Genomic DNA, 72,089 nt, shown 5'->3' on the forward strand with positions numbered 1-72,089 from the left:
GGCAACATCACATTACTTTGCAATGAACTATTGTTCACAAGCAAATTACTAAAACCTTTAAATTATACCTTTAAATTTAGGCCCTGGTTCATTAGACCAAGCAAGGGCTGAACAGTAACAGCTTTGTGGACTCAAGTTTTATTAGGGAACATCGTACTAAAAAGTAGGCAAACAGAAAATAGTTGTAATCATGTGTAATGTTTAGGTTTACAGCCTTGATGGATTACCAATCACATTGAAAGACTGGTTTGGGTTGGAGGTCGAGAAATCAATACCTTCTGCGTGTTCGATGCGTGTTTCATGCATGGGCACCTCGTGTCAGTAATGTTTATGTTTTGTAATATGACATCATATTGCGGTATTTGTTGAATCACAACCGCTTCTTGTTTAGTAACAAATGACAAAGCTGGGGACATGTGTTCGTATTCATCGTTTGTGGTTGTCAAATGAAATAATAACTTCGCCTGCTGGATTTACAATTGTGACATGAAATTATACAAGTGAAAACAAAAATAAGATTTTATGCCAAAATGATCCGAAAAAAAGGAAGAAATATTTGTGAAACGAAACAGAATGCTTGTTTGTTTATTTTCAAGATCACCTTATTCAAATAGAATTTAATGAAACAATGTAGGCCTACATCATCAGAAAATGTTGATTATTAGTTCCAATTTTAACAGTATTAAGCTTTTTCCGTGCAAAATTAAGCTGGAATATTTTATGCATGCGGTTTCTCTTAATCTCAGGTTCCCACAGCAACGAGCGAGCGAACACGTGCGCACGGCGTGATCAGCGCATGGTCGGCCGCGTGCTCGACAAACACATGTCGCAAGAGAAGGGCTGCCTTGCAACAAAACACCGAACAGGGCGTTCATTTGGTTGGGTGTTAGGCCAGGTGTTGCCGCAAGCTAGGGGGACAAAGAACAGCAAAAATCTTGCGAAGTAAAAATCGGGTAGGGTGCCTTTTATTCTAGAACAACGAACCGGTTATAAAGTGCGAAGACCGGTTCGTAAATTCATTTAAGGCTTGGATTTGCAAACGCGAACATAAGTTTTAAATTTGTACGTTTTTTGCATTTCACTTGAGGCTAATTTCTGTGCAGTTGCAGGCCTAGGAAATTGGCATGTACAAACGGATGGATGTTGCTCGTTGAAAAATAATATCATTGCAACTTAAACACATCGTTGCAATGTACTTTCACATGTTTAAAAAACAATTTATTGTTCTGGATATGTAGATTTAAAGGAAGCGCATTAAAAAAGTTTGACCGATAAATGCAACGTTATCGAAACATTACAACATAGTTGCAAACGTGTATAACCGCACGCGCAAACATTTTTTCCTCTAATGCATGAGGAGAAAATATTGTGATGTTTGAATCGCTTGGGATTGCTACATGCACTAGCGTCAGCGTAGGGAATGACGCAATTAAATGAAGTGTACTTAAAAACATCACTTTGAATACCCGCTTGACTCGGATATATTGTCTATTAGTATTTTGCCGCAGCCTTTTTTCGCGCTTTAGCATCGCCGTGACCGTCGGCACATCGGCCGCACAGAAACGTTTTGGGATAAACAAATTCCGAAACAAAGAACGATCACGTGATCTCGCGAATCAAGTGCGATTGTCACGTGACCGGCATAAGGAAGTCGTCAACAGCAGGGCCGTGACGTCAGCCGCTCGAGTCGATTGCTTTATTGCCGAACGGATTGCGAATAAAACCGAGGCGAAATTCGATTGTTTCATCACAGAGCCGAGTGCGGTTCTGGAATCGTGCCATTGTGGCTTGATTGTATTGCTTTGCTGCAATCGTTTGAAAGTGAAATCGCGAAGCAGATTTAGGGCAACTTTGTAGCCACTGTCAACTTTGTAGCAAGTGCACGAATTAAACAAAAACTATGTAAAAACGGCATAAGGCACATCTATAAGCAAATAAACTTGTTTGTATTTGCACCCAATTCTTATTGCTTATGTAGTCAATATTTCTCTGCAATTTGTGTGTGTAGACATGCAAAGCGTGTGTAGAGCAGAACCAGTGAGATCAACAGCGTGAGGTTAACCGGCAAAACGGCGACGCGTTTCGCTTTAACACAACAACATCAGTTGAGCCTCAAAACAACATGCACGTCTACGTGATTTGTTGCAACTGCCTCTAGGATTTATTAGAGACGAGCGGGTTGAACCATTTTCAGTTTTTGTCAGTTTGGTCAAAGTCAATTACATTTAGGTACAAGTTGCGCTTAATGTATACAAGGCGTGGAAGCTCTATATGGCACTTCTGTATTTGCTTGCATTGTATAGAAGTTTTTTATTGGTGTGTTTCTTTTATGTTTACTTATACGAATACTAACTGTTATTTTCTCTTTAAAGCATTACTTAAAAAAGCCGATTTGTTTTGATACGAACCAGGTTGCTGAGAAACAAGAGAAGCCATGGAGTACGATCTAAACAACAACAATAATAACAACAACAAAAGCAAGGTAAGACGGTAGCTTGAAGCTTTATGGCTAAAAAGACTTCCAAAGTCACGCTAAACCAAGAACCACATGTTCACTGAAACGGGTAAAGAAAAGAGCTTTGTAGATTTGATTGTTGCAAACGATGTAACTCTTTCAAAGTATTTGTTCCCAATGGCCAAGATAAAGAGGAGTTAAATAACAAAGCAGAAAATGATTCTTGGTTGGTTTGGGTACACAATCGTGAAGGGCTTCACAAAGTTGGCACAAAACTCGTTGAAAAGAATGAAAAAGCGTTTCGTCCAGCAGGTTGTATATGGAACAAATTTGTCGTTTAAATGGTGTGGATTCTGAACAAAATACTAGTTTTTTTTTTTCAAGAACTTAATATCGCTGACGTTGCGCCCACCAGAACGGTATAGTTTCTTCAGAGCAATGAAGTGAAATATGAACTCGTTCAAGCCAAGTTTGGCAACAGTTTTGCGTTCGCAGCCGCATTGCCGCGCGTTCCAGATATAGAGCATCGCGTGTTTCGCTTTGCCAATAAAAGTGGGTTCGTCAAACGCGGCTTCTGCGCTGTCAGCAGATTTGCCACAAACCGCATGTTGGCTCAGCGCTCTCGTCGCTTCTTGTTTACCAACTCGATGGCGCCTCGTGGTGGTGACACCGATCCCCAGTCCATTACCCGATGTGTTTGCAGATTTTATTTCAAATGTGGCCCCTATAAGTCTGTGTAAGAATATGCATACAAAGCGCCGAACACACTTGTATTCAAACTGGTACTATTTCAATACATCTTGAGTCCCCAGGGTGTGCTACATGTAGTCCCTTGTCGTGTAACCAATTGACCTAGTTAACCAACTAGCTTGGACTTTTGCTTCTTGTCAAGAACTAAGGCCGCATTTCGGTTCTAAACCGCCATCGTTGTCAAAACAACTTTTTTAACTGCAATACTTTTGTATGATAAAATGATATATTTTCTCTTTGCATAAAAGCGTGTATAACCTATACCTTTTCAATATATTTCAATAACTTACACGTTGGAGGCCTCTTTTGTAGTCAATCTTGTACTATTTGCGTTTTAGGCTCAGAAGCCGAACTTTGGCATCATGTTCGACATCGATGGTGTGCTTCTGCGCGGGAAAACCCCTATTCCGACAGCTGCAGCCGCAATGAAGTCGCTCATGAGCGCCAATGAGCGGAACTATGAAGTTCCCTGTGTTTTTTGCACCAACGGGTTTGGCCTTCGGGAGGTCAAAGCCGCAACGCTGTCGGAAAAGTTGGGGGTACATGTGAACCCAGATCAGATTGTGATGTCACAAACCCCGCTCGAAATGTTCCACGATTTTCACGACAAGTGGTGTCTGGTTTCGGGTCCAGAACATGACGGCGGAAGCCAAAAAGTGGCGGAAAGGTAAGATATATCGTCCTATAGTTGTGAGTTAACATTCGTTCACAAACATAATCAGAACAACGCTAAAGTCAAAATTGCACTAAGTCAAGTTAAAAGGAAAAAAAATTGGCTGAAAAAAATGCTTTGGCTGAAAAAAATGCTTTTTTATGACATTTAACCACTTTTAAACAAGCCAGTGGATTTTGGTTAAATCTAGTCTTTTTAGCCAAAGTAATTCATCTTTTTTATTTTCAAAACACAACACAACTGAAACCAAAATTATGTTTAACAGCCTTGGATTCCGTAAGATTATCACCATTGAGCGATTGAGAGAAGCTTACCCATATTTGGATTGGGTGGATCGCACCAGGTGGCCAAAACATCCGGCAGAAAATGAAGAAGCCTTTCCCGCTATAGAGGCAATCGTCATGCTCGGAGAACCAATCAGGTGCGTCCACGTAGTGACACGTGACCTTGGACTTTATTGTGTCATGAATATGGGTTCATGGTCAAAGGTTCGAAACCCATAATAAGACTAATTTTTTGTCACGAACACAAAATATTACAATTCATTAACTACGAGATATTTTGTTGAGTTATCCTTTGAAGAAATCTATTAAAGGAAAACCACAATAATTTTAACAGGTGGGAGACCAACCTACAGTTGATTATTGACGTTCTTGTCACCAACGGAAAACCGAACCAAGCACCAAAGTTTGATGGGAAACAGTTGCCGGTGTTGGCGGTCAATATGGATCTGCAGTGGATGGCAAAAGCCAGCATGCCAAGGTGAGAACAAAAACTTTCAGATATGCGGGATTTTAAAGCTCTTCGTTGGGTAGAATAAGTTATTGTTTCCTTATGTGTATTATCAATGGTTTTTATAATTCTAAAACGTCAACGTTTTTGGCCGAGATTAAAGAGCGTTACGATGCAAACAATGGTTAAAAATTAAACCGAAAAACCCTTTCGGAAATGCAGGATTTTCACACTATTTATAGGCTATAAGTCTAAAATATATTGCTGTTTCGTTTCGTGTTTTACTTACCAGTGGGTTTCACAACTTAAAGCGCCAACGTTTTACCACGATCAAAGTGTGTTTGATGCAAACAAAGATGAAAATTCAAAGCACTATACATTCAAAAGCATCCGACAGACACAAACACCCACTTTTGAGGCGACTCAGTTTTTGAAGTAGCTTACTGAAAATCAAGTGTCCCAATCTCTGGGTTCAACCGAGTTCACACGTGATACGTTTCGCTCAGGTTCGGGCACGGCGCCTTCCTTGTATGTCTGGAAAACCTTTACAAGAAGATCACAGGCCGGGAGTTAATCTACACGGCTCTAGTGGGAAAACCGAGTGAAATCACTTACGAATACTCGCAGAAGTTGATCGAAGAAATTGCAACGTCAGCAAATATTCCTCAACTTGACACAGTTTATGCAATCGGGTAAGTGACCAACCCTACTTGGCAATTGCCTGTTTGAAGAAATAAGTCCCAAAAAGTTTTCACATTTCTCTCAACTGTAATTGCGTGAAAATTTTAAGAATGAAAAAATGTTTTGCTCGAATAAACAAAAGTTTGTGTGTTCCCAATCGTTTGTACGCTACAATCGTGTTGCAACAAACAATAACTCTTTGAAGAGTTGTCAAAATTGCTTTTTGTGTTTGATTTTTTTTGGATAGTTTTTGACCTTCTTTCATTAATTTCCAGGGACAACCCGTTGACGGATATTTACGGAGCAAACATGTTCAATCGATATCTCGCTAAAAAGAAAGTGGAGATTGAAAAGAAAAAGCTCGAGCTGCAAATGTAAGTTAAAAAAGATCTGGATATTTGACCTTGACAACTAGTCATATGACCTTAATTAAACACGTGACTTTGATTGACAGGTCACCAAGGAACGCCCGACGAACGGGTCGTGACGTGGAGAAAACTGACGGAACTCGAAAAGTAGTCGATTCCCATTTCGCTCTACATGGTGACATCACAAACGTACGCGGAATCAAAAGGTGTGTGACGTAACAATAAAGGATCTTTTTATGTACGAAATATAAACGCTAAGTTAAAACCCATAGCGTTGCCCCAAATAACCATTTTGAAATTCTTGCACATATAATTTTGAGTGTAAAAAATAAAGCACGTTTTTCCATGTTTTGTACACGCCCGGTAACTTTAAATTTGCACATAAATAATTAAAATAAGCCATTTTCCCATATTAAAAAAATCACCCCTGATTCTACACCAAAACAGCGCTGCACGTAATATATTTTTGTTTATCAAACTCAAGTAGATGTGAATATGGGTCAAGGTTGTTTACGAGTTATAAATACCTTCATCAGCAATATTATTTATGGCACATACTTACAAAACCTTTCATCGCAATGGTTGTTGCTACACAAAGTCTGTTTGCATAGTTGGGTGCAAAACGCGGGGCATAAGTGCAGTAGAACGCGGTCATGTCAATAACAACTCTTGCAAAACCGTGTTCTCAATAGTAGCTACGTGCAATAAAGCAGATTGCGAAATCGTGTTGACCGAATACTGTTGAAAGGTTTCGGTTCGAATTAAACGTCTTACTTCAATTCACCAAAACATATTCTATCATAAAATTTGATTGGGACTTTATTTCTTTGCGTCCAAAGACGTTTTTAATACGTATTTTTGGTTTATACGCGTTTGTATGACTTTAAGTTTTCACACATGGCAAAAAGTAGTTGTAGCCTATGTACTTAAAACCCAAGTTAATTAACTAATATGCTTCCAAAACGCAATATATTTTTCATTGCAGAGCGCATTAGATTGGATTGACATCAAAAATGTGGGTCGCGTTTTTATGGGTCACGTTTACACTCTGACAATTCGGCAATTTTGTCACATGACATGTTCCAAAGCCGCATGTTCGACATACATTTGCGGTATTCCTATTTTTATGCACAGTTATGTGGATATTGGTGGTGGTGTACTTGTGTAACGACATGCCCCCTTTGAAGTGTACAACATAAAAAACCCACTGCACGCAGCAAATACATGTTTATCATCAAACGAACTGGGACGCTTTCGTTGTAAAGGGCAAAACCAATGCTTCCACTATTTTATACACATTTGCTTCAGACAACTTTCAAATATGTAGGGCCAAATCAAAACAGTTTAAAAGACTTAGACTTAACCGTTGTTATTTCTCACTTTAGGTGTAAATCAATGCTCGTATGTACTGGAGTCTACACTCCAACGCTTCCAACACCCATGAAGCCAATCGATAACGAAGAAGAATTTGAACCGAGCATCTCACCCGTACCAGTACAAATGAGCGACGACAACGGCGTTGTGATTGACCACGGGCATAGGGACCTCCCTTACACCGAAGAAATGACCAAGGCTGACCACATCGTCTATGACGTGAAAGCGGCAATTGATAAAATTTTTGAGCTTGAATCTTGGTGCCCAAGCGATGATTAGACTTTGACTTAACCCCGGGTAACGCCATCCACTCCCGGGGTTATTCTATGGCACTCGAGCATACGTATCTGTCATAGACAAACTCTAACGTACGTTTTATGCAGCCTGTGTCCAGAACTTAGACGAACCATTGTCGTTCCTGGTGTTTTTTTGCCTTCAGGGTGCAGACCTGTATTGTAATTCGTTTTCTCTTCCAGCTGTTGGTTTCGGGGCGCATCAACACCATAAATACCGCTTTGCTAATAGACATGCTTCTGGTGTACATTTGGCGAAGACTTGCGTTTGTATGAATTGCCACAAGAAAATTACACTTTTTTTAATCGGTAATTGAATGTAAATTAAAATGTCAAATCAGCATGTTTTGATCTTCAATTAAGGTAATTCAACGTCAAATGATAAAACTACTTCATTCTCAAGCCCAGTGTTTTTGCAATTTTTGCTTCAAGCATGCGTAGTTTTACCCAAATAATTTGGTTTCGCATTTCTGAGGTAATTAGGCTTTTGTGTCAAGACACGGGAACGTATAAGTGTTCCAAGTGGCATTTTTTAGACTCGCTTTTCTGTTTGTGTTTGCCGTTCACGCACAAATATACGTTCTGTTGATTTTGTTGTTGCTTTTTGCTACTTTTCTTTTGTGCAACGTTTTTTTGATTCTTGTTTTTTTTTCGCCTAATTTTTATGCGACTTTAAACCGTGAGTAAACTGTTGCTCTCTATGCGCTTGCCTGTTGTTTGTGTGAACAAAACCGACATGGCTACGATATATGCTTGTGCAGGCACAACTTACAGGGTAATATAAATTTATAAGTGTTGCATGAAGAAGTTGTGACAAAAACAAAGAAAATGAGAGGGAAAAAAAGAGAAAAAGGAAGGAACTACTAAGTCTGTTTTAAATTAAATCTCATACCTTCCAAAAGTTTGCATTTAACACTGCTTCAAACCGGCACTGCATAAACCAGGGGTGGGCAACCTTTGTTACTGTAGGGCCATTATAAATGTCAAAATTGGATCGCGGGCCGCACATGTGCATAACACAAAGTGATTTTGCTTTGTTTCTTACCAAATATGCTTAACTACAAGTATAATTCGTATTTGATCCTAGCCACATTTTGCCAGATCGCAGGAAACTAGCATCAAGCGCATTAATCAGCTCAAAAATATGTAATAATTGGACTCGTTTGCCAGTACTTTTGAAATCCAAGCGTCTCTGCGGGCCGCACAACCTTGAATGAAGGGACGCATGCGGCCCCTGGCATAAACAATGGTTGCCATAATTTAATGCTATACCGACGTTTATAGGGTGAACCCTGTCGAGTTTGCGCATGCGCATTGGGATAAGCACGCGACAAGTTGTCGAAAATTTGCTGATTAAGATGTTCGTCACTCCAGGTCGGTAAAGTTTTAACAGTCCTCGTTAGCGGCGAAGTTAAACAAACACGAACTCTGTCGGTTGGTTTTGCCGGTTTAAGAGGTTCAAACCTCACAGAGCAACCTTTTACTTGCATGTGCATTTCGTGTGCATGATGTAATAAAGATGTTGCTGCAAGTTGTCAAACAACATTGCATTCGCAACACAAAGTAGCGAACGTTAGAATACCGATAACATTGGAACAAAACCAATATCGACGCAAAAGGAAATGATTACTAAAACCATGTCGCTTTTTAATGTCATACGGACTAGTTTATTAAATATAAAAACACTTGTATGTTTCTAATAGTTGAGAGCGACATAATATTTCTATAGTTGAGAGCGACGTTTTTACCGACAACAAAATTCAATCAATATTTTTGGTTTAATGTTTTAACAAGGCACATATTGTAAACTTTTTTTAATTTTGTGAAGCTGCAAATACAACTTCATCTCACAAAACAACTATTGTGCAATGCACCGCTAAAACAGGTCAACCAATTTGAACTTTGGTGGCTTGACAGGGGCGTTGTTCTTCAGTTACCTCCTTGTGCCGGCTCACCAGGCTTTTTTAACCAATCGCCGTGCAGTAAATGCCGGTCGCGAGGTTACCCGGGGTCGAATTGTACCACTGCAGGTGCAAGGCTTTGTTTGAACATTCTGGTTGCACAAATATTTGATGCCGGGGTTCGAAAGGTTATAGAGGGTTGCAACAAAAAACTTAAACGGTATTGCTACATTTCAAAGTTTTCATCGATCTTATAAAGGCTTGAAAGTGGATTTAAAAACATTGTTTACAAATGAAGGCGACAAGGTAAATGTATGCCGAAATGGGACTGAATTACGGTCCAAATTTAATACACAAACACAATTCTATAGTTTTACTTTTTTCATACAAGTGTGTAGTGTAGAAAATTATGCTTCCTTTCCAAACATGCATCAACAATTCGGGCTGTTAACCAAAGTTGTAAGTCGTTGGGGCTTAAACTTAAGTTAACAAATTCACAATGTGAAGCTTTCTAGATTTCTAGACAAAAATATACAAGCACATAGGGTGACAAAATACCTAGGATGCAAATCTCCGCTTATAAGATAATGTAGGACAGCAAAACGTCAGTCATGAACCAAAATTAGTTTAATCGGTATGTAACTAAAGCTACAAATAGTTTTTTGCATTTAGTCCGAAAATACACTGGGCTGTATTAAGTCACCTGCCAAATTTGGTTATTTCGGCACATCAACTTTCGTGAGTTAGAACTTAAATATTTTTGTGGTTACAACCTCAAATTGTCTGTTTCGGTAAACAAACAAGGCCACAAATAAATTATACGTTTAGTGTTTGAGACTAAAGTGTATGGCCCGATTATATTGGTTTCAAGCAATTGTTTACCACGGCTTCGCTTTGCGTTTTTAAAATCAAACCAACGTTGTATTCTAGTCAGTAGCTCTTGAACCTGACGTGAATAAATTAATAAAATAGAAAGTTATACTTTTGAATTAAAATTAATGATGAAAAGGGTAATAAAAGCAAAAGCATCGAGCCAATAAATAATAAGCTGCAGACAGAGCACACTGTTTTGACCTGCAAGTTCTCATCGGTGCGGCTGGTGACGAGAGATCGGTCGTATTGGCTAGTGTAGCCATCCAAAGGCACTCCAGTTTGCTGGGAGTAACAGGGTAAAAACCCATGCCTCACCTAGTCTGAGCGATGCCACAACCAGGCATACATCACAGAGGAAACTGCCTCACAATGGCCAAGCCAAGGGTTTTAGCCTGTTATTCTCAACAAACTGGAGTGCCGTTGGATGGCTAACTCGCCAATACGGCCTTTCTCTTGTCACAAAGCTGCACTCATGAGAACTTATAGGTCGAAAAAGTGTGCAGTGTCTGCAGCTTAAGGTAATAATAGATTAGCATTTAACGTTGTTGGTTGTCAAATAAAGAGTTTGCACTCGTGCTACATTATTTCAAAAATGTTTCAAACAGTTGAAATAGCTCTAAACTGAATTGTGTTTACGCCACCCCGGCACACCCCCTCTCTCTACGACCCCTCATAGGTCCACAAATCCCAGTTTGGGAACCACTGCTCTGAGTCATAAAATATAATCTTGGTGTTTTTGAGTTATACCAGACAAGTGCAAACAACGGCAAAACTGTGTCGTAATTAAATGACTACCGACTAGTGATTGGGTCCACGTTCCAAAATTTTACAGGTCGTTGTTACTTATTACAAGTATGGCTAGATACCCTCGCCCTATAGGAATTTGCGTTTATAAAAAAAGGTTACTGCATACGTAATAACACAGTAATATAACAGTTTCCTAATTTAGAAACAGTATGTTTATAACGCTACCCAGCCGATCACTAAGGTGTATGACTAACACCACTCATCACTTTCAGCTATTTTAATATTCATTAGAAACAGATTAATCAACGCTTCCTACTTCCTACTAAGTAAGACTGACTTCGTGTTAGTTATCACCGATCAAAATTTCTCGGTTAATGTATTGGGCCTATAATACTGTGTTACTGGTTTGTATTGCAATGGTGGCTATAGTTAGGCATCTAATATGGCGCACAATGTTTTTTCAAAACCTATTTCAACAGTTTTTCAAATAAAGTTTTGCAATACACAGCCATTCGTCAAGCAGAAGCTGCAATCTTGCATATATACTATATTGTAGAAAAGTTAACAAACTATATGTATCCAAAAAAACACTATACACGGACTTGAAAAGAAATTTAATCATAAACATTCCTGCCAAAGTACTGGTGTATATATTGAATAAATCTCTGTTGTCATCATCAGTGCAGGCTGTGACGACAACAGAGATTGTTGAAACGTCTGCACGATGTATTCTTTATACACAAGTTCTTTGGCAGTATTGTTTATGATTATATGTATCCAGTTATAGAAACTACTGTGATTAACAAATTAGTGGCTTACAAGTTGGGCCGCGATCCAGGAGTTAAAAGAACACTACGACAATTCTTGTTTTGAAAACGTGGGGCGTGAAAATAGCATGCAGTAACAATATGATTAGAGTTGTAGACGGTTGTGTGCATTGAAATGTCACTTTCACGAAAGGAAGTTCGGTTGTGAAACATGGGACACGCAGGTGCTAACGGTTTGGTTGTGTCGCAATCATGTAGCAGGGAAAACATTTTTGCACACGGGTGCAACTGTTTTGGCTGTGTTGCAGTCATGTAGCAAGCAGAATTCAAACCACGGCACACAGATAGTCAAGAACGTTATGTGAAAGAAGTACAAAACAGCATTACGATTTGCTTTAGTGAAATTCATATCTTGTGGCAAGAGCTTTTCGACCAACATATTTGTGTCGGCGTTCAGGCAGAAGTTAACATGTGACAAACAATTTCAGGTCAGCTTTTGTTGTTGGAACAAAAAAATCAGTAGGCTTATATATTCAGCCGAGAAACTAATAAAGAGATAAATAAATGCCAAGGTACTTAGGTTATGGCCCAACAAAGTTTTTGACTCATTGCGGTTGGGTTAAATGCTGCAAGTGTTGTAAAAGACGCCAGGTTTTTTTTTGCATTCACAATTAGGGTCGTAATCAATGAAATTGTCTTTCATTGGTCAGTATATGACGACGCAGTGACGGATTTGCCTGTAAAGTCCACTAACAAGAATTTGCATTTTCCAAGCTACTCATCGGACCTACCGAACGTTTACAAAAAATAAATGCAAACCCTGAATGGCGCAAGTCTAGGGAAGTGACGTGTTTCCACACTTTAACGGGCCTGAAGTGAATTTGCAAAGAACAATTCAAACCTTCCGTTCTTATCCCTCAATAAAGTCGTGCCGAACGTGGCCAAGTGTTTACACACAACGTACGGTGTAAGGTTTTACTTGTTAATTAGAACAGTTACCAAGTTACTTTAAGACCAGTGCAGGTTTTGTCATAGGGTATTGGTGGTGCTGTTTTACACTTGTATTAAATACTTTGAGAATGAAAAAAAATATGCAATTTAGGTCGAAAAGTTTTGTATGTTCCACGAAAACCTTTCTGTAAGAGGATCAATATAGGTTAATGGACAAAAACAGTAGAGTTAGTAGCCTACAACGGAGTAAAAAAACATAGGATGAAATGGGCTTTGTCTGCCCTCGAAAGTTGCGTTATTTAACTGCGATTTAGTACGACTGTGTTTCTTTGTTTTCTTTTACATGTAAAACCTGCTTAAAAAAAGTTAGTTGGGACAACGTATCAAACAGTAAAGCATGTATGTCGGCCCATCTTTAATCAAACTCTGATCAAGAAACACACCAATCACCATAAATGTTGTTTTTTACAGTTACATCGATAAATTAAAAAGAAGTTGTATTCGGTTCTTTAAATCTTTAAACTTAGACGGAAGCATGCACATTAAGTTCCTATTTGTTCTGTTTCAACTTGCCGGGGTTCTTAGCCGACCAGATGGCGCCCCTTCAGCAGCTTGTGGCAACATGATGCCCCAGCACGGCACTACGGCTCAAAATAATGCCAACAGCCCTTACTCCGTGGCTGCAGACAAGGGGGCGGTTACGTCGGATGAAACAGTTACAGGTTGGTCTGCATTATTTGTGTTGTTGGCGAAAGTGTATATATGTTGAATCTACATTGATTTTTAATAACAGTTAAGTTTTTGAATTATCTTTTCATCTCCCGATTTGGGAAAACTAGGTATAAACACGCGTCCATGCTGCAATATATTATACAAGAACATCAGCAAAATCTCAAGAGCCTTCTTTTAAACCTATTTTCAAATAACCACTAGTACGTTTGACCTAACAAATCGTTTTGTTACGACCCCACCCACTTTTCCTAACACGGGTGGTTAGTTCTTTTATGGTCCTCCTCGACTGGTCCCACCAACGTCCCACCCCCAGTCGCGTATACTCGCACTGCACCACTCTCTTTCTTGTGAGCCCCAGTCACATTACGCTCTATAATACGGTGTAGCTGCAGCGCGTTCAGCCATCATCCACCAACTGTGCCCTCCACTGTTTTGCGCTACATAACGTTTTAACGTTGCGCAGCTATTTCCAGCTTGGTGATTGCTCAGTGCTATTGTGTCGCTATGTTGTCCTTCACCAAACGAACTTAACTCAACCCTTTAACTTTACTTGGAATATGAATCCAATCACATTATCGGTCTGTTCTATTTTTAGTTACAGTGTCCGGAAATACAGGAACAACACAGTTCAAAGGAATTCTGTTGCAAGCTCGTATAGGGGCTGAGACAACACCGTCCGGCACTTGGACCCTTTTTGACAGCGCTAACTACCATACCACGTGCTATAACAGCCAGGCGTTGACACACTCTAACGGAAACAACAAAAATCTTCCGGTCCGATTCAAATGGATCCCTCCACCTGTGACAGCCAACACTACTTACGTTGTGTAGTAAGTGGCGAAAATTGCTTTGGGGAGGTTAACTATTTTGGTATATCAAGCAAACTAAGTATTTTGGTATATCAAAATGTTACCATGCAAAATGCCTTTTTGCAATTGGTTCTCAAACTTACTGTGCAATGCACAACAGTAAATAGTCAATCACAGCACAATACATTCAATACGTCATCTTACATAAACAAACAAATACAAAGTTATATTCTAATCAAGCTGTAAGCGGAAATAGTTCAAATAAAAAATAACTGGCTTTGGAGTTTAAATGTGAAAAACGAATGGAATAAACCTAAAAAAGTTTAACTTTGTAACACGTAACAAGTCAATCAAAGTTTTGAAAAATGCTGTATTGTCGTGAGTTTAATTTTTTTCAATTATGTACGCAGCATGACCATTGTTCAAGTGAAAACGACATACTACGTGAAGCTTTTCTCAGGCAACATTGCGGTGAGCCCTGTACCAGCTACCAGGTACGTGACAACAGGAATTATTGAAAGTGACAAATTGTGTTTGCACGTTGCAGTTAGTAGATTGAATAAACGACATTACCCTTTCCATAAACGACATTAATTGTTCAAATCAGCGGTTGCCAAACTGGGGTCCAAGGTCCTTTAGGGGTCCGTGATGCAATTTTGGGAGGACCGCGAAGCGGTTAAAGTAATTCTATAATCTTATTTAGCGTCAGTTTGTGCCACTGAATAAGTTTAAATCAAGAGAATTGAGAAATCTCCATTAAGACTGTCTCCATTGCTAAACAATAGGCTTTATTGAATGACAACTATCAAAAATGCCATTGTTCGCGCACAATCGTACTGCTTTTTGTCTTGTCTGTAATGTCACAAGCTCATTATTATGCGCAATTTTGCATAACTAGCGAAAATACTTCAATCAACTTTCGTTTTTCTGAAATACACATTCCAGCTATATTCAAAGACTCCTGTCGTAGGTTCGACTCCCACCGCAGCCTTAGATTTTTCTAGCCTGTGCCTTGCCATATGGGAATGCTTGGGGACCGGCTGATTCGGTATTACGCCTTTAATAGGCCTGGCGTACTATGATTTATTTAAATACGTTTTAATTTAATGAGCCTGATTAACACGATAAAATAAAAAGTTTCAATGCAAAATATTTTTTATAAAGCCTATATTTTGACAAAAAACTTTTATCCAGTACAACACTTCCGACTGCTGTAACTACCCCTCCTGCGATGCCCATGACAACTAACAATGCTGGTATGACAACTACCAACGCTGCCATGGCAACCGCATCAACGGGCATGACGACCACAATGGCAGGCATGACAACCACTAACCCCACCATGACAACTACTAAGGCCACCATGTCAACGATGAAAGAATCCATGACAACCACTACACAGAAAATGCAGACCACCAGTGCGGCACCTAGTGTCGGAATATCTGCACTTGTTTGTATGATTTCTATAATGTTCGGAGTGTTTTTTGTGTTGAGAGGAGGTCATTTTGGTTACTAACTATTCCCGACCAAATGACTTATGATTTTGAATAATGATTTAAATTAGATTTTGTATGTAAAAGGGAAATGCAAAAGTATGTTTTTTAATGCTAAGACAATCAGTTTCACGAGTTATAACGGATTTTACTTGTGTCCCTTTTCTGTATCAAACAAATAATTTTTGTAAGCAAATTGGTCAGTATAGGTTTAGTTTTCACAAAAAGTAATATAACGTCACATTAGGGCCACTGTACTTCATGTTTGCCACTGAATTTCTAACGAATCTCTTGTTGCTTAGATGGGAATCAAACCCATAACCTTCTACTGTCAGATGCAAAACTGTGTACTGATGTGCAATATGTATAGTAACCAAGAAGTATTTTAAACTTATTTGTATACGTTTACTGCCGTTTTATAAGTTCCTGTTTAAATTACGTGTATTTCTGTTTTAAATAAAGCGCGATGAATGGCACAAAATCAAATTAAGAATTTCCAGACTACGTTGTTCGTAATCTTGGGACAATACTACTTCCTATCAGTTTAGTTTTCTGGCGATTTTTTTATTTCATCTTAAAACTTCAATGTTCAGTTTACCGATTTCCTGCTAATAAATTGTGCCGCCAAAAAACTTGGCGTCTTTCGTAAAATAGAAAGTAAGTTTTTTTTGCATTAGGCACACAATTAAACATAAATAAAGCAATTAGATTTAGAGTTAATAACATTGGTTTGAAACACACTTAAGGTTTGCTGCTTTTTGTTTGGTGTACTGCACTGTTTCTCAACCTTTTTAATCTGCGATCTCCTTAACACAACGCGACCCCCACCAGAGTGTGTTCACATTTATTAACAAACGTCGTACAGAAAACATTTGAATTATTGCTATGTCTCATAGCACGATAAACCTTTTTTAAACTATTTCATGCTTTTATGTCAAAAAGCTAAAAACCACAAAATCATACAGAAGTCACAGGAAAAGTTTTGATGATGCGGATAAAGTCATCCCGAGTCGGGTTGCCTCTTCGCGAAAAAAGTGCTTGGCGACCTCAGGCAAGACAAAACAACAGAAAGGCTTAAGTTAGACAATAAAAGCAAAGCCTGAATGGCGCAAGTCTAAGGAAATGACTTGCTCCACGATTTAACACGCCCCAAGTGAATTCGCAAAAAAAACAATTCAAACATTCTGTTATCAACCCTCCATAAAGTCGTGCCAAACGTGGCCAAATGTTTACACATCACATACGGTATAAGCTTTTAGCCTACTTGTAAATTAAAGCAGTTGACCAAGTTACTTCACGAATAGTTAAGAGGTTTTGTAATAGTATTTTCAGTGAAAGTGATTTTAAACTAATATGTATAAAATTAGGAAAATGGAGGCCAAAAAGTTTCGTATGATCCGTGAAAACCTTTCCGTAAGCGGGTCAGAATAGTTTAACCCACAAAATGGGAGAATTAGTAAAGGAAATGGACTACGTGAAGTGGTTTTGAATGAACAATATAAAATTTGCCATCAATTGTCCATGAAATAAGTAAATTCGACCATAAATTAAACTGTACTGTAAAAAGTAAAGGCATAAAATAACTTATGTTGTGGGAAACGCCTATGCCTAATTTGAAGCCAAAACGCAGGGCAACGGATATAAGGGCTCATCTTTATCAAACTCGAATCAAGAACAACATAATTTAAATACAGTTGTTTTTTACAGTTTCATCGACAATTTGCATGAAGCATGTACTTTCAGCTCCTATTTATTCTGTTTCAATTTGCCGGGGTTCTTAGCCGACCAGAAGGCGCCCCTTTATCAGCTTGTAGCGACATGAGTCCCTGGCACGGTACTACGGCTCAAGATAATGCCAACAGCCCTTACTTTGTAGCTGCTGAAAAGGGAACAGTTACGTCGGGTGAAACAGTTACTGGTCGGTCTGCATTATATGTGTTGTTGGCGAAAGGATATAATTTATATGTAGCATAGACTTTGATTTTGCGTTGTTGTGATTACTTAAATAACAGATTAGGGTTTACATTATCATTTTATATCTTATTTACAAAAAAGGATAAAGACGAATTTATGTTGCAATAGATAGTTTAAAAACAACAGCAAAATATCGAAAACCTTGTTCTAAACCCATTTTAAAATAATCATTAGTACATTTAACAAACTTTTTGAAACATCGGTTACCTTTACTTCAGGGGTTCTTAGCCAGGGGTGCGCGAATCCCAAGGGGTTTGCGGGGACGCTGAATCATTAAGGTTGGTTAGGTTCATTCTATATATATACAATTACAGAAGGGGGTGCGAAAAAATTGGTTGGTGACTTGAAAGGGGTGCAGCAAGGAAAAAGGTTAAGAACCACTGCTATTTGAAACATGGGCCCAATCACATAATCGTTTTCTTTTATTTGCAGTTACGGTGTCCGGGAATGCAAACACAACACAATTTAAAGGAATTCTGTTGCAAGCTCGCACAGGGGCTGAAACAACACCGTCCGGCATTTGGGTCACTTATGACCGCAATAACTTTCATCAACAATGCCGATTCAGTCAGGGGTTGACGCACTCTAACGCGAACAACAAAGATCTTCCAATTCAGTTTCAATGGAAAGCTCCCGCTGTGGCAGCCAACACTACTTACGTTGTGTAGTAAGTGGCAGTTGAAACGGCAATTTTTGGTTTAGAGAGTTTAACTATTTTGGTATACCAAGCTAACTAAGCAACTAAATTAAAATAAACAAGAAAACATAATTTGAAGCAAAAGCGTTTTGGTTTGTGGTAACATAAAAGAAACGAAAACCAATATTCTTTCATTATTGAAAAAGTAGTATAAATACATCAATGTAAACAGTATTTTCATAAAGTTATAGGAAAAAGTATTGGTATGAACTTTTTTAAAAACATCATTATCAATACTATGCATAATGCCCTCTTGTCGTGAGTTTATTTTTTTTAATTATGTACGCAGCATGACCATTGTTCAAGTGAAAACGACATACTACGTGAAACTTATCTCAGGCAACATTACTGTGAGCCCTTTAACTAACCCGACCAGGACAACCACTAAGACCACCATGACGACGATGAAAGCGTCCATGACAACCACAACACAGAAAATGCAGACCACCAGTGCGGCACCTAGTGTCGGAATATCTGCACTTGTTTGTATGATTTCTATAATGTTGGGAGTGTTTTTTTGTGTTGAGAGGAGGTCGTTTAGGTTACTAATTTTCTCTGAGATTATGATTACCATTTGGGAAAAATGGTTTGAATTTGATTTTGTATGTAAAAGTAAAATGCAAACAAAATGTTTTTTAATGCTAATACAATCAGTTTCAAAAATCACAACATATTTTACTGGTGTTTTTCCTCCCTTTTCTGTATAAAAAAATTGTGTAACGTTGAGGAATATGTAGTAACCAAGTACTATTTTTTACTTGTTTTATAAGTTCCTGTTAAATTGCAGTTTGGCCTAAATTGGTTTTTGAAAAAATAGCATTGGATGATACAAAATTAAGAATTTCTAGACTACGTTGCATGTAATCTTGTGTCAAGGCCACTTCCTATCAATTAAGATACTATATAGCGATTTTTTCCATTTTATGCTCAGTACTTTTCCAGTTTCCCTGCTAATAAATTGTATCGTCATAAATCTTGACATTTTATCGCCAAATATAACGCAAGTTTGTAGGCACCAGGCACACCATTAAATATGAAACATACTTACAGTTTTGCTCCTTTCAGGTTGGTCTACTGTTAATAAATTGGATGACTCTCTCTTTTTGCTTTTTATTACTTAATCTAGGACTAATTCGCAGAAATAACAGAAAAAAACTTTCATTAAACCATGAATTGTTGCCAAACTATTAAAAAACACTCCAGATCCTTCCTATAACTCAGTGTGGAAAACATAGGACAACAAACACATAGTGAACTGGTCCACTTAAAATTGTTTAAAAAAATCCCACGATTATAAAACCGTAATTAAATTCCAAATAGCAATTAACTAATCATAGTACGCCAGGCCCATTAAAGGCATTATACATAATCAAGCTGGTCTCCCAAGCATTTCCATTTCGCAAATATTTAACTAATGAGGAATTACCTTTCCTGGTAACAAAATCGGTCGATGAATATCGCGGTATATATATTTTGTCTAATTGGCTTCACAAGATGCTACCTGTTAAAGGGTCCAAAACTGTTCAGTTGAAACACTCTGAGAATAGAATCAGCTGATGGTCGTAAACCAAGACAGTTACCCCACAGGCTAATTACATCCAAACAGCCTACACAACTTCATTTCCCACAAAGTTTTTCACAATAAGAACAAAAACAAGATTACGATTAAACTAGCATAAAACCTAGTTATCCAGAAATACTTTAAAGATTCATCATGAGTGAAATGTTAGAAAACAGGTAAAGATAAAATGACTACACTTTAAACAGTTCCCGTTCCGATCGAAGGATTCCACGGTCAAGGGCAGGTGTTCACGTGGCGTTTTAGATCTTTCACTTAAACGACATTAGTCTGTCGGTAGTTTGGTCTAGTTTACAACTTTAAGCAAATGCTGTAAAGAGGAATTTCTTTAATAACTGTAGCTGAAGCAGCACTATCTGGTAACGCTTTTTTATAACTTATTTTGCTTATTATTATTTAAAATTAGTGTTTAAATTTAACATGCCGTAAAGCTGAACTATGCTGAATTGTGTGGTGCCCCACAGTGGAGTAGGTGCATTGCAGGGCAAGTTGCCTTTTTCTTTTTACCTAAATTATCCTTCGATTCGCGCGCATTTAAAGTATAGTGCCGTGAATATTAAAACTTGTATAATTGATATTAGTTTCGCTTGCATTTTTATGTTTGAGAGTTTATGTTGACCAAAAAAGAACTCGCCTTTATTTCAGGTATTCCTGAGTAATGTTTTTTTCATAACAATTGTTTGATTTGATGGTTGATTTTATCCATATTTAATTTGGTCAACAAACTCACGTGCTGACAAATTTCCTTGTTTATGATGAGTTAAAATTACAAGTAAACACCATACTAAAGTAGAAAGGAATATTCGTTCAGTCCCTCCGCACCTCTGTTGCCTTCGAAAGTTTGTTAAGTCAAGCACACAATTCTTCTGCCACTTTACCTACAAAACTCCCCGGGTGTTAAAGGCTTACTTTTAAAACTGCAACGATTACAAATTTGCGTACATTTACTTCCTGTCTAGTTTGCCGATTTGATTCAGGAACCTTCTGTAACACCCAGTGGTCTTGTTAGAAACATTATATCGGCGTACGCAGGTTTTTAGTCGGACGTTTTACTTAGAAATCTAAAACATAGAATACTACATACATAGGTTTGTATATTACACCTTTTGGTTACAACATCGCTTCAAAAATTGGGAACCAGCGGTCAGGTGGGTAAATTCCACGTTTTTGGACGCTATTCCTAAGCTTCATATTAAGATAGACACATCGTTATATGAGAGAAGCCTCATTTAAGAATCAACTATCCGTGAATGTGTAAGCTAAATCACTACCTATATATATGGTATTTGTGTCCTGGTGTTGCGTTTTTATGTTTTGAAGTTTGTGTTTACGATGACCTGAAATAGTACTCGCCATTATTTTGGGTAATCCTTAGTAATGCTTTTTTCATGATAATTGTTATTATTCTTTTAGTGTGGCATTTTTGCTGTAGTGATTTTATGCATATTTGATTGGTCAACAAAACCACGTAATAAAAACTTCCTTGTTAATGACGTGTTAAAATAACAAGTGAACACTAATATAATAAGATAGAAATGAATATTTGTTCAGTCACTCCAGTTTTTCGTTCACCTCTGTTGCCTTCGAAATGTTTGTTAAGTCGACACACAGTTATTCTCCCACTTTCCGCTGGCAAAACTCCACGGGTATTAAAGACTTTGAACACTGTGCAACGATGTATAACCAACAATTTGCGTAGTTTCAGTTCCCGTCTAAGTTTGATAAGTTTACGAAATAATGTGTAGGCTAAGTCAGTTTCGCGGTAAAGCTCTATGATATCGACAACCCTGTGTTATCGTGCTGAGGACACTATTTATGTTCACGTAAATCATCGCCTTACTGCGCCACTGGGTGCGTTAATTTTAAACGAGCGATTTATGTTTTTCAGCCTAGGCAGTACTTTTGAAAATCCCAATTGACGTTCAGTGTACAGTTGTAGCAAGTTTGAAATGGTACTTCAGAGCATTCTTGAGGTCAAAGATGTCTTGGCAAAACACCAGATGAAGCCATGGTGGGAAAAAATCCGAACCGCTACAAGTACTTTGTTGATTGCGTCATCTCTGTATCTGATGGTCTATGGAACTACGAAGTGCGAACCCCAAAATAGTTCCCAAGCATTCCAACACTCGTACGTACGCGAAATCTGCAGGTATAACGCCAAGTCTTTGGGTTTGTACATTTCTCTTGGATCAGTTTATTGGCATGTAGTGTAATGTTTGTTGCACACAACTGGTGGGAGGTTATACCATCGATTGCAAGTTCAATCAAACTTTATAAACAAGCTTATGATCTCATGGAAATTTGCGGAATAAAACAAAACGTTGACAAAAAACCTGGTAAGGACGAAAACGAAGCTGGGGAGCAATTCGAAACGGAACAAAAAGCGGAACCAGACGGCACTTTCGAAACGGATAAAACCTATATGTTTGAGAAAGAAAAGTTAAAAAACCTTATTTTCAAAAAGCTTAAGATGTTACCAAACATCGCACCATACTACGTCGCACGAAACTTCATTGCAGTATTTGTTTGTATTTCTTACGCAAGCTTCGTTATATACCTAATCTACCAACAAGCGAAGCTAGGTTGGGAATGGAATTGCACAGATGAAGATCAGATTTTTAACTGTACAATACTTAACAAGCTATATGTTGTTCCGATTATGTTCTTGCAATCGTTAATTGTGATTGTTCACGCGGTCGGATTTGTGGGTGTTTTAGTAATGTTGCGCAAATTGCGTAAAGCCCAAGACCTGTTGGATGTGATGCATCAATGTTCAGGTGAAGTTCCACCACGTAAAGGAAACAACAATAAGGATCTTCGGGATAATGATGTAGAAAGTGCAAAACTTCTAAAAATAATAAAAAATGGTAGGCTTCTGAATCCTTCGAATGACAGTTCAGAATTTTACGGTTTCAGAACTTCCATGAACTAGCATTGATAATAATTGGTTGGTACTTTTCTCCTTTATCATTCTGTGTATATTAACGCGCTTATTTCCGCTTGTGTATAATTCATTACTAATGAATTGCCCTTGGTTTTTGTCGAAACGTTTGCTTAATAAAATGTATACAGTGAAAGCGTACGTTTTATTCTACATCACCGGGAATTTTGTTTTTAGTGAAAGAAAATGAGATTGGTGGACAAACATCACTTAAAAATCCCAGTGACCACAATCAATTTGCAATTAAGCCTCACACACCGGCAAAACGAACTTAAGACACAGAAATGCCAAGCAAATCCCTGTAATTGATTAACACTCGTCGATACGTATATTTACATGTGTATTTACAACATGTGCAGAGCGTAAGCTCGAGTAATCCTGCCTACATATTTTTATGTCACCTACGTAGTTTCCTATCCGGTCTGTAACGCTGATGCAATGTGTTTTTACCGTTGATACGTTGCACCACTTGGTCAATACACTTTTAGAAGAAACGAAGTATACAACAGCCAATTTGACAAAAAATCTAATCAACCTGAAAAAAACACCCACAAAAACTAGTCTAAACAGCTCGCGCCCCATTTAACATGACGTCAAACATTTTTATTGTTTGCCATTAAGCCAGGTCTGTGCGGCCGTACAGCCACATGCGGCTGCAGACACAAGTTTGCGCGGCCGTGGATATGTATATTAAAATATATGCATAGGCGACTGTCTTAAATATTTTGATTTTTAAACTGCTCTAAAACAATTTGTGGTTCTGGAAAGAGTATTACCAGGACCAGTCTAGTAGCCATGTGCGTCAGACCTTTTGTACGCCTATTGTGTAAACATAATGGGAAAAAACAGGTACAACAATGACATCATAAAGAGTTAAAACTAGTCGTCAGACTTGATCTGTGCATCAAGTTAGAAATTATTTTTTTCCAGGCGTTATGGGATAGTAAATTTTTTAAAGGTAAACCTTTTTCTTCACATCAGTGATTTTAAAACAAAAACAAGTAGGCAACTGCCTGCCGTTGGTGAAACAAGGACTGCGAAGCGGCCGTAATTGCGAAATGGTTGAGGACCCCTGCACTAAGCAAGCAATGTATGTCAGCGCTATTGGATAGATTTGGGATTTTGAGGCAAACATTTATTTAAGAGGCAGCGCAACAGAAAGGTACAATAAAGGTAGCAGCTGGTCATTCGCTTAACACAAAATACCTTATTGATGTTCAGGATAATTTGTAACCACAACAATACTCCATTGGGAAACAAAGAGGTAAGTAACATACAAAGCGCACTTTCCTACTCACTGTACAAATAACCGATCTGAAGGTGGGATACAACGTCATAACATGCTTTGTAGGTAGATAGCTGTTACGAATAGCGTTGGTTTTAATATTTAAGCTAGGTTAAAGCACATCCCACCTGATCACGCCACATTTGACAGTTGCTAATCCAATGAAAAACAACCTTTTTGATATGCGTCACCATATAACATATTGAAGATATAAAGCTATAAAATCAGCTGCAGAAGCATTCAGTTGCAAACGGAAAGTAACGTACAGAAAAATAGCTGAAAGGTCTGACAAAAAGAATTAAGTTTTTTTTCGAAACGGGACTGGGCGACATGCTTGATGCCACAGATGTTTTGGCTAAGTACCAGATGAAGCCTTGGTGGGAAAAAATCAGAACGGCGATAAGTGCCATAATGATTGTCTCATCTTTGTACTTGGTCTACGGAAGCACAAATGTAGAAATTCAATGTGGATCAAAAAACAGCTCTCAAGTATTCCAATCTTCCTACGTTAACGAAATGTGCAGTAACGACCAACATGTATATTGGCTTGCGAATTTCTGGTGGAATAGTTTAGTGGCATGTGTTGTAATGTATGTTGCACACAACTGGTGGGAGATAATGCCCTCGGTTGCTAGTTCCGTCAAGCTTTACAGAAAGATCTACGATCTAGTGGAAACCTGCAAAATCAAGCAAGATGTTGATATTGAAACTGCAACGGAAGAAAATATTATCCAACCGGATTGCTTTTTTGAAACGGACAAAACTTATTTAGCAGACAAACAAAAGTTGAAAAGCTTGATCTGTTATAAACTTAGTTTATCAGAAAACATTGCACCATATTACTTCGCCCGAAACATCGTTGCAGCCTTCATTTCCATCACATACGCATTCTTAATTGGATTTGTGATAATTCAAAATAGCTACTCGGACCAGAGATGGGATTGCATTTATCAAGGGCAGGCATTTACCTGTATGATTTTAAACAAACGATATGTTTTTCCGATCATGGTCTTGCATTTAGCACTTGCTGTTGTTTACGCAGTTGGTTTCATGGGTGTTGTAATGTGGCAAGTGCGACGCGAAGTATGGCAAAAGGGCGAAACCAATGCCTTGTTGTATAAGCTGTACAAAAATTCAGCCGAAGTTACTTCAATACAAAACATCGATTTTCTTGAAACACGAGTTGTGCTGGATGCACAAATGAAATGTAAGCAAATTATTGAAAAAATCTTTGGCAAAGCAGAAGAAAGATTAAAACTTATAAAAGCTCGAAACAATGTGCATTTAGAATTAAAAAAACAGCGTCGTGATAAAACAAAGAAAAGTACTTTGGAGGCAAAGGAAAATGATGTTGAGGCATCACATACAGTTCTGAAAAATTCCACGTCGAATGAAATGCATATTGAACCGCCTACTTCCCAATCTGACAAAGATCAAACTTTGCTGAGAAAATCTCGAAACGACATGCTTTTGGAATTACTGCAACAGCGTCTTGATAAAATAAAGGAGGGTTTTTTGGAGGCTAAACCGGGGGAAGTAGACGCATTAGATACAGTTATGGAACACATCAAGATGGATGGAATGTATAATGATCCGCTTACTTCTCAATCCGACAAAGATCAATGGTTGCTGTTAAAACCTCGAAATTTCAATCCTTTAAAAATACTGCAGCAACGTGGTAACATAAAGGAGTGTAGTGGGGAAAATGAAGCAGATGTATTAGATACAGTTAAGAAGGACAAAAAGTCGGTTGGAATGTCTGAAGAACCATTTACTTTTCGTCCAGCTGTATCAGAAGAAAATAGTGTGGAAGGCGAAACAACTAATTAAGAAAACCCGCTTCTACAATGACAAACGGTTTATAAAACAGAGCGCATATAACATGTACTTGCTCTTAGGTCGTTTCCCTATTGTAACTTACTCTAGTTATCAGTTTTTGTTTATTAACTTGACGTTGAAAGGCTCGCCGATGTCAAAAAAACAATATGAAATCAATGCTATTGGTGTATTTTGTGTTTTACTCATATTATAAACATTCCTGTACCGGTTTGTTATGAATATTTTTAGGGGTTCGTTTCATTAATAATTGTGGCCTCCAAACTTGTTTTGAACACACACACGCCTTTCCCAGCTGACCAAAGGCAAGAAATTGTCTGTTTGTGAACACAAGCAACACTGTCCGTAACATGATTTACAATTTTGAGCTTTGCATCACTCTGATTTAGAACATTCCATTGTGTGTTTAGCGATGTTATGATATGTATGAGCCGATGTTACAGAAAAACGTATGTTAAAGCGATGTTCGGTTGATTCTAAGTTTTTGTCTGTTAAGTTCAGTATCGTTTTGATTCGAAACATTACATTTTGTGTACAAAGCGTACTGCACAATTTTCTGTTTAACTGATAATAGTGTGAAGTATGCACTGAATCAAAATTAATTTGTACTTTAACAAACGTCCATTCAAATAGGCAATTTAATATAAAGTCATAAGAGCAGGAGAGATTTACATTCACGACACGGACTAGCAATTTAGATCCAGGACAAATGTTTACAAAGTCCATTAAATAGAAAAGTCCCGTAGGCAAACTAATGGAAAACTATCCAGATTGGACGTCGCAATTACTTGATTGTCAAAGATAATCGGAAAAAGACACAACACAACCACTTCAGCGCAAACAACAAACCAAAGAACGAAATAGTCAATGGCAGACGAAATCACGCCAAAAATCTTCTTAGCAACCAGCAGAAAACAGATCATAACTAGTGCTGCACCTAGCGGTAGAATGACTGCATTATTTAGTATAAATTTTTAAAAATATTAATTTAAAAGTATGAAGCTGTATACGCTCAGCCAGTGCCGTAGGTGACAACAGAGATAAACAGCAAGGATGAAAATCAAACAGATAAAAAAGCAAGCAACAACACGTACCAGTAACACTAACAAAAGTTGTTCCCTTAATCTGTCGGTGACAAAATCGAAGTGGAAAAAAGACATAAATCTACAACAATCACTTATATAATACATACGTGATTCAGTCTGAAAAGTACTTTCGCGGGTATTTTCAAACTAAACTTAAATGGCCTTTCCGGCGTGTCTTCCGATCATAAATTACAATTAAGCCCACTAAAACGCGCTTAGAAAATTCAGAAAAAATTCAAAAAAAATTCAAAAAATAAAAATGTTTTACTGATAATTCGGTAAGGTGGACTTAGCAACGTTATTAACAGCTCACCCCAGTAAAGGCGAAATATGTTTTTTTAAATAACAAAATGCCTCAACGCACTATCAACGTCGGTCATTATTTTCGGTGTACGTTACTAGTGGATTGTATTCCAACCACAAAACGACCGTACCGAGCATGAGCGTTTCATTCAAATTGACACGAATGTTTCCAGTGGTTTAACTCATGCGTGACAAAATACAATAAAGAGTTCATGTTACAAAAATTCGCAAGTTGTTTTCAATGTTTTGATGTGCACTTATAAGGTAGTGTAGAAACACAACTTATTTATATTAAACCCAAAATTCACAAAGCTTAGTCAAGCTACTAGTTTAGGAGAAATTGCTTTTGTGTTGATTTTCTATTTCCTTTTGTCCCTGTATCATTTTACCATTTCGTTCATCCACCATTCAACGTTTTGGTGTCACGTAATAACATGACTGTTGTTGCTCTAACCGCTGGTTGGTAGTTACTTGCTGTCGCGCCACATGACAGAACTCAAGAGAAAGTTAAGCATGCTATAAATCACCTGTTTTAATTTGTGTGTTATAATTCGTGTTAGACGATTGTCAGTTTTAGCAGAGACATACTTTTCGAAAAGGATTGTGGGTATTATTGAAACAGAACGTCATTAAACGCGTGGTTGTGACTGAATATAAAAAAGCTTGAGCATGCTAACAGGGATCAGCATTTAAATTAGTGTTTCTCGCACAAAATGAAGCGTAGAATATAAATGAGACATTGGATATTTAGGTTTTCAGCTAATGTAAAACGCTTCATATACGACATCGAGTTACTACAAATGAGTTTTTTGCAAAAAAAAAACACACATGAGTTTTTTTCAGTCAACGTATGTTAACAGAATCTGCAGTAACCACCAACGTATCTATTGGCTTGGGAATTACTGGCGGGTCAGTTTTGTGGCATGTGGTGTAATGTTTATTTCACACAACCAGTGGGATCTTTTGCCATCAGTAGTCAGTCCGGTCAAACTGTATAGAAAGCTATATGATCTTGTGGAAATCACATTAAAAATTTGCTGACTCGAGTTTTGTGTAATCTTGTGACAATGATACTCATCTATGTGTTTAAAATTGGTAACCACCCGACGGGTGGGTAAGTTTTACGTTTTTCATTTACATTACTGTCGGTTATTTGGACGCGATAGGCTATTTTTCAAAAAAGAGGGGCACACCAATGATGGAAAAAAGACATGAAACTAACTATTAAACCGTGTGATCGTGTGCCACTGCGTTAGACTTTGTAGGTGCACAAAATGTCCATTAGTTTATATTGTAACCTTTACACAAAGACCTCATTCATGAATCAGAAACTAAACCAAAGTTTGAGGTTTTTATCAAAAAAACAAAAACATGTGCTAAATCAGTGCTCTTCAACCTTTTTAGTGGCACGGAACCCCCAAAGTGTTTTGTCAAACTTTGCGGAACCCCCATAAAATAATTTTAATGTAGTACAAGTATCAAAAAAACATACATTTTACTTAACACACCCCAAGCGCAAAACTGACTTCAATTAAACGATTCACTGAAACGCATTGCCATGTTGCTTGGATCAGTCGTTTCTACATTTTTGCAACTTAGCCAAAGTGTATCAAGACTGTGTTTATTACGTCACAATTGATCAATGGTGTAACCAAGGTTAGCTAATCGTACAGGCGAGCATATTGCTGTTAACAACAATGTCATTATGAATCATTCTTGTTTGAATTGCTACACCAAACCGCTGTGAACCCCTGTGCGACTCTTAAAGTTCACGGAACCCCTGCGAGGGTTGTACGGAACCCTAGAGTTCCGCGGAACCCCGGTTGAAGAGCACTGTGCTAAATAGAAAACGATAGTTATGTTCACCATTACAGGCCAAACAGCTTATACGCTATCAGTATTGGTATATGAGTATATCCACATATCGGTATCAGTATATTTCTGAAACACAACCAATTTTTGAACCCTTCATAATACGAAGTAAAGTAGTCGTTGTCACTATAACCTTTATTTTTGGAGTCGATAGTGGTTTTACCACAGCAATGGTTTCTAAACTTTTTCACTTTGCGGAGTTTTACAACACAATGCAACAAAAGCCGAAAATCACCCTTACTCTGTTAAACTGGTTTAAATCAAACTTACATGCGACTTCTTGTGTGGAAACAGAAGTTATTAATAACATTTTTGTGATGCATAAACTGTTTACGTAAATAAATGTTCGGAATCTCTTTGACTTCAAGCTTTTGTTCTATGTCTTTAACCTAAGCTTCGTTTTTGAAAAATGCTATTCGCATACGTCACAGGTAATTTTTGCATATTTTTGTACTTTTTATACCAGTGGTTTATGGCTTTAGCCCAGGCTGTATTAAAAAAGTCAAGTTTGATATTAAAATGGTACTGAAAAGGGTTCTGGGGATAACTGATATTTTGGCGAAACACCATATGAAGCCTTGGTGGGAAAAAATCCGAAGCGCTACAAGTTTATTGCTGCTTGCGTCATCTCTGTTTTCGGTTTATGGAAGTACGAAGGTTGAAGTCCAGTGCCAGCCAAAAACCAGCTCTCAAGTATTCCAATCTGTCTATGTTAACGAAATCTGCAGTTATCAACGGATCTATTGGCTTGTGAATTTCTGGTGTTTCAGTTTAGTGGCATGTGTTGTTATGTTTGTTGCACACAACTGGTGGGAGCTTATGCCATCGGTTGCAAGTTCGGTCAAACTTTACAGAAAAATCTACGATCTAGTGGAAACCTGCAAAATCAAGCAAGATGTTGATAATAAAACTGGAATAGAAGAAGAAAATATCGAAACGGAAGGCAGTTTTGAAACAGACAAAACCTACTTGAATGACAAACAACAATTAAAGAGCCTTATCCGTTATAAACTAAGTATACCAGAAAACATTGCACCATATTACTTCACCCGAAACACCGTTGCAGCCTTTGTTTCCACAGCATACGCAGCCTTCATTGCATTAGTGATAATTCAAAATAGCAATTCGGACAAGAGATGGGATTGCATTTATGAAAGGCAGGCCTTTACCTGTATGATTTTGAACAAACAGTATGTTTTTCCGATCATGGTCTTGCATTTTGCACTTGCTGTTGTTCACGCAGCTGGGTTCGTAGGTGTTGGAATGTGGCAAATGCGACGCGAAGTATGGCAAAAGGGCGAAACCAATGCCCTGTTGAATATGATGTACAAACATTCAGGTGAAGTAACTTCAAATCAAAACATCGATTTTCTTGAAACGCAAATTAAGATGGATGCGCAAAAGAAATATAAAAAAATAATTGAAGCAATATTTGGCGAACAAGAAACTGAACCGAACATAAACTATACATTACATGCCCAATTACACAGACCAAAAAAAACAATCTGCTTTAGCTATGACACAACTTGGGAAAGATGATCAAGTTTCACAACCTGGCGATTGGGGAAAAAAATTTAGAAAATCTCAAAACGATATGCTTTTAATGTTACTGCAGCAGCGTCGTGATAAAATAAAGGAAGGTAGTTTGGAGACAAAGGAACACGAAGTCGATGCATTGGATAATGTTATGGAGCACATCAGGGGGGATAGAATGTCTGATGAACAACCTACTTCTTCGCCCGACCAGGATCAAGCTATTCAGAGAAAATCTCAAAAAGAAAAGCTTTTAGAATTGCTGCAGCAACGTCGTGACAAAATAAAGGAAGGTAGTTTGGAGGCTACGCCAGCAGAAGTCGATGCTTTAGATACAGTTATGGAGCACATCAAGTGGGATGGAATGTCTGATGAACTGTCTACTTCCCATCAACCTGTTTTGGAACAAACGGTTTTGGAAGACGAAACAAATGATCCAGAACAACCTCTAGTATCAGGATCGGCAGTTTACAAAACAGGTCTATTATAAGATGTACATTGACTTTCCGGTCGTTTGTGAACACAGTCCGTAAAACGACATGCGATTTTGAGATTTGCATCATTCTGATTTAGAACAGCCCGTTGTGCGTTTAACGATTTTGTGCTGTATTTAAGGCGATGCCACAGAAAACGTACGTTAAAGCGGTGTACGGTTAACTTTAACTTTTTGTCTGTTTAGTTCGGTATTGTTTTGATTCGAATCATTCCGTTTTGTGTATTTTCGGTAATACGGGTTGAATAATGATAGTGTGTAAATATGCTGCATTGTAAACTTTTGTCAATAGTAAATGTTGAATCAACGATTTTTTGGTTTTGCAGCTTTCATGGTAATAACATAATCTTTGATTATTTAAGGTCTAGTGAGGGAAATAATTAGTTGAGCGCCGCATGCGGCTCTGAGATCAGCGGTTGAAAATCACTGCACTATAGAAACGACTTAGCGATGGATGTCTAGGACAAAAGTTTAACAAGATCATAAAATACAAAGGTGTCAAATTATAACCCATAGTTCTGACAATAGAATACCGACCAGTTGAAGCAATCATCTCTGGAGGGCTGGACGCCGCCTTTTCTTGATTGTCAAAGATAAAGGGAAAAAGATAAAACACACACATCTTTACATACCCATCACTTCTTAAAACCACCTTGGCGAAAACAAACAAACAAACAAAGTTGTTTGTAACACGCGGACAAGCGAAATGCTGAACGAAATCACGCTAAAAACCTCCATAGCAACGACAACAAAACAAATAATCACTCGCGTGTTACCTAGAGGCAGAATAACGACTGTGTTGCGTATAAATAAAACAAATTTGAACTTGTAATGTTTAAGAGGAATTGAAATCCCCAACCCTCCTATTAAATTAAATATTATGTATGTTGGGTTTATGTTTTGGAAACATGGCTATTAAAAATACATTGTGGCAAATAAATAAGAAAGTAGAGCCTTTTGCTATTAGTCTCCTGCTATGCGCTTAGCCACTGCTGTCGGTGACAACAGAGATAAAACAGCTAGGTTACCAGTAATATAATACTCAGAAAACAAGCAACAACACACATAACACAAGTTGTCAGTGGTTTGTTCACTCTTTGACACCGAGTGCCGGCTTCAGATTTAAAAGATAAGTTTCACACCGTTTCTTGTACAATTGAATGGCATTCCTAAAATGTCAGATCTCATTTAAGCCTTTTATATTGTTCCTAGTTCAATAACGTTATTTATTTGGAACGTTGGGAAAATAAAGAGTAAATTTGGACAAAAGAAAACATCCCAATTAAAATATTGTTGTGATGCTGCGCAAAAATACAACAAATAATATGCGTTTATATTCACAACGCGTCAATAATAAAGCAACGAAACCTTTTTTATGTTTTAATTTTGACCAGTTACTTTGTGTGTTAATTAGTTTAGTTTCTATTTGTACTTTAAAAAGGATACTCTAAACAGCAACGCAGCTGTTGTAGTTACTGTTGCTTGTTGTCCTGTTTGTGTTGTGCTGCGACGCTAAACATCCATTGTGCGTTAGTTGATACATACAGTCGAACACTACACGCCGATTCTACGATTACGTTGTAATTGCATACTCCATCTATTATTCTCTTGATAAGCGAAATCAGTTCCTCTTTAAGCATTCGATTAAATTCCCATTTGCGTTGTGTAGTTGAACAGTAAAGAGGCAAGTGCAACCTGTCCGCGAACGTTACCGCTTTTTACCAGAATCTTGGTTTTATTAAGTTTCTTGACTTTAATGACTGGTTTGTTTCCTGCTACAGCTGTTATCTTAAACATCTTACTTGGTATTTTGTAGGCACGTCAATTATAGCAAATAATGACCCTTCAAAGCATTCTTGGAGTTACAGATGTTTTGTCAAAATACCAATTGAAGCCATGGTGGGAAAAAATCCGAACCGCTACAAGTGCCCTGCTAATTGCGCCATCTTTATTCTTGACTTATGAGAGCACTGATGCCGAAGTTTTGTGTCAATCGACAAACGGTTCGAAAGTTATTCATTCTTCCTACTTTAACGAAATCTGCAGTTTTGACGATCATATCTACTGGCTTGTGAATTTCTGGTGGATCAGTTTAGTGGCATGTGTTGTAATGTTTGTTGCACACAACTGGTGGGAAATCATGCCATCGGTGGCTAGTTCCGCTAAACTTTACAGAAAAGTCTACGATTTGATGGAGATTTGCGAAATTAAACAGGAAGCCGAAGAAGACGAAAATCAACCAGAATGCAGTTCAAGTACCGATTTTGCGAAAAGCAAAGCTAAACCAGACCACACTTTTGAAACGGACAAAACTCATTTGTTTGAGAAACAACAATTGAAACGTCTAATGTATTATAACCATGGAAAATCGAACATCGTACCATATTACCGTAGACGAAACATCATTGCAGCCCTAGTTTCCAACGCCTACGCTGTTTTCGCTGGATACCTGATACGTCAACAAGTCAAACGATGGGATTGTATAGACGGGAAGCAGGTTTTTGACTGTGTAATTTTAAACAAGCAACACGTTTGTCCGATCATGATTTTGCATTTAGCAATTGCTCTTATTCACACAATCGGGTTTGTGGGTGCGATAGTGAAGCTGCGCAAAATAAATGACACCTTAGATCTATTAAATAAATTGCACATAAATTCAGGTGAAGTCATATCACAGCTAAGTATCCCGTCTCATGAATTTCAGTTATTATCGGGCAAATTTGTCGAACTTAAAAACGCTCTAGAAACTATATTCAGACAAAACAAAGATAAACCACAAGAAACGAATGTGGAAACAAAATTGCTTGCAAAGTGAATCTGACAAACAGGACAAAACAAAATTATTCTACTCAGTTGTAACCTTGGTTTCCTTTCGTTTGCTGTAAGTCTGCTTGTCAATCAAACGTTTTGACTTCAAATATATTAATGGAAAAAAATGCAAAATTCATTCTGTTGCTATATGTTATGCCAATCTTTCCATTTTTGACAAACTAGTCCTACATCTATTTCAAGTGCATACAATTCCTCAATCGTTTTACATTTTTGTTTTGTTTTTTATTTGTTTGTCGTTGTCCTTCTCCGTTTTTTGCTCCGGGTGGTTAGTTTCTTTCTTCGGGTGGTTAGCTTCTCGGGCCTTTACGACTAATCCCACCAACGTTTTCCTCAAGTCGTGCTATATTCGCAGGGCGACAACCTCACTCTCTGGTGAGCTTTCGCCACATAACGCTTTATAATACGGTGTCGCCGCAGCGCGTTTAGTCATTATCCACCAATTGCGCCAACCACTTTTTGGGCTTCTTAAAGTGTGTTTTTACCATGCGAAATAAAAAACTCAATAGACCTGGTACCACTAACAACGCACGTTAATGCGGTATATAACAAAACATTACAACGTAAGTTTATTGTGTCTAAAGGCTATTAATTGTTACGTCCATTCCCTTTAGTGCTGTGGCAGATTTTTTTTTTTTTTTTAACAAATCGTTGTACATTTGCTTAATCGCAAATAAAGAGTTGTAGCCACAGAGAAAACGTTTGTCAATCGCAGCTCTTCTATGCCACTAAAGTACAAACACTAAACAAATATCAAACCTACGAATGATGGTTAGGTTTGTCGGTTGCCATCGGACAGATACTAATTTTCCATGGTAAAAACATTTAATAGTTATTTTGTTTGACAAAATTTGGGAGGAGGTGACCATGGCAACGTTCGAATCAGAGACCAAATTAGATCCCGAAAACATGTACAGGGACACAACTTGTGAATGGATAAAAAGTTTCTAAGCCGCATCAAAGTGCAGAAAAGATGCAGAAAGAACCGGACAGCCAATTCAATGTAAATTGACATCAGCATTTACTGGGCCAGGATATTTATTGGAGGTTTAAAGTGCCGAAGATAAAATACGGGATACGACCATTAATACTACGATATTCAGATCTGAGGTTAAAAAAACGCAATGGTCCTGCTATGATAACATGTATGCTCAAACATCTATCACAACAAAACGCAATTAAGTAAAATGGAAACAAAGCTGTTTGCAACACACATACAGCATCTGCAGCGTCCAATGGCAGACAGAATACCAGCAAGCATATTTTTTTCCATTTTTTGCGGGGTACCATCCCATGGTGCTCCCGAGGATGAATCCCGCTCAGATTTTTGTAATGTCCCAATAATGACAATCGCAACAAACAAATCTCCAGTGCGATAGCTAGTGGAATGACGGCGGTTGTGCGAAAAAAATATATTAAACTTTCGATGTTTTTGAGATTTAAAACCCACAAACTTTTCACAGTAAATAAAATTGGGCACAACTGAGCAATATTTAAGAAGTCAATAAGATTTATGTAGTTATTAGTATTTTGAGTCTGGCGTAACTTTAAGTAAAACAACTATTTTGGCTTTGGGCTGCCAAAATAGCATGATTAACATGGATTAATGACAAATTATGTTCTTGCTATTGTCTTATGTGTAGGCTAAGCATAAACGTCTAAAAATCCCTTGAGAGTTGATTCTTTAAACATATAAAGCGTTGCATATCTATTTTGCAAAAGATTCAAGCTTTATAAATACAGGTCATTAATAAACAAAACATACAAAATACACAAAAATATACCATTTGACGCATGATTGTATAACCGACAAAACACACCAAGAGGCAGAACATCACAAGGAAGCATCCACACATCATTATAGACAGTTCCATCTGGGGACCACCTTATTTCAAAATTACACAACAGTTTTACAGCAGTAAAAACCGATGACAGCAACAAATTGGGAATTTTACTTCAAACTGCAATACGTGTTTTCCATTATTCCTTAAACACAGCAACAACAAGAAAAATATACATGATAGTTGAGACAATATAATTCATGACCACATTTCGGTACCTATGTAGACATGCGTAGTTACTTCGTAAATAAAACGTATTAAGCTTGAGTAATCTTGCCTACACATATTATGATGCCCACCTGCTTTCGTATCTGTTCTATTTTGGTGTAATGCATTTTTAAAGAAGTGCGTTTAAATTACGTTAACCAAATAGTTTAGTTGTCGTAAATACGAGTGTAGGTTTAGAACAGCGGTTCCCAAACTGGGGTCCGCGGTCCTTTAGGGGTCCGTGAGGAATTTGTGGGGGACCGCGAAGCGGTTGAAGTAATTCTATAATCTTATTTGGCACCAGTTTGTGCCACTGAATAAGTTTAAATCAAAGTAGAATTGAGAATCGACTGTCTCGATTGCTAAACAATGGCCTTTATTGAATGACAACTATCAATAATGCAATTGTTCGCGCACAATCTTAATCTTTTTGTCCTGTTTGTGATCTCACATGCTGTCTTTGGATGATTGTTATGCGCAATTTTGCATAACTAGCTAAAATCTTGCAATCAACTTTCGTTTTTATGAAATACACATTTAGGCTTTGGGACCGCGAGCCCTCGAAGTAATGGCAAAAGGACCGTTTTGAAAAAAATATGAAAAAGTTTGGGAACCACTGGTTTAGAACGAAGTGCTTGAATAGTTTTAAATATGGACACAGAATATTCTTTGAACTAACTTTAGGACAAAGCACAACTGTGAAGGCGGTACCGACATCATAGCACGTGGTATAGGCAGGTGGCTGCTACGTAGAGCGTTGCCTTTGATATACAATATGTGTTGGAATACCAGCCCACCTGATGACGCACATTTGTCATTTGCAAATCCACCAAAAACAACCTTTTAATATGTACGTCACAAAGTTACACACCAAAGATGTAAGGCTATAAAATCTGCTGCATTTAGTGACAAAAGAAAGGTAACCTACAGAGAAATAGCTGAAAGGTCTGAGCAAAGGAATCAACTGGAGTTTTCTTCAAAATGGGACTGGACGATATACTTCATGCCACAGATGTTTTGGCTAAGTACCAGATGAAGCCTTGGTGGGAAAAAATCAGAACCGCGACAAGCACATTGTTGATTGCATCATCTTTGTACTTGGTTTATGAAAGCACAAATGTGGAAATTCAATGCCATGCAAATAACAGCTCTCAAGCGTTTCAGGCTTCCTATGCTAATGAAATATGCAGATACAATCAACATATCTTTTGGCTTCTAAATTTCTGGTGGTTCAGTTTGGCCGCATGCGGTATATTATTTATTGCACACAACTGGTGGGAAGTTATGCCGTCGGTTGTTAGTTCAGTCAAATATTACAGACAAGCTTACGATCTTGTGGAAATCTGTAAAACAAAGGCTGATATTGATGCTGAAGCTAATAAAGTGAATGAGGAAGTGAAATCAAATTTTCAATTTAAAAATGACAAAAAGTATTTGTTTGAGAAACAACAGCTAATCAGCGCTATTAAACAAAAGGTTGTTATATCAACTAACATCAGTCGGATCTACTTTGCACGAAACTTCATCGCAATACTTTTTACCGTCGCATATGCAAGTTTTGTAGGGCTTCTGATATTTCAACAAATTAGTTTAGGTGAGATGCTGGATTGCACTGATGCTGAAGGGAACACGTTCACTTGCGCAATTCTAAACAAACAGCATGTTTTTCCGATCATGGTCTTGCATTTTGCAATCACTGTTTTTCATGCAGTCGGATTTTTTGCTGTAATGGCAAAACTGCATGGCAAAAGGAAAACTAATGACCTTTTAGATGAAATGTTTAAAAATTCGGGTGAAGCCACCATACTTCACAGCATCAACTTTCTTGAATTTCAAGTTAAGTTAAAAAGAGGAATGGAACTCGAAGAAATTCTGGAAGGTCTTTTCAAAGATCATCACAAACCGATAGATGTACCCCCTGTGCAATCGCCCAAACGAGATTCTAAGGAAGCAGAAAATTCATGCCCTACTACTAAAAGGTCTGAAGCGAATGCGATTGCTTGGATGCAGCAACAGCTAGCCAACAGAAACAAGGCAGATGAAATAAAGGGTGCGGACAATGAGGAACCTAGGTGGGATGAGATGTCGTGTGTATCTGGTCAAGTTGACTGGGACAAAATACTGATAAAAAAATAAGCAACCGACCCGAAATAACCACTTTTACCAAAACAGCCTATGTAGCTTGCATGTTGGAACAAGACATTTAAGATACAAACTACAACAATTTCAATTTTATAATATAACAATACGTATGTGCTGCTTATAATTTTATGCACCTCGCTATTACATACAACTCACAAAAGCAGAATCTGTCCGAAACTGTTTCTATTGTTTGTTTTAATATGTTAAACACTTTACATGACCTTTTTTGGAAGAAGCGTTTAGTACTCCTTTCACTATTGTAGAACATTTTGCATTTCTCACGTTTTTCGTTCAGTGTCTATTACTTTTTGATTTCAACAATAAGTTTATAAAGCAATTCTCGCTTCGTTGGTTGGGGTAGGTTTTATAACATGTGTGTAAATTTTTTTTGTTTTATCATGTTTTTTTTCTGTAACGATTCGGCAACTTTCCTTTGTTTGAGCTAAACACGGTGTAAAATGTATTGCACTCATCAAGTCGTATTTATATGTGTATTAAAAACGCTTTACTGCTCAAACCGAATCAATTCACGTGCAACCCCACAAATGTAGCTGAGAATTTGGCTTGTTATATTATACCAAGACGTGGCAATGGCCATCTAGAATACATTACATTATCATCTAATGTAGGGGTTCCCAACCTTTTTTGCTGCTCGTACCCCTTTGTCAGGTCAGAGCATTCTTCGTACCCCCAAAAAAATTCTGATGGAATTTTTCAGATTTATATTGTTAAAGTTGCTTTTATAGCTCAATTAAACGTTAAACCGGTATTCTAAACGTAAAAAAAATTAGTAAACATTTTATCCAAGAATAAAATTAGGCTATGGTATTTGAGAATTGTTTTTATTGTAGACTTCTAGAAAGACCACCAGTGTTTCTAAAGTTTTACATATCATTTAGTAGTCTTAATTCTAGCTGTTACGCAAAACAAAATAGTAGTCACAGTTCATTGAATATAAACACAATGAGGTGTCCGTTTTGCCCCATCTTCCCCTAGTTTCTGTAATTCTAGAGGTGGATAGCACACCGTTGTAGCAGATTTAAAGCAAGGGTACATTAAATGCCTCCTTTTTCTGTGCATTTTCTTCCTAATTTTTGGATTTGGTGTTTACTGCCGGCAACAAGTAAAAAAAGCATTGTTATGAGACAATGACGCTTCTTACCAAATAACAACAGTTATTTGTAGATATTTCATAATACCATTTACAAATTAAACTAAAACTGTATTGTGAAATCTGTTTGAAAAGCTGCTCTGTGGCTCAAGGATCTTCGTACCCCTTGATCAGTACCCCCCGTTGGGAACCGCTGATCTAATGGAAAACGAAGTGATGAAATTGTAATTTGTGGTGTTTGTGAACAGTGTAGCCAGGTTTCCTTTTAATAAACTACCGTTTTCCGCAACAATCTCTACCCCTGATGTTACAAAATGTATGCAACATTTTAATTCGTTAAATTATAATAAATTTAATTACACTGCCCAGTTTGATTAGGCCTGGACAACCAAAAGCAATACATGTGAAAATACAATAACGTACATGGACATTCCTCTGCCTGACAACCATTGTATCAAAAAGTGGCTTTGGTTCCAAGCTAACTATAACGAATAACTTATAACAAAAGATAAAGTTCTGCATGACAACGGTGAAAGCGTCTATGGCAGTGGTTTTCAACCTTTTCATCCGTCGGCTCATTAAAGCAACCCAATGTAATTGACGAAGTTAACGATGTTATTGAAAATAGGAAATGACCTTCGAGAGGGTCGCGACCCACAGGTTGACCACTGATCTGAGAAGTACTGAACTGAACGTTTTAGAAGAGAAGGTTCTAGAGAACTGTTTCAACGCTTCATTTTTTTTAGTACAAAAAAGCAATCGAAATATATCATCTACAATCACATAGATATGTAAGTCGTATGTAACATGTAACGAAGTACAACAGTGGGCAAACGTTCCTCATTCACTATTCAAATGCCCCACAGCGTAGAACAGTGACTGGTAAAATTGGTGAATGACTAAGGCTCACAAGAAAGTGAGGTTGGTGGGTAAACATCACTAAAAGTCCCAATGACCAACAACAATTTACAATTGCATATCACACACCGGCAAAATGAGTTTAAGACGCAGAAAGTAAATCCACGTAATTGATTAACACTCGTCGATGCCAATGCGCATTTACCACGCAAGCATAACGGAGTAAGCTTGCCTACCAATTGTCATGTTACCCACGTAGTTTCGTATCCGATCTGTAATGCTGACGCAATGCGTTTTTATCGTTGATATATTGCACCACTAGGTCGAAACACTTTCAGCAGAAACGCCGTATATAATAGGCAATTTGGCAAAAAATCGAATAAATCTAAATAAAACTAAACACCCGCAAAACTATTCTAAACAGGTCGCGCCCCATTTCACATGACGTCAAACATTGTTATTGTTTGCCAGTAACCCAGGGGTGCAAAACGTGTGCATACGGCTGCAGACAAGAGTTTGTGCGGCCGTGAACATGTATATATGCACTGGCGGTCGTGCTAAATATTTTGATTTTAAAACTGCTCTAAAAAGATTTTGTGGGAGTGGAAAGAGTATTACCAGGACCAGTCTAATAGCCATATGCGTCCGACTTTTTGCACGCCTATTGTGTGCAAACAATGCGAAAAACAGGGACCAGGAGCGTCACAAATCACAGTATTGATGATGACGTCATAAACAGTTAAAACTGATTGTCAGACTCGGTCTGTGCATGTAGTTAGAAATTATATTTTGTTTCAGGCGCCATTAGATGGTAAATATTTAAGAGGTTAACCTATTTCTTCACATCAGTGATTTTGAAATAAATACAAGCGGGTAATTGCCAGCCGTGGGTGAAATAAGGATATGCGATTCGGTTTATCTGAATTAGCACTTTTCGGGTTTCTGTCACTTTAGCTAAAAAAAAACTATTGTTTACGAATTTGAAATGAGAAAAAAACAAAGGCATACAAAAGTACCTGGCCACACTCAAACACCGTTATAAACAGTTAGATTTATAATTAAGGATCAGAAACGCAAAGTTAATCCATGTAATTACTTAACACACTTTAATACTAATGCGTGTTTACCGATTTAGCAAAACGTATTAAGCATGAGTAAGCATGCCTACAGTTTTTCATGTTAACCACGTAGTTTCGTATCTGTGTCATGGTGCAATGCATTCAGAACCTAATAGAACTAATAAGAAATACTAACAGAAAAACAACCGACCTGAAGGCGGCCACAACGTCATAACATGCTTTGTAGGTAGGTAGCTTTTACGTAGAGCGTTGGTTTAGATATTTAAGCCAGGTTAAAACACTGCCCAACTGATCAAGACACATTTGACAGTTGCTAATCCAATGAAAAACAACCTTTTCATTTGCGTCACCAAATTACACATTAAAGATGTACGGCTATAAAATCTGGTGCAGAAGCATTCAGTTGCAAACGGAAGATAACCCACAGAGAAACAGCTAGTCTTTAAACGTATTTACTGAAGTTATAAGTAAAATGGGACTGGACAGCATTCTTCATGGCACAGATGTTTTGGCCAAGTACCAGATGAAGCCTTGGTGGGAAAAAGTCAGAACCGCGACAAGTGCAGTAATGATTGTCTCATCTTTGTACTTGGTCTGCGGAAGCACAAATGTAGAAATTCAATGTCGACCGAAAAACAGCTCTCAAGTATTCCAATCTTCCTACGTTAACGAAATGTGCAGTAACCACCAACTTATCTACTGGCTTGTGAACTTCTGGTGGATCAGTTTAGTTGCATGTGGTGTAATGTTTGTTGCACACAACTGGTGGGAGCTTATGCCATCAGTAGCTAGTTCCGTCAAGCTTTACAGAAAGATCTACGATCTTGTAGAAACCTGCAAATTCAAGCAAGATGTTGATATTGAAACTGCAACGGAAGAAAAAATTGTCCAACCGAATGGCAATTTTGGAAAGGACAAAACTTATTTAGCAGACAAACAACATTTAAAAAGCTTGATCCGTTATAAACTTAGTTTATCAGAAAACATCGCATCTTATTACTTCGCCCGAAATATCGTCGCAGCCTTCATTTCCATCGCATACACAGGCTTCATTGGATACGTTTCCCTTCATTTGGATATATTTCAACAGAGCAATTCGGACAAGAGATGGGATTGCATTTATGCAGGGCAGGACTTTGCCTGTATGATTTTTAACAAACAGTATGTTTTTCCGATCATGGTCTTGCATTTAGCACTTGCTTTTGTTCACGCAGCTGGGTTCATGGGTGTTGTAATGTGGCAAGTGCGAGGCAAAGTGTGGCAAAAGGGGAATACCAATGACCTGTTGTATACGCTGTACCAAAATTCAGGTGAAGTAACTTCAACACAAAACATCAATTTCTTTGAAAATCAATTTAAGTGGGATGAACACATGAAATTGGAAAGAATTATTAAAGAAATCTTTAACGAATCAAAAGAAGGAAAAAAAATTAAAAAAGCTCAAACCGACACGTTTTTAGAATTACTACAGCGTCATCGCGATAAAATAAACAAAAGTAGTTTGGAGGCAAAGGACAATGAAGTCAGAGCATTAGATACAGTTATGAAACATTTCAAGTCGAATAAATTGCATAATAAACCGCCTACTTCCCAATCTGACAAAGACCAAGGTTTGCTGAGAAAATCTCGAAACGACATGCTTTTAGAATTACTGCAGCAGCGTCGTGACAAAATAAATGAATATGGTTTGGAGGCTAAGCCGGAGGAAATCGATACATTGGAAACGGTTATAGAGCACATCAAGTTGGATGGTATGTATATTGAACCCCTTACTTCTCAATCCGACAAATATCAAGAGTTGCTGTTAAAATCTCAAAGCTTCAATCCTTTAAAAATACTGAGGCAACGGGATAATATAAAGGAGTGTAGTGGGGAAAATGAAGCAGATGTTATAGATACAGTTAAGGAGCACAAAACGTCGGTTGGAAAATCTGAAGAACCGCCTACTTCTTGTCCAGCTGTATCGGAAGAAACTAGTGTGGAAGACGAAACAACTAATCAAAGGAAAACGCTTCTACAATGACAAACGGTTTACAAAACAGAGCGCATATAACAAGTACTTGCTCTTAGGTCGTTTCCCTATTGTAACTTACTCTAGTTATAAGTTTTTGTTTCTAAACTTGACGTTGAAAGGCTCGCCGATGTCAAAAAAAATATGAAATCAATGCTATTGGTGTATATTGTGTTCTACTCATATTGTAAACATTCCTGTACCGTTTTGTTATGAAATGTATTTTAGAGGACCGTTTCAACACTAATTGTGGCCACCAAACTTGTTTTAAAATACACCCATGAGCCGATACCACATCAAAACGTAAGTCAAAGCGATGTATGGTTAACTGTATCTTTATGTCTGTTCAGTTCGTTATCGTTTTGATTCAAAGCATTTCTTTTTGTGTTGCAAGTGTAAGGTATAATTTTCTGTTTAAGCGGATAATGTTGTGTAGTATGAAAGGACAATAAATTTGAACTTCATTTTACAAGCAAACGTCAATTCAAGAGGCAGCTCAATATAAAATCACAGGAGCAGTAGAGTCACAGTACGCCAGGCCCATTGAAGGCGCTATACCGAATCAGCCGGTCACCAAGCATTCACCACCATATGGCAAGGCGTAGGCTAGAAAAAAATCTAGCCTGCGGTGGGATTCGAACCCACGACAGGAGTCTTTCCGGGACTCGCGCTCTACCAACTGAGCTACAAAGGCTCAGTGGAGAATCCGCCGAAAGTCGAATCACAAGCACCGTTGCCTGCCTCGTATGCTGCACATGTCAGCTTCGTAGTAGGGGATTGCCAGATTGACCAGTATCAGTTAAGATGAACATAAATTCATAACTGGGATCAGCCCTGAAGAGTCTATGCAGACCAGCGATCACGGCACACTCATATATAAATCACAGTACGCTTTAGGGCTGATCCCAGTTATGAATTTATGTTCATCTTAACAGGAGCAGTAGAGATTTACCACCAAGACACGGCTTAGCAATTTATATCCAGGATAAATGTTTACAAAGTCCATTAAATACCGAAGTCCTGTTGGTAAATTACAACCCATTGTCCGGACAATGAAAAACTTTCCAGATTGGACGCCGCAATTTCTTGATTGTCAAAGATAAACGGAAAAAGGCACAACACACATATATTTACATATGTTTTACTTTATAAAACCATTAAACACAAACTAACGGGCGAAACAGTTAACGGCAGCAATCACTTATATAATACACACGTGATTTAGTCCTAAATATACTTTCGCGTGTATTTTTAAACAAGTTTTACAACTAAATGGGAACCTATTTGTTAACTAACACGTAGAAGAAATATGTCATTACAAAATGTTCTACGTTCCATGTTTGTACAACTTTCCGGCGTGCCTTCCGATCAGAAACTATTTTTAAGCCTACTAATTAGAAACATAAATTGCTAAAGACGCGTTAAGAAAATTCAAAACTTTCATGAAAATGTCTTACTGATAATTCAGTGAGGCGGACTTAACGACATCCGTAACAGCTCTCCAGAGTAAAGGCGAAATACGTTTTTATAAATTAACAAAATGCCTCAAAAGCACCACCGACGCCGGTCTTTATTTTCAGTGTACGTTACTAGTGGATTGTATTCCAGCCACGAAACGACCGTACCGAGCACGAGCGTTTCATTCAAGTTGACACGCATGTTTGCAGTGGTTTAACTCATGCGTGACAAAATACAATAAAGAATTCATGTTACAGAAGTTCGCAAGTTGTTTTAAATGTTTTTATGTGCACTTATAAGGTAGTGTAGAAACACAACTAAATTATATTAAACCTTAAATTCACAAAGCTTAGTCAACTTACTAGTTTTGGAGAAATTGCTTTTGTATTTATTTTCTATTTACTTTTGTCAGGGTATCATTTTACTTTTTCGTTCATCCACCATTGAACGTTTTGGTGTCACGTAACAACATGACTGTTGATGCTCTAACCGTTAGTTGGTAGTTGTTTGCTATCTTAGTTAAAAATTAGTGGTGCCCAGTTTTAATTTGTGTTCGAAAGTTCTTAGTTTTTGCTGAAAAATAGATACATGCCATCATTCAAGTATTTCGTCAAAAGTTTGGATATCATGGTACGCGTGATTGTGCCACAGGACAGTTAATGAGGAAAGCTTGGGCATGCTATAAAAGGAAAATCGCATTTAAATTACTGTTCTTTATTTTATAGTCAGCACTTGACCAGCTCACCAGTTGGCTTCTGCGAATAATTTGCATCATTATTAAAAATCAACACATTTTAACATTCGCCTATGGCACCAACCTGGCGACTGTAACAAGAATGAATTAACTTAGAAAAATAAATCAGGATTGGGTTATCGCTTGCGATTGCGCGCATAGTTCTGCGAGCATTAAAACTGTATTCTGTATTTATATGTGTTTAGCATTTCAGAAGTTTTTACCACAAAGCAATCCATACACAATGTAGGCTATTTGTGTCCAGGGGTTGCTTTTCTGTTTGTGGTGGTTCTTGTTTAAGATGACGCAACATTGTACTCATTTTTACCATTTCGGATATTTCTAAATAATGTTTTTGATAAACGTATACTTAGTCATATATTTTTTTATTTCTTTTAGTGGGGTATTTAGTTTTGTAGGATTATTTTGTAATCATGCTTCAACCTATTAACTTTTAATTTCGCTAACGAAACCAAGTGGTTACAAATTTCCTTGTTTTTGGCGTGCATAAAATTGTAATTTTGCATACAATGAACACTCCTAGGATAGAAATGAATGTTCGTTCAGTCCCTCCAGTTTTCGTTAGCATCTATTGCTTTGGAATAGTTTGTCAACCATACACTTTCCCAGTCACCTAACCCCGGCACAAACCTCTTCTCCCTTCAACGAAACCAAACTAAACTTTCACCTACCCCCGTTCTCGAACAAACTCCCCGGGTAAACATGCCTTACTTCTAAAACTGTGCATGGATTTGCGTATTTTAAACTTTCTGTCTAGTTTCTAGATTGTGTTTAGTAACCTTCAATTTAGAGTCGATAGTGGTTTTGCCACAGCAGTGGTCCTTAAATGTTATACAATACATACCAGTAAATTTTTTTGACTTGAAGCTTTTGTTCAAAGGCTTTAACTTGCGCTTTTTTAGAAAAAACATTACAACTAATTTTTTACATACTCTTGCAAACGGTTTCATACAAACGATTTATGTGTTTAGCCCAGGCTGTATTTATAAAATTCCGAACCGATTTATTGAAATGGTACTTGAAAGCGTTCTCGGGGTCACAGATGTTTTGGCAAAACACCACATGAAGCCATGGTGGGAAAAAGTCCGAACCGTTACAAGTTTGTTGCTGCTTGCGTCATCTCTGTATTTGGTCTATGGAAGTACGAAAATTGAACTCAAGTGTCAACTCCAAAATAGTTTGCAAGTAATTCAATCTTCATATGTTAACGAAATCTGCAGTTTTGATCAACGTATGTTTTGGATTGTAAATTTTCGGTGGTTCAGTTTAGTGGCATGCGGTGTAATGTTTGTTGCACACAACTGGTGGGAACTTGTGCCATCAGTTGGTAGTACGGTTAAAATTTATAGAAAAGTCTATGATTTATTGGAAGTTTGCCAGATAAAACAAGTTATTAATACGGAATCTGTAACTAAAGAAAACGATAACAAACCAAAAAAGTTAGAAAAAATTGCGCGTGATAAGCTTCTTGAACTAAAACAAATCACACCACATTACTTAAGACGAAACATCATTGCATCACTTATTTCTTTTTCGTATGCGTCTGTTCTTGTGCACTTCGTACATCAACAGGCAATTCTGGAAACAAATTGGGATTGCCATATTAAAGAGAACGACTTCAGTTGTGCGATTTTAAACAAACAGTTTGTTTTTCCGATCATGATCTTGCATTTGGCCACTGCTGTTGTTCACACAGTGGGATTTGTGGGTGTTTTGATAAAGCTGCGAAAAGCCAGAAGTACAATGGAACTGTTGGATAAATTTTACAAAACCTCAGGTGAAGTTACCTCACTTCAAAGTAAAGATTTTCTTATTCTTGGACTTGAGGTAAATGACGACTTTGCAGAAATTATAGAAGCTATGCTTAGTGAACAGCAGGTGTTCGGGAAATCGCCAACAGCGGTGGGCCAAGAACAGCAAGAAAAGAAAGTAGGGCGTTCTCGCTTGTATTCAACAAATGAATCAGCTACAAGAAAAGGACAAGTGGAAGAGGAAGGATCGGGTTTGCAACCTAGCCAAGTTGATGGTTCACAGTCAAAATTACTAAAGCAGCACCGTGACCAAACAAAGGAATACAGTGGCACGATAACGCTCGAGGATGTTGAAGATATATTTCGGAAAAACAATTTGGAAAAAATGTCAGAAAAATCGGACTCCTCTTTTCTGGTTTGGTTAGACCAACTTGATACGGAAGAAGAAACGAATCCAAAAGAAAGTATCGTATAGTGTATCTGACTGATATGCCACAAGGAATTAACCTTATTATGTCTTGACTTATTTTCCCCACAACTTCTCTGGGAAGTTTTAAAGATCTCCTCCCTGAGATAAACTAAATTTTTTGTAGTTTTTTTATCGTTTTTTTGTCTATTTGATATTATGCTGACCTTTTATCATGTGTAGCAAATATACTGTTGCATTGTTTGGTTTAAGTTAATAATGTTTAAAATAAAGTATTTAAACACGATTAAATCGTGGTAAACATTCGAAATGTATGTAAAATGAAGCTTAATGTAACGTTACAACTTGCAAGAGCAGCAGTTAAACGTCTTCTGGCAAACAGAACGTTAGGAAAGGTCTTAATACAAACCAGAATACAAATATACCAATCACTAGTGCGAAACCTAGCGGCTAAATTTCGGTAGCTGTTCGTATGATTAAACCTTTATTATCTTTTGTAAAAAACCACAACTTTCCCACTAAATAACAGAAATGACACTGTGGAATATTTACCAACTGAAAGGTCATGTAGATTATTCATAAAGTTGTACATATTTCGAGCCCGGATTTACTTTAAGTATAATAATTTTCTTGCTGTTGTCTCAAATTTAAACCTAAACTTACAACAATCCTTGACAGTTTATACTTTAAACAAATAAAGTGTTGTATAGCTTTTATGCATAAGATTTAAGTTTTGTAAATACTTTGACAAAAACTTTCCTTAACCAGCTAAACATGAAAAAGTTTGCCAATCGACATATGATTATGTAACCAACAAAACAAATTAAAGGCAGAACATCACAAGAAAGCATCCACGGTTAGATTCACGGTAGATAAACGGTTAGATTTAGACAAGCTTATTTAAAAAAAAATTATACAACAGTTTCACTGCAGTATAAACAGGAGACAACAACGAATTGGAAATTTACTTTTTTCATTGCGCCCAAAGCACTGCAAAAACAAGATAAATATAGATGACAGTTAACCCAATATAGTTCAGGACAAAGTTTCGGTACCTATGTCGACATGCATAGAAGTAAATGAAACGTATGAGCTTGAGTAATCTTGCCTACATGTATTATGATGTCGGCCTACTTTCGTATCTGTTCTAAGATTCAGTGCCTTTTACAAATTCGCCTAAATTTCGTTGATTAACTCGTTTATTTTTTTAAATACGAGTAAAAGTTAAATAAGTTTTTTTTTATTTTTTTTATTTTTTATTTTTGTTACAGAACATAGTAGGAAATGATTAGGGCAAAGTAATAATTGTTCAGAGGGCAGATCATAACATTGTAACAGACTGTGTAGGTAGCTGTTACGTAGAGCGCTGGTTGTGATAATTAGGTTATGTTAAAATACAGGCCCACTCGATCACGCCACATTTGTCATTTGCAAATCTAGCAAAAAAAACTCTTAAATTTGCGTCACCAAATTACTTATTAGAGTTGTAAGGCCATACAAGCAGCTTGTGAAAGGAGAGGTAAGAAACAGAACATACCACCTCGGTGTATGCTTGAGAAAGGGTGGTAAGATGCTCAGCTGTTCAAAAGCTTTAGCTCATCAAAAAGTCGGGAGGTTCGGAAAATTCTTCGCTCCAACGAGATACCAAACCAGATATAGCAAGTTTGAAATGGCACTACAAAGCATTCTTGGGCTCACAGATGTTTTGGCAAAATATCAAATGAAGTCATGGTGGGAAAAAATCCGAAGCGCTACAAGCACAATGGTATTCGCGTCATCGTTGTACTTGGCTTACGGAAGCATGAAAGTTGAAATTCAGTGCTATGCAAAAAATAACACACGAGTGTTTCAGTCTTCGTATGTTAACGAAGTGTGCGGGTCTCACCCACACGTCTATTGGCTTGTGAATTTTTGGTGGTTCAGTTTAGGGACCTGTGCTTTAATGTACTTTGCACACAACTGGTGGGAGCTTATACCATCAGTTGCCAGTTCGGTCAAGCTGTACAGAAAGGTCTATGATCTAGTGGAAATTAACGAAATCAAGCTCAAATACATCGATGCCACAACTGATGTGATAAGAAACGAGACAAACAAAGGAAAAACGTTTGAGCAACAACAGTTACAAAATCTAATTTATTACAAGCTTGCCGCATTACCAAATATGGCACCATACTATGTTGCCCGAAATATGATCGGAACGTTCATTTCTATCGCGTACGCGATTTTTCTTGGACCCATCATATATCAACAGTACTATCTGGACAAGAAATGGGACTGTATTCATGGAGCGGAGACCTTTTACTGCGTGGTTTTAAAAAAACAATACGTTTTGTCGATAATGATCTTACATTTGATAATTGCAGGTTTTCACGCAGTGGGATTTGTATTCGTTATGGTAAAACTAACAAACAAAGTTCGCACCAACGATCTTTTGGAAGAGCTGTTTAAAAATTCAGGCGAAGTCACTTCACTCCAAAACATCGACTTTCTCGAATTGCAGTTTAAGTTAGAAAATATTGTTAATCAACAAATGAAAGAAATCAGGGACAGACTCGAACTATTTAAACATGTGCAAAGCGACAGCAGAAGCGAAAACATAAGAACAAATCCCAGCGGCCATAGTAAATTTCCGGGAAATTCTCAAACAAAGCGGCGAAACAAGAACCAACATGGTAGGAAATGAAACAAATGATTTTGATTTGACGACAACACATGAAGTACCTTCAGACACAAAGAAAGTGATTTAGTGCTGAAGGTTGTTTACATGGGTAAGATATTTATTTGTCATTTTTCGTCTGTGTAGTTTGTTGGATGCAGCGACTTCCTTAAACATATATCGACTATTCTATATTTTCAAGTTTGTATATTATATTTTATATCATATTTTCGCACGACATTGTATGCTTTATATTAATGCCAAACGACCATTTTGTTTAAGTCCAATCCAAATTTCTCAAATATATATATTTTCATTTACCAAAGTTAACTTCCTTCAGTTAGAAAGGCATACACAGCAAATATCTTAGTTGAAAGGTGCGTCCAGAAAGCAAGACATTCGTAATAAATTTAAATAAAGCTAGATTGGGAACCACAGCTTTAGATAAAGATTAGACTCGCTGCATGTCTTTAAGCTATTTAGCAACAATTGCTTAAAATCGCGTGTTTTTTTGCGTATGATTTAAGAAGTCTTGTTATCATGTGCATTGCTGTTTTTATATTAGTTGCTGGTTGAACAAGATAACAAACTAGCAATATATGTTGATATGCACAGTTCTTACAAAACATTACACATATTATGGCTAGTTTCGGCAAACAGCACGATGCTTGATTTTATTTATGTTTAATACGCCAGATGTTAAAAATTTCCTTGTTTAAGACGTGTATAAAAACAACTCATTCTGAATAGATCGCGCCAGGTCACGATGCGTTGTAACACCGTAGCCCATCTATTGTTTGCAAGACGACAAAATTGCGTTGTGTAGTTGAACAGTAAAGAGGCAAGTGCAACCTACCGGCTACCCTACTGTACCAAATCTTGAAACCAATTTATGTATTTATTAGAAAGACCCGAATGTATTCAGCCTAATCTGTTGAAAAGACCCGAAATGGATTCAGCCTAAATGTTTCACACAATGGGATTTTTTGGTGTTTTAATAAAGCTGGGGAAAGCAACTTGTACAATGGACCTGCTGGATAAATTGTACAAAACCTTAGATGAAGCCACCTCGCTTCAAAGTAAAGATTTCTTGGACTTCGATTTGGGTTGGCAAACGACCTATACAATCTTTTGAAGAAATTCGGGGGACTATAATACGAGACCAGCAAGGTGAAAAGATACCAGGGGTTCCAGAACAGACAGAAGACAACGAACAAGAGCAACATATTTATCTGAAAGCCGAACTATCTCCAACCAAATGCAGGGGAAAAAGGAAGAGTTAGATCCGCAATCTAACCAGGTTCAAGGATTACAGACAAAATTACTGCAACAGCGTAGAAAAAATAAAATAAAGTAAAAACGAATAACACTGTGAAATATTTAACAACCTAGAAGTCATCAAAATTTGCATCAATAAGTTGTCCATATTTTGAGTATTTTAAGAACGTTGAGTAAAACAAAATATTTCAGCAGGACTTTAAAACAGTGTGATAAACATGATTTTATGACGATAGTTACCTTGCTATTGTCTTAAAAACTTAAAAACAACCTTGGCAGTATATTCTTTAAACATTGTGAGCGTAACATAGCCTAAGATTCAAGCTTTATAAATACTGGTGGTTAACAAGCAAAACATGCAAAAATATACCAATTGACGTATAATTATTTGACTAAAAACACCAATTCGAGGCATATCCACACATAAATAAATCCACACTTTATTATAGACAGTTAGATTTGGAGACAACCTTATTTTGAAAGCACACACCAGTACAACCAGTAAAAACAACAAATTGGGAATTTTACTTCAACTACAATCCTTGTAGATTATTCCTAAAACCCAGCAAAAACCAGGTAAATATACAGTTAATTCAAAATAATTCATGGCAAAATTACAGTGTGCTTCGCAGAATAAGAAAATTGTCGTGTTTTTTTCCCGTTTAAACATGAAAACTAAAAATGCTTTATAAAGTATGTATTCAAGTGTAATTTTTGCGTTATTTAAAGAAGAATTGGAGATCGTTATTTTTTCAAAAGTGTAATTTGGCAGTAATAACATTTAATCGGTTATTATTTTTTTACATTAGGTCGTTTTAAGTAGATTTTTGTCCTGTACAAAGTAATGACCCTCATTTAAATTTCCTGCAAGTTTTATTGAATTCCACCGCTTTTAACCCCAAAAAATGAGCGTTGCGGACTTGGACTGCGACGTTTTTACGTTGTAACATTTTGCACCAATATTGCAATTTTTAGACTTACAGTCCCAATATTTAGCTCATACCACTTGGGTTTCCGAAAATGGAAGGCTTGAAAAAATTTAGCAACATTTTATTTTTCCCGCTTTTCTTAAAATTTTTTTAGCTTTCTACCAATATCGGGATATTTTGACCCAAAATTCATATGCAATTTTTAGAATTTTGCCGCAAAAGCATTTTTGAATTCTGCATGCTCGACTTAGTACAGGTGTGAAATTTTACCATTTTATCTGTTCTATAAAGAAAGATATTATGTTATATGAGTGCGCTGAAGCTGTTTTTGCGCGTGTTTTGCCAGGATCGCGTAGGTGCCGTGTGTAGGTTGCTGTTACGTAATGCGTTGGTTTTGATATACGACAGTATTGGACCACTTAATTTCACAAGCCCACTTAATTACGCCACATTTAACGTCAATTCACCAAAAAAACATTTTAAAATTATAAAGGCTTGATAAGAAGCTAGTGGAGGAAGAGATACAGAACGTCAACAAAAAAATTCAGAATCTAGAGTTCGTTTCTATCCATGCTTTAAAGCAGTGGTTCTCAAAGTATGGGTCGCGACCCAAATATGGGTCGCGCAGGGTCAAAAAATGGGTCGCGCTACGGTAATTCAATTCAGCCTAAACGAACTATTACTGAATTAAGTAAACACAAACGAATTTATTTAATGCAGTAATATGGTCACCACACTCGACCACGTTGTGCAGTAAATAGAACCAATCATCACCACATACAGAATATAGCCTTCCAACTTTACTGTTACGCACATGGCGATTGTAACGTCATAGCACGGGAAGTAATAGGACCAGTTAATCATGCTAAACTGAACCTGGAGATGTAACAGTTAGCGTGTGAGGATGAGTAAGTATTCGTACAAGGACAAATTTTTGGATTTGGGATTCACTATCAATAATCATGGTGCTGTAAAGCCGCAATGTGTGCTGTAAAGCCACAATGTGTGCTGTGTTATGCAGTGTTGTCCAACGAACCAAGCTCGTTTAAAGAGCTCGTTCAGCCTGCAGCCATTTTCACATGGCCACAATCCTATGCGGCATTAACGGTGGACTCGAAATTGCAGTCCGTCTCGTTATCCAACATCACAGTTAAAAGTCGAATCACAGACCTTTCACTGAATATAAAGTATCAAGTGGTCTCCCGAATGGAAAATAGAGCCGCGCATTGAAGATGTTATGAAGGAAAATTTCGGTTTCATCAATCACATTAAATAAATAAACCATTTGTATGTAATCAATCATTGTTTCATAGAACTGTGTAGTACAAATGGTTGTCTGTGTCTTTCGTTTCATGCATATCAGAAAAATACTGTTTTTGAGGTTTGGGTCGTGAGGTGTTCATAAAACTCAGATTTGGGTCGCGGTCAAAAAAGTTTGAGAACCACTGCTTTAAAGAAAGGGTGTTTCAATTTTAGTTCATTCGCACTGCGTTATTCTCAGCACATTCTTTGCACTTAACGTGACTGAAATAGCTTTCGTGTGTTTTGCATTTCTTACTGATCAAGCTTGCACAACGTTGTGCCCTGTAGCAAATTTAAAATGGGTTCAAGCAACATTCTTCAAGCCACGGATGTTTTAGCTGAACACCGACTAAAGCCATGGTGGGAAAAAATCCGAACCGCTACAAGTGCAGTGCTAATTGCGTCATCTGTGTACTTGGTTTATGGATGCGCAAAGATTGAACTTCAATGTCAGCCAAAAAATAGCACCCTAGTGTATGAGTATGCAGATACGACGAAAATGTTTATTGGCTTGTGAATTTCTGGTGGATCAGTTTATTGGCATGTAGTGTAATGTTTGTTGCACACAACTGGTGGGAACTTATGCCATCGGTTGCAAGTTCAGTTAAAAGCTTTACAAAAATTTGGGAGACGGAAACAGACTTTCATTTGGAGTCAGTAAACGTTGCAAACTATTATCTAGCGCGAAACATCGTTGCAGCTCTGATTTCCGCTGCATATGCAATTTTTGTAGGATTCCCGGCATTTCAATCATGGCATTTGGGCGGGCGATTTGATTGCTTTGATGGGAAGAATAACTTTACTTGTTCAATTGCAAAAAAACAACACGTTCTTCCGATTTTGATCCTGCATTTGCTGATGGCTGCTTTGCATGCAGTCGGTTTTCTGAGTGTTATATTAAAGTTACGCAGTATAAATAATACCTACGACCTTTTGCATGAATTCATCAAACATTCCGTTGGAGTCATCTCATTTCGAAGTGTAAATAATTTTCAACAACGGGACAACAACATATAGGTCAGTACATCTTTACTCCTACTGCTCGAACAACGCAATAACATAGCAAAGTTTACCTCATTACAGGAAACATCGCGTATTGACATACCAGACTCAGATGCAGAACAAGACATACCAGGCTCAACTGCTCCATCTTTTTTAGTTGCCAATGATTAAATTGACGTGGAAAACCAAATCCATAACGATCATTTGGAAAGAACGTAAAATATCAATAATTAGGATTTCGTCAAAAAATGCACAGATTTCAATTGTGATGAGCAAATACCTCGGTGACACAGAACGTCAGTTTATAAATTCTATCACACATCGTATTTTAGGCTTGTATTAGTTTTTGGAGTTTTTTATTATTTCCTGTTGTTGATTTTACACTCCAAAAACCCAGCGCAGCAGTTTGTGTGCATCTTAATGTCTAGCGAAAACTATGTTGTTTCATATGATCTACGTTTATCAATAGCTAATTGCTGTATTCTTGCTTTATTTTGTCGCTTTTGGTTATGGGTCGATGACATATTTTTATACTTTTTGTAACTAACCTTTACAACAGGGGTGGGCAACATACGGCCCGCGGGCCGGATCCGGCCCGCAACGGGATTTTGAGCGGCCCGCGGACAGTTTCCGGTCTTACATGATAATGTGGCCCGCGGCCACAGTCTGCCGCAATCCCCCATTACTTGCTTACTACGTCAAATTACAGTTGTAACGCACAGTAACGCTCCCCAATAGCAAAAACATTTCCCGCCGTTGTTACCATTGCACCATACGTCCATTGTTACGACATAACTACCAACCTTGTGTGTGTCCTACTTCAACGGTTTTCTTTGTTTCCACACGTATAGCCTAGTTCAGGGCCAGTCTGCAGAACATGGCAGTTCCCGACGAGATCTCGTGCATGAAGGACCAACATGTCCCGCGTGCGCGCGTGCACGACCCGTAAGTTCGCGTGCGAGGCCAAGTTCAGCAGGTGCATAGCAAGTAAAAGAAGTCAAGACAGGCCAATTTGGAGCGAAATTTCCGCGTGCAACCCCCCAAAATTGGCGTGCAAAATTTTTTTTTACAAAAAATAATCGCGCGTGCAGCTGCCACACTCTGCAGACTGGGTTCAGGGGTGGGGAACCTGCGGCCTAAAGGCCACATGCGGCCTTTCAGGGCACTAAGTGCGGCCTTCGATGGCAAAATACATTTTTAAGATGTTGATATAACCGACTGCACCAGGCGCTGAAAAAAATAGACAGAAACGTATTTTTGACTTTATTGCAGATTATTTTTTGATTAGTTCCAGGGCAGCGGTTTTCAAACAAGACCCATGTGGTCCCATAGTGGTACATAAAGCGATTTCCATAGTTAGGACTACCAAAAACTCCAGGTTCAGCAATTTCTAGGTTAAATAAATCCTGAATGTTGTAGTGAAGATGAAAATGTAGTGAGGAATTTTAATTAGCTGGGACCGTAAGTCCTACAAACTACGAGGAAATAGCAAAACGACCATTCTGTAAGTCAAAAAGTTTGAACATCACTGCCCTTGGCCTGGGAAATAGTCTATGCGGCGTAGGCCTACACGAGTGTCGATAAATCGTTAGGTAGCTTTTATAAACAAAAAGGTCCCCCACCCCTGGTTTAGGTGGTCAAAAATCCGTTTTAAATCACTGGATAAATACGCGATTAATGTATCGATTCAGGAATCCGGCCCGCCAAGTACTTCATTTTCCCATATCAGGCCCGCCGACTGGAGAAGTTGCCCGCCCCTGCTTTACAACAACCTTTCATCAGATTTGATTTATGTCAACTAGACATATGTTAATAGTTCTTAAGTGAATCATTACTTTTTTGTAACTGAATTAAACATGTGATTGTAGTTGCTGGTGTTTTCTTTGTTTACACCGATCATAGCCGAAAGGTAATCGCTAATATACTAAATGTAACCTGTCGTAACAGATTTGGCTGGTTGTTCCTCATGCAGGAAATAAATGCAACTACCCACATGAACGGATACATTAGTTGTAGGCCTAATGGCCACTGAAAATGTCCATGCACAGTCCTAAACAACGTTGTTTGACTCCAAATCCAACCGTTCTCATAATAAACTGTGCATAACCAATGACAAGTGTTCTTGAAGTACACAAATCAGATACACATTTATATCAGACTGCACTTCAAAGCATTATTCGGGCAACATACGTATTGGCAAAACACTATAACTGAAGCAATGTTAACAAAGAGTCCCTATTCTATATACACGAACCTTTTATATAGATTAAGGATAGTAAGAGACCTAATGCAATGCCAGCATTATTACTTTCCCGTGATCGCTACAGGTGCATGCACACATTTTGTTGCACGTTTAAAAATAGTACCTGTATTTACAAATAGCACGTTGTCCACTTGATTTGGGTATGATTTATTAAAGTACACAACCGGGGCAAAATATAACCTGATGCAAACCCAGGTCAACCCAAACTGAGAACCGATTCGTTACTGGGGGAAAATTTTGATAATTGAAATCACATAAACTCAACACAACTGGTAAATGTCGAAATTGCAACCTACCAAGCCTGATGTTTTCACACACCAGCAACCACACTACAACCAACTTGCAATGTGGGCGAGTTTCCTTGATTATAGACGGATGTAGGCAACGAGGATCGCTGCATATGGAAGCACAAATCGAGATACACAAACACAAAACTACCCAGCATCATTCTACTACATTGAGCTTGTGCGACGGCCACGATTTAGTAATATAATGGCATTGGCACAAGCATTCGTGTGGACTGATTTGCTTCTCCAATATCATATTAAGCCTTACTGGGAAACTGCTCGTTCTTTTGCAGTTTTTATAGCAGTAGCGGCGGACATTTTGTTGCTGTACAGTTTGCCTGTAGAATCTGTACAGTGTACTCACTTAGGAAGAAGTAACACAACCCTCAATTCTGGTTATGTGAATCAACAGTGCAGTTATGAGGCCTTTCAGTTGCTCCGGCACTTCTGGTGGATGAGTGTCTTATTTGTAGGTTTCATTTACTTCGTTACCAACGCCTGGGAATACTTGCCAGCTGTTTCGCGTAGAGTAAAAAGCTTCAGAACTGCCTACAGCCTTGTAGAGGAAACTAATGCGACTAGCAACTACTTGAAGTATTTGCTGATGACTCCAGACAGGAAAGAAACTACGAAAGAAGAAAAGGAAAATCGAACCAAAGCACGAAAAATTTGGACCCTTCTAACTCAGTACGTTATTGACAGTGACTATGTCGTTCTGATCTACAAGATAAGAAACGTTATATCACTTCTCATAGTCACAATTTATTGCATAGTTTTAATTACTCTGCTTGGAGTGCACAAAAGAAGTTTCCTCTGCAAAACCGGTCACTTCCAATTCACGTGCGTTTACTCGCGCTATGACGTCATCATCTTTGTCGCCGGAACGCATCTTTTCGCTTCGCTCATTCAGTTAACAATTTTCGCCTGGCTCGTTTACGTCATCAAGGAGAGTGATGACGTAGTGTTTCTCAAACGCATGACCAAAGGCTTTGGAGAAAACAATCTACCCCATCACTTTGCAAACGTCATTGATGACGTCACCGAGGCCAAAATAAGCGGATATGACGAGTTACGAGATTTGTGCAGCCCTCAAGCCATCAGCGACGCAATAGTGAACCGGGATTATGAATTCTTCTACTTCTACAAAGCAATTGCCGAGGGCGATTTAAGTTCGGCCGTCACCGAAGTTGAAGCGATTACAGAAGATAGTGATGAAGATTTAAATGATTTCCAGCAATACCTGATGAATCTTGATCAGCAACCGGAGCGTCAGGCAACTCCCAAGTTGAAGAAGATACTACGAGGATTCTTCATGTGGAACCGGGCATCGCAGTCACATGATGTCGAAGGCGAGCCAATGGGAGCGTACCACACCTTTGACTGAAATTAATAGCAGTTGCTATGGTTAATATGTGATTTTGTATTAACGAGCACATCACCGAGGAAGAAAAGCTTTGCAGTTTCGCTGATTAAACCGCCCACTGCTATTTAAGCAAGGTTGAACGTAAATGTGTTCAGACCCAAGTGTAAATGATGTACATGGTGACATCACAACTACCAGCGTGATTAGTTGTGGCAGTGTTCGCTACAACCAACACGATTTCCATTTTCATTCGTCTTGTTCGCTGTGATATTTTTGTATTCACTGTGTTGTTATAATTAAGAGCAAAACTAATAAACGGAAACAAGATTGCGTGGGATAGATGCCTGATAGCACAGGATGTTCTGACAAAATAACACAACCCGGCTTAATAAAGTGCCATAGCCAAAGAAAACAAATAGGTATACGAGAAGACACAAATTGTTGAATTGTTTGCTGCAAAAACAACGTTTTGACACAGAATACATTTAACTGGCGAAGAACCAGAAACCAGGTTTGAACACCTTTGGATCCATTTACCGAAAAGTTAGCACTGTAGCTTATATGCTAAGGTTGTAGTTGGGCTGCTTTTGGTCTTACAAGACAACAACACAAGCGTTCAGTAAATATGACTGCATTTTATAAATTTTTTCTAAAAATGGCAATAAAGCGTTGAGCTGCAGCAGCGAGATTAGACAGTGCACCGTACAAATGTAATACTGCATTTGGTATAGAAGGTTAATTGCATGAAGTTGAATCAAAGCTCGTGCTTTTGTCTGGGATTGTAAACAACACTACCAACTTCTTCCCAAATTGACGAAGTTTCCGTGTCACTAAAATAATTCTCTTGACCTAAAAGGAAAAAAAGGAAATTGATTTTAAAATTTGTACTAATGTGCTAAGTATAGAAACAGAAGCAAAAAATAAACGGCGGTGCACAAGTTCTTGCCATATTAATAAACTACCGGTGGTCAAAGATACATGACAAAGATGGATCCATAGTTGTTTATGGTTTTACGGGTCTACTAGAGACCTGGATTGCGTTGGCTCGTACATGAGTGCAAAACTTTTCTTGCAACTTCAAATTTCGACAAAATGTGTGCTTTCTGAACCGATGTAAGATCAGAAAAAATCAAACATGCTTACCTGTGTAGTGGGTAGGATAAACCAGCAATGGTTCAACCGAAAAAGCCTTCAAATTGCGCACTGGATAATTATCCATGTAAGATTGTCTGCAAAACACGATACAGCTTATAAGTGACATCACTTGCAGTAGTAACTTTAAGTTACGGGTACAGGTGTCCAAATGAAAGAACATTTAAATCCATTACTACCTATGTCTTTTGGAACCAATTTGATTTTAAGTGGAGTTTATTGGCACTGCAGATTTTAAAATTTGTTAGTCTGCAAAGCATTTACACAAACATGCAATACTAATTGGTTGGGATGTGCCAAAACTGCAAATGTTCTATTTGGTCGAGCACCGAGCATCTCACCCAATGCTCGGTGCTCGGCCGAGCACGCTCGGTGCATTATGACGTCACAAAAAATAACCTTTCTGCGTTTTAGCTCTACAAAGTCTCTTACGTCACCGGCGGTGTTTTATTAAGCTGCACATGCCCATAAAATACGCGTTTTCCACCATTTAATACATTTGAAATTCCATTCGTTTTTGTTCATAGACACCCTTTAGAACACTAGTTACGTATGTTAGCAGGGCATGAATATGCAAATTTAACGCTCGGGTCAGTTTGTGCAACTGCTCGGCCGAGCACCGAGCATTAAAAACGGCGATGCTCGGTACCGAGTACTCGGGTTCTGGCCCAGCTCGGCCCATCCCTACTAATTGGGTTATAGACTTCTTTCCCAACTAAAATCAAACAAAAGTACAAGTTAACATACATTGGGTGTTTGTTGAACATGATAGGCAAATATTCATCAACGGGAACCATCTTGGGCAGAGGATCCCCTGCAAGTAATTTTTTAGCACCGCTTTGCGACAACATATATCCAAGTGTCCAGTAAGAGTAATCTGCCTCCACGAGAACTTTGGTACCAGGCACCGGGTTTTCTGGAACCTTAAGTTGCATACGTTTGCGACCTATATATCTGCAAGGTAAAATGTAAGTTATGTGTAATGGGGTTTACGATGATTTTGGGTTGAAAACTTGAAATATGATGCTTTGTTTTGCAATGGTAGCAAGATTACATTTGTCTTTATTATCAAGATCCTTGGACTCCAAAATAGAGATAGAAAACAAACAGTTTGTTTTAATTAAAATAAACAAGGCAAGTTGATGCGTCGTGACAAAAATAAGCTAATACTGCAAACATTTTAATACAATGGTTCGTTATATTGCATGCATACGTTTAATGCACAGAGAAAAACAAGTTGTGGTCCATAGTTGCGACCGGTTTACGAAAAAAGGACGTTTTCGTCCAAATACATACGCACAAAACAAGGTATAAGGTAAGACTTACACAAGATCCCAATCCAATTTAATAAATTCAATTTCGTCCATAACATGTTTCATTCGACGAACAAACGCATTCTCAAATCGAATGTCGTCTTCAAGAATGAGTATTTGTTTCATATCTTTTTTGACAACCTGAAAAAATGCAGAAGTGAATTTAGAAACGCACAATTTGTGGGCTTGATAATGTATGCAGAGAATATACTTCTAAAAATTGAAGACTGATTTACATGCTTTTTAATTTAGCAGACTTTTAAGAAACAAACAATCCGTTGAAAAGCGTTTGAAACAAAAAAACTGACGGTTCTCCAAACCTATCAATTTAGTTTGATGAGCTAATATTGTCTAGTCAACAGTTTCAAAACCAATTAACTGTATCCAATTGTATCCAAATTTAAACCAATTAACTGGGCTTCTGAAAAACGGATAGCACATAACAGATACAACCTTAGAGCGCGAAAACGCATTCAATTATCCTGATGAAGGCGACCTGTATAAGACGTCGAAACGTCGGTAAAAAAATACCCAGAAGAGCTCTATAAAGTTGACATTATGCCTGGCGGGAACAGCTTATATCAAACAGATACAACGTTGAGCTTACCTCTTGCCATATAAAATAATGTGATAAAAAGCATCCAATCTCGCCCCTGGTCAATGTGCGCTCACGATAGGGGTCAGTAAACTGTGGTAGCATGTCAATATGCATCTTCTTCAAATAAGTTGTGTTTAGTGTTCTGTAGTGGTACATACATAGATGATAAGAAACTATCATAAAAATTAGGTAAGAGAATAGATGAAGTTGTTTTCAAACTGGGAAAGTACAAAGTAGAGGTACCAAATGTTGACACTATAGTGTCGTGTAACAGTTTTAAACAATTCGGGGTCTAGCTGGATTCACAAGCAGATTTACACTGATGAGTTATCCAGATGTGGGCCACGATTTTGGAGATAAAATAAAAGAATTTCGCGGCCCTTTTAATGTTTTTTTTACGAAACCTTCGGTGCGTTGACCTCGTTTTAGAAACCACTTTTAATTAAAGATGAGACCCTTGAGTAGCAATTGTAAATAAATGACAGTAACGTATACTTCTAGAAACAACACAACAAAAATTAAAAGAAAAAATTATCTGTTCAATTCACTCGGTCACAAGGGTCTAGGTAAAAAGCCATTTGTGTTCAAAACTTATACGGGTATGGGTTTAAATAGCTAGCCTATGGCTTGGAGTATGTATTTTGCCACCTTGTTTTCAACAAGCGATGGCCGCTGCATACTTATCGCGTGTTGTTTGTTTCGACATCAAGAAGAAAAAACATAAACAAACAACCGACATATATGTATTCTTACTTGCTGTCAATGGCTTTGAAATGATTAAAATGGATTCCTTGATATTCAAGGACCGTTTTCATGCGATAAAATCGATCATGTCTCCTCACAAGGTTAATCATGTAAATCTAAAAAAATACATAAATGTGTAAGTTGGACAAAAAATATTTTAAATCCTTTGTTCAAAACTAGGATGGAATAATCCGTAATGTACGCACAGAGCGTTGCTTTAATCTGTTGAACAATGTGTAATGATGTGTGAAAGTTTAAATAGATCTGTTTACAATCTGAGAATCAACAAAGAACTCATGCGATTAAAAAATGACAAAATAGGCTACAAAGCAATTTGCAAGAACTAAAACTTTAGCAATACATTGTTACATCATAGGTACATGTCGTCATATTTATTTCTACTACAGTAAATCGTGGTCATTAAAACACTTTGATTTAGAAAAAATATATTTTTAATGATTTCAATAAGTTAAGAGCATAAAATTTTAAAAACAGTTGTCAGTTACCTCATCAAAACCAAGTTTGCTCTGTTTAGGGATTGGTTTCAACAGTTCCAAAGGTTTAATTTCGATTCCAATTCCAACTGGTGGTTCAGCTGCATTAACGAAACAGGTTTTACTTTTGTGGCCAGGATTATATATATGTGTAGGTACCACATTTTCACTTCCTGAATTGCTTACTGCACTGAAAGTGAATTGCCTGTGGCATTTTCAGATCCGCAAAAGTAAATGAAATGTGTAAGAAAATAACTCATTGGTCCATTCTCAGAAATTTGTTATTTTTAAGAAGTGTTTCATATGAGAAAGGAACAAAACAGCGTTTTTTGTTTTGTTAATAACCAGAAAAAAATAATGCATGAAAAAAACAACTGTTCTTCATTCAGGTATTTAAGCCAAAAACTATTAATTCCATTCCAACACTGGTTATAGGATTACTGACAAAATGTATACACATATGTATTTATTTATAAGTATGATTATTAAACAGACAGTATTAAAATATGATTTCTTCTATGTACATATGCCAATCAGGACTATACAGTATTATACATTGGTAAGTAAAATAGCAATGCATGTGAGTAACCCTTTTAATTTTGTAAACTGATAGTTTGACTTACTGAGAACTTCCATTAGTAAATGGTTGAACACTTCGACATCCTCAATCAAGGTTTGGTGAACACGCAAGGGGATTGGCATAAAACCATAAACAAATCTGTTGTCAATATACATCTGTACACCTGGAAACCAAAAAGTAATAAAGAATTGTAAAATCCCGTTCAAATGGGCTTAAATAGTTTGTTTCTAGATGGGAAAAACCTAAGATTTTATACAGTATTTTTGTAAATAATATATAAAACCAAAACATAATTTGGCTGCACACAGAAAGCAAACAGTTTGTAGAAACAATCTGCTTCTTGTATGAAATTATTCAGACAATACATATTTCTAGAAGCAATGTGAGACAGCACATTTTGAAAAATGAAGCAACGTCTCAGACAGCAGGTTAGAAGTTTTATACTATAAGACACAGCATTGTGAAAGGTGGCAATTTTGTCACGACCACACCTGTGGTTTAGGAAACAGTCTGTGACAAACTTCTTTATGTTACCTCTAATATGATTTGACTGGAAATAACATGAATTTGTTGCCATGAATTATTTAACATAGAATGAAAAATATTTGAGTTTGGGCTTTTTGAAATACATTAAGTTTATGAATAAAAAACAACTTCCTAAATTTGTTTCGAAATATTTGATTAAAAACAAGAACAGATTAAAATTTACAAATTTTTTTTACTGCACTAAAGAAAACAAAGGTTGTATTGTAATTATATCACAAACAAACAAACAAACATTTTTTGTCAGCACACAGGATACATTTAAATAAATGTGCAGACAACAACAATATTAACACACAAGTGAGAAAATCACATTGTCCTAATTTTACTTTGGTGAAAATTAACTTACCAGCTGCCTTGCAGTTGTATGAGAAAACAATTATGTCATCAAGGTCCAGTTTGTAGTCATTCAAAAGCGGCCAAAATTGCAAAGACCTGGATGCCTTCTTGGTTAAGTCAATCAAAAATGTGGAATGTATCATTGGCACATCAAATACACCAACTTTTTCACGGTTTTTGATAGGAAAGTAATCATCAGTACGCTGGTAATATCCCTAAATAATATAAATGTGTGTTTATGTACATGACAAGTTTGGTTTGTGATCTTTGTGCTAAAGCAACTGAATCAGTGCATGTACTATGTACCAATGCTAATTTCTTGATGAACAACTTTCATAAGATTACCAATTACCTTTTATAACCTATTTTTAAAATTGTTGTTCTTAGCGAAAAGCAAACATACTTTACTTCTTTATTTAATTGTTGTTTTAATGGTTTTACAGAAACTGACAATGCTAATAGGCGAAATATATATTCTTAAGTATTATCGACTGATTCTGCCTTTTTGGAAATCTGTTCCCATATTTAGAATTAAAAACATACTTTACTTTTTATTCTTTTTTGTAAAAGGTGCATTTTTAGATTGTTAAATATGACCAAATATTTACCCGTTCATCCTGCCCACACCAGTAATTGGAATAACTTCCCAGTGTGTTAAGCATTGGAGCAACAACAACATGATCCACAGTGATAAGATGCCATAAAGTGTGAGGGTTCATTAAGATGTTGTCTGCATCTACAAACTGCCAAAAATAAACACAGTTTTACATTTTTTGCTTTGAGATAAATGTTTTAAAATTGACATGCTTTGAAACACTACACAAGGATCTGTTCATAAGTTTATTGATAAAAAATAATGGCCTAAATAGACATAAGACATGCTTTATTGTTCAAACATAGCGGCAAATGCTTATACCATCATCAGTGATATAAAGGGCCATATTGGTTACACCTGTATATATCCACTCGAGTCAACTAAAAAAATATGCAAAACAAGCTTCATGTAAAAAAATAGATAAAAAAGGTGTGCAGCAGTGACACACTTTGCCAGCTAAAAAGTAAGATTAATATTAAATGTTCAGAAATAAAAAAACAAATAAACTGTGCAGAATTTCTCTTAAAAGGGTAAACAAATTGAAGGCAAGTTTGGGGATTTGCCAAGCTATATTATCTGCAGGTTTTTGAAGCCATTTACTCCACAAACTCACCAGCACATAATCTGACCATGCCTGCCTTGCTTTGTCAATTGCTTCTTGCCTCAACATTAACATTCTTTTATGTCTTTCTTTGGTCCAATCCAGATTGCTTTGTTGGTTGTCGTAGAACCTGAAGTGTGCACAAAAATATTTGAGTTAAAAAAACATCTTGATTGAGTACGTCTGTGCCTTAGATAGTAGGACATGTGAACCTTAAGTTTGATATTGATTTGTTCTGAAAATGTATCTTTCTGAAAAGTAAACAACACAAATGACAAACATTAATACCTTTGTATAAATAGACTCTTGAGCAAGATTGTACACAGAAAAATGTAATGCAGAAATTTCAGTTATGTACAAACTTTCTCTCTAGCAGTTTTTTAAGCTACTTTTTGTGTTTTCAAGTTTTTTAAATGGCTTATTTAACACCAGATATTCAATTACAACCAGTTCATAAACATTTATAAATGTGTAAATTAAAATACTTTATTACCATTGGGTTTCAACTTCTTCCAATTGCACATCATGGTACAAACTTTTTACTGAGTTCACCCACTTTTCCAACATTGCAGCAGATTCATCGCTATTGTGGTCAGTCACAATCCTGTTGAGAAGTTTCAAATGAGTGTTAAACCAGATACTAAAAATGTCATCAACAAATACAGTAAAGTTTTTGACTGTTAGGTTAATTTAAACCTTGTGTTGCAGAAAGAAACAAACACATAACAACATTGTCACCACACAATGATTTAGCCCAATAAAATTACCATTACCAGTATCTAGAGAGCGACAATTTTCTTACCATACTGATATTCGCTTTTTGGAGTAATTCAAGTCTTGGAAAGCCCGCAAAAAGTAAGGCAATGTGTGTTCCTTGTTTCTGACAAACAAAGCAACAAATATGGTTGGCTCCAAAGTTGATGCATCCAAAGTGTATTCACTGTCCAGTGGGATAAAAAGCTCTTCTTGGAATTGCGTCGATTTCTCGTGAAAACTACTTTGATCCGTGCAATACGAAAACGGCAAAACAAGGCAACAGACAAAGAAAACCAACAGTAGGTTTATTAATATTGCAGGTCTGCGCCTCATCCTATAAAGTGCCGGCGATTACTCCTGACTACTGCATGCAACCGTTACTTTAGGCACTGCGTACAGACCGAGTCTGACTGAACTTTTTGCGTGGAGTAAAAACCCGCAAGTTGTTCTAATTCACAATGTGAACTTTGACCCGCGTTAGTCGGATGACCGGTGCGTAGAACACACAAATAAATAAAACGTACGAATAAGTTTCCGTCACGTCGTAGTAGATTAATTGCCGGTTAAATTGTTTGTATCTGTACAGTTCCAGAAACACGAAACGTTGTATGTCTAAAAACTTATTCTTTCTAGGACATTTTGTTTGTCTCATAAACAGAATCAGGCTGCCAATCAGGAGTTTATCCCCAATACAGCCTACGTCCACCTAAATAGATGGAAAAGTATAAAGTATATTTTAATGTCGATTTTTAATATGGCTGATCTTAATTTAGCGCTTAAAAGTTTGCGAGACGCAAAAGCGTTGTTTTCCATGTTTACAGACTTACAAATGTCAACAGCCGGTTAAAAAATTAACGAAATGCAAAATAAAGAAGCAGATTACGGTATTTTAAGGTGCGACATTTGTCCGCGTAACGGCTTTGCGATCGCAAGTACAGGCGGTCAAAACTTCCTTAGCTTATGTAAATTATCTTTTTAAAAATGTGCAGGGGGGAAAGTAGAAAGTAGTAAACAAATCGAATTCTAAACTGTTAGAAATCAAAACAAAATCAACCAACCAAACATGATGGTGAGATTGGGCGTCAATATATTTCGATGAACTTAATGCCATGGTTGAAAAGAGAGTTGACGCCATACTTGGGCAACAGGGTTCAACATGGAAACACGAAAAGTGTGGAAAGTTTCCTGCTGGAACATGTATTGAATCTCCGTAGATCATATCATACGACATTTGTCATCAGGGAACACTGCGCCACGCGTTTTTCCAGCAAATCATGTCGTGCAAATGTACAGGACACCAAAAATGCCAACAGCTACTTCGCCAGCGTCTGGGGTGGCCCGCACTTCCTTATAAAGCATATACTGACGCATTTGCCCCCTCGCACAGGAAATTTATGAGATTTATCGTCGCTTTTTCTCACACAATTTTTTCTTGCAATCTGCGATGCATATGGAGCACATGTCTTTGAATATGGTTTTAATTCAGTCAGGATAATAGTTCCGAAAACACACTACGCTTGTGTATGAGTTTTTAGTAAAGCAACTTCAATTAGTTTCAATGAAGTTCAAAAAATATTGCAAGCCTGGTATGGGTATTTATGTGGAATTTGGGTAGTGACGCTTGGTAAACGTTTATGCATTTCGAACGTTCATTCATATTCGCAAAACTCGTAAGTTTTTAAAACATTGTTTGCTTCACGGAAGAAAAACAGGAATGCAAAATAGGAAACTGGTGCTTTCCCCAGATAAGAATATGGAGCATTTTACTCGCTATTTTTAAGCATTACTGAAAGAACGCCAGAATAAGGTTATGTCACAAAAAGTCAAAGATGCTTTGTAAAAATGCTGCAACATTAAAAACGCGGGGTGAGGAATGATGCAAACGTATGACGTAATACAAAGATTCGCTACTTTACGCAGCGTGACAAATGCAACAGATGACAAAAGCATGGGAGGCTGAAACATGGGCAAAATACAGGAAACGAAACAGCCAACGTAGTTTTGTAAGGCAACCCTTATAAGCTTGGGACAGAAGGTTGTTTTACATATAGAATATTACAAAAAGTGTTTACAAAAGTACCACGGTGCTTTAAGCTTATGTATGTTAACAAAGCCGTGTAGTGCTAGGGAACCCATGTAAAAGTGATAGGTCTACATGTAAAAGTTAAATTTAAGCAAGCACCAAATCACGCCCATGTGTTTTTTTAACTAAAACTATGAAAAAAGGTCACACAAGTGTCAAGATTTAGTGGACGAAGATGGTTTGAACTTATGAAAAGATTTTGGGTTAGCCAACAGCTGGGTTAAAACTCTTTAAACTCTATTCACACGTCTCAAACAGTGCATAAAATTGGTCCCTGTTTTGTCTCATTGAACTAAAGAAGCTAAAACAACATACCGAACTACACAAAGTCAATACAACGAGGAAGTACGTATGATAGTTGTAAGAGCATGTAGAGCAAGTGTGCAGAACAGGATACGTAATCAACCCACTTATAAACTTTTCTCATGCAACCTGACAACAAATCGGACTGAGTCATAGAACTGAGTCGATTTCTTATGACGTAAACATAAGGAAGCGTACAATGATAGAGTCTTGATGCTAGATTTCAATTGCAGATATCAGTAGTGGGAAAATAATTAGTCCTTAAAATGATGAACGTTACGAATGCACCAATGGATGTAACGGCTACAACTGAGATTATCAACTTCAACACCACACAAAAGTAAGTATTGCACTGATGATGACTACAGATATTGTTAAAAAGTTTTACTTACAAGCGGAAGTTTCCAGCTACTGTTAAAGTATTTATCTAAATGTCCTGAAAATGTTAATGAGTATGTTTTCGTATTTGAAACATGGTTAGAAGTAAACCGATTTTATATTTAAATACAAATGGTATTTTCATGTCCACCAAATGTTCGATTCTATTTGAATAAGGTTGCTGCACAGTCGAAACGCATTCACCGTATTTTGAAAACCAAACAACAAGAATGCTTTTTGAATTCATTTTTTAGCATTTGATCACGATCAAAGTGAAAAATCGCCCGACTTGCTACGTTCTATGATAGCCAAATGCTTGTGTACCAGTTGGGTTGGGCGAATTTAATATGTTAAGTAGCATTGCAATATCGCATCCCGCACATGGCGGATATTTCCGGGTTTTTGTAATATTTGAAATTAAAACAACGTTAATAACTTTGGAGCTTCTCCAAACAACCACGTCAGAAGTCTCGTCAAAGTGTAAACACGGAAGTAAAGAACAAGTTTCACAACTAAACTACCAAAATTTGCTTTCGTTTGGCAGCAGCGCGGCTGTGCGTACAAGCCGACTCGGCAAGCCGGCACCATCCCGTGTATTTGGTTGCTGTCCAACTAGACTTTGCAAACCACAACAACGTTTTCAAGGATCTGCCGCGCATGTGAAAGTTGTCATGTCTGTCACGTTCTGTATCAGCGAAGTCGTTCGTATGTTTTCCGAGTCCTTTGCGGGATTTTTAATTAACCTGAGTAAGCATGCTTAATTTTACCAGAAAATTTACTTTTGCATAAACGAACCGATATGTTCTTTCCCGTCACAAGAAACAAACTGAAAAATTTTACGTGACTTTAATTAATATGAGGAAGTAACTGAATCGTTTGCAAAAGTTTAACAGAAAATTTTTCGCAACCGCAGGATTGCCCCAATATGTTTCTTTCCTCTCGTTGCAAGAAACAGAAAACGTAACCCAACTATAACGCACTGATAAATGCTTCTAAAAATCTGTGCAAATCATATCACTTGCGTTTACAACATAGGTTCGGTGCAGGAGAGTGACTAATGAGTGACGAAAAACTCACAATTGCTCACTGATTGATTCGTATTGGATGCGTCAATTAGTGAATTGGGAATTTACGCAACATTTCAATTACATTCTCAGACCTAATTTATTGCTTTGCCATTTTTTTAATAGCTGAGTTGCAAATAAGTAAAATGTACTACATCTTGTGATTTTATGAGAAACATTAAATCAATCTTTTTCAGTTGTTGTTTATCTCAGCTTACAAACGGCCCGAAATATTGGCTATTTTGTATCGTGGTTTTGTATAGATCAGGGGTTCTTAACCAGGGGTGCACGAAGAAGAATTACAGAAGGGGGTGCGAAAATTGGTTGGTGCTTTGAAAGGGGGTGCGAAAATTGGTTGGTGCTTTGAAAGGGGGTGCGAAAATTGGTTGGTGATTTGAAAGGGGGTGCGAAAATTGGTTGGTGATTTGAAAGGGGTGCAGCAAGGAAAAACGGTTAAGAACCACTGGTATAGATGCTCAAACACTTAAACCACCTATAAACAGCCAAGTATATTCTACATATTATGAGGAGGTGACATTGTTAAAAGTTGACACATCCCACAGTGTATGGAATGTTTATATTTATGTCGGCAGCAAAAGAAACCACCAAAACAAAATCTGGCCGTCCAATATCGCAATCTTTTACTATTTTATCCTCAATATTGAAGATTGTCTTTTAACCCACCTTATGCCATATTAGCCAACACAACCATCCTTGTTACTATTTTAGTGAATACGTCCCACCTTTCGACACGGCTGGAGTAATTCTAACATGCATCGTTCTTCTGCCACTTGCCATCTTCGGCATAGCAGCCAACATCGTCACAATTGTCGTAATTATGACGTCACCGAAGCTAAAGTGAGTTACCTTTTACCACGTTCTCTCGCAGAAGAGCTTTGCGTCATCTGTAATCACAACGTCATAAAGATTGACAATGAGTTGTACGCCTAAACTAAAGGAAAGTGATGCTTAGTTGTCGACTTCTTTGTAAAGATTAGTAACTTAGTTCACATTGTAATGTTTCGATTGTTGTTTAAATCAAACGCAGATTTGTCTTCATAAACTGATTTATTATTAACATTACGTGTTAATGAATAACACCAATGTAATCAGTTAATTTATACAGATACAGAGCATAAGCAAAATTTCCCAAAGTATGTTTGCACGCATCAAATCAAATAAATGCATACACCTATACACTATGGTCTGGAGTGGGATACGAACCCTCCACAGAAACATGTCTCTTGTTTTCGATTTAGCAACCTTGCTGGACAGGATCGCTTGTTATAATAATAGTCGAACCAGAACCACAGTCAATGCGGCTAATTGTGACCGAAAATAATCACATTTAACAGAGCCAGCACGTTTTAGTGTTGTTTTAAATAAATTAAAAAAATATTTTTAAAACAAGAAACGTTAGTTAATAAGACTATTAATTTCAACAGGACTTCTGTGTTTAATTACTTCATCGTCAGTTTGTGCGTTTCCGATCTCACTTCAGCAATTATCAGCCCACTGTTCGCCTACAGAAGAACATGGGGGTTCGATTTCTGGGCCTGGTCCGACTTTTTATGCAGGGTAAGATAAATTAAACTTGAATATTTAATCGACTGTTCATTGCAGTACAACTATTAATATACACTTGACCAAAAAACAAAAGGACGAATTGTATTGTTATGGTTTGCAAACCTTTTAGTATCCCGTATAAGAAAATGTTTACATAAAAGTTACCAAGCATTTTAAATAATTTTTTAAGTTGCACTTGGTTAACTGTTGTAATATCTTGTTTAAGTAATCTGTA

General features: G+C 37.4%; 4 protein-coding genes and 1 non-coding gene across 8 annotated transcripts in view; 3 read left to right on the forward strand and 2 right to left on the reverse strand.

The window, feature by feature from the left end:
* The first annotated feature begins 2,340 nt into the window (after nucleotides 1-2,340).
* On the forward strand, nucleotides 2,341-8,027 carry LOC145205176 (haloacid dehalogenase-like hydrolase domain-containing 5). Its single transcript, XM_080077837.1, has 8 exons — nucleotides 2,341-2,482; nucleotides 3,544-3,872; nucleotides 4,144-4,299; nucleotides 4,497-4,640; nucleotides 5,117-5,302; nucleotides 5,567-5,665; nucleotides 5,746-5,865; nucleotides 7,045-8,027. Exons 1-8 carry the CDS (start codon nucleotides 2,435-2,437, stop codon nucleotides 7,310-7,312), a joined length of 1,350 nt encoding a protein of 449 aa, XP_079933963.1. The 5' UTR covers nucleotides 2,341-2,434; the 3' UTR covers nucleotides 7,313-8,027.
* A 5,016-nt stretch (nucleotides 8,028-13,043) lies between these two features.
* Nucleotides 13,044-16,202, forward strand: LOC145204997 (putative defense protein 3). The gene is made up of 4 exons (XM_080077620.1): nucleotides 13,044-13,287; nucleotides 13,893-14,127; nucleotides 14,517-14,600; nucleotides 15,301-16,202. The coding sequence occupies exons 1-4, from the start codon at nucleotides 13,101-13,103 to the stop codon at nucleotides 15,620-15,622; spliced, it is 828 nt and encodes a 275-aa protein (XP_079933746.1). The 5' UTR covers nucleotides 13,044-13,100; the 3' UTR covers nucleotides 15,623-16,202.
* Nucleotides 16,203-43,895: 27,693 nt separating this feature from the next.
* Nucleotides 43,896-43,969, reverse strand: Trnas-gga (transfer RNA serine (anticodon GGA)). The gene has a single exon. It is a non-coding gene; the product is annotated as a tRNA-Ser (tRNA).
* A 15,396-nt stretch (nucleotides 43,970-59,365) lies between these two features.
* Nucleotides 59,366-66,950, reverse strand: LOC145204903 (procollagen galactosyltransferase 2-like). Its single transcript, XM_080077513.1, has 13 exons — nucleotides 66,507-66,950; nucleotides 66,198-66,308; nucleotides 65,717-65,834; nucleotides 65,117-65,251; nucleotides 64,519-64,723; nucleotides 63,670-63,789; nucleotides 63,059-63,147; nucleotides 62,562-62,668; nucleotides 61,818-61,950; nucleotides 61,224-61,351; nucleotides 60,645-60,851; nucleotides 59,889-59,974; nucleotides 59,366-59,594 (listed from the first exon to the last, which is right to left on the reverse strand). The coding sequence occupies exons 1-13, from the start codon at nucleotides 66,791-66,793 to the stop codon at nucleotides 59,500-59,502; spliced, it is 1,821 nt and encodes a 606-aa protein (XP_079933639.1). The 5' UTR covers nucleotides 66,794-66,950; the 3' UTR covers nucleotides 59,366-59,499.
* A 1,787-nt stretch (nucleotides 66,951-68,737) lies between these two features.
* LOC145205273 (growth hormone secretagogue receptor type 1-like) overlaps nucleotides 68,738-72,089 on the forward strand; it is an 8,025-nt gene continuing 4,673 nt past the window's right edge. For 2 of the 4 annotated variants that reach the window (XM_080077958.1, XM_080077960.1), the window contains exons 1-4: nucleotides 68,844-68,888; nucleotides 69,080-69,186; nucleotides 71,018-71,146; nucleotides 71,734-71,866. In XM_080077958.1, coding sequence (XP_079934084.1) covers nucleotides 69,113-69,186; nucleotides 71,018-71,146; nucleotides 71,734-71,866 — 336 coding nt within the window. In that variant the 5' untranslated portion in view covers nucleotides 68,844-68,888; nucleotides 69,080-69,112. Of the gene's footprint in view, nucleotides 69,187-71,017; nucleotides 71,147-71,733; nucleotides 71,867-72,089 lie in introns of all 4 variants that reach the window. The other 2 variants (XM_080077959.1, XM_080077962.1) reach the window with 2 other exon arrangements.

The sequence above is a fragment of the Phallusia mammillata genome, chromosome 8, assembly GCF_965637545.1.
Source record: "Phallusia mammillata chromosome 8, kaPhaMamm4.hap1.1, whole genome shotgun sequence".
NCBI classification, from domain to species: Eukaryota; Metazoa; Chordata; class Ascidiacea; order Phlebobranchia; family Ascidiidae; genus Phallusia; species Phallusia mammillata.

What these genes read in the sequence shown, in the direction of transcription:
- LOC145204997 (XM_080077620.1), top strand. Translation starts at nt 13,101, where the DNA reads ATGCACATTAAGTTCCTATTTGTTCTGTTTCAACTTGCCGGGGTTCTT. An exon ending in GTCGGATGAAACAGTTACAG is followed by an intron (nt 13,288 to 13,892) that starts GTTGGTCTGCAT and finishes TTCTATTTTTAG; the next exon opens with TTACAGTGTCCGGAAATACA. An exon ending in AACACTACTTACGTTGTGTA is followed by an intron (nt 14,128 to 14,516) that starts GTAAGTGGCGAA and finishes TTATGTACGCAG; the next exon opens with CATGACCATTGTTCAAGTGA.
- LOC145204903 (XM_080077513.1), bottom strand. Translation starts at nt 66,793, where the DNA reads ATGAGGCGCAGACCTGCAATATTAATAAACCTACTGTTGGTTTTCTTT. An exon ending in AAAAAGCGAATATCAGTATG is followed by an intron (nt 66,309 to 66,506) that starts GTAAGAAAATTG and finishes ACTTCTCAACAG; the next exon opens with GATTGTGACTGACCACAATA. An exon ending in ATGTTCAACAAACACCCAAT is followed by an intron (nt 59,975 to 60,644) that starts GTATGTTAACTT and finishes CGTGTTTTGCAG; the next exon opens with ACAATCTTACATGGATAATT.
- LOC145205176 (XM_080077837.1), top strand. Translation starts at nt 2,435, where the DNA reads ATGGAGTACGATCTAAACAACAACAATAATAACAACAACAAAAGCAAG. An exon ending in ATGCTCGGAGAACCAATCAG is followed by an intron (nt 4,300 to 4,496) that starts GTGCGTCCACGT and finishes TAATTTTAACAG; the next exon opens with GTGGGAGACCAACCTACAGT. An exon ending in GACACAGTTTATGCAATCGG is followed by an intron (nt 5,303 to 5,566) that starts GTAAGTGACCAA and finishes ATTAATTTCCAG; the next exon opens with GGACAACCCGTTGACGGATA.